The sequence below is a fragment of the Megalops cyprinoides genome, chromosome 11 (assembly GCF_013368585.1).
Source record: "Megalops cyprinoides isolate fMegCyp1 chromosome 11, fMegCyp1.pri, whole genome shotgun sequence".
NCBI lineage: Eukaryota > Metazoa > Chordata > Actinopteri > Elopiformes > Megalopidae > Megalops > Megalops cyprinoides.
Window position 1 is genome coordinate 33,646,790 of NC_050593.1, and position 62,514 is coordinate 33,709,303.

At 40.9% G+C, this 62,514-nt stretch overlaps 1 protein-coding gene across 1 annotated transcript; it reads left to right on the forward strand.

Moving 5' to 3' along the window:
- The first annotated feature begins 2,995 nt into the window (after window positions 1–2,995).
- On the forward strand, window positions 2,996–27,253 carry LOC118785503 (xin actin-binding repeat-containing protein 2-like). The gene is made up of 9 exons (XM_036540196.1): window positions 2,996–3,138; window positions 10,646–10,809; window positions 12,563–12,694; window positions 13,945–14,028; window positions 15,018–15,087; window positions 15,383–15,486; window positions 16,075–25,495; window positions 26,681–26,814; window positions 27,172–27,253. Exons 2-8 carry the CDS (start codon window positions 10,759–10,761, stop codon window positions 26,773–26,775), a joined length of 9,957 nt encoding a protein of 3,318 aa, XP_036396089.1. The 5' UTR covers window positions 2,996–3,138; window positions 10,646–10,758; the 3' UTR covers window positions 26,776–26,814; window positions 27,172–27,253.
- The last annotated feature ends 35,261 nt before the right edge of the window (window positions 27,254–62,514 follow it).

Here is a 62,514-nt window from a genome sequence, read left to right on the forward strand (position 1 = left end):
AGCACAGAGTAAGCAGTGTTGTAACATATTGATTCAAAATGGATGCCCCCAAGAAGAATTCTGGAATGAGGAAACACCTGTGATAACAGGTAACTCGGGTCCTTAATGACGCGACTCTTAGACCGGGAGGTGTTACTGTTTACCACGCTGATTGTATTGTACTTAATTTCCGCGTGTGTTTGCTGTGGGGGCCTCGGTCTGGCCTGTTAGCTGCACGTCGGTGTGTGAAAGGCTCCCCTGGCACCGTCAGAATGCGATGCTGTCTGGGAGAGAAGCCAAGGCTGCACACTACAGTCTTACAGACAGGGAAAATTCATTAGAAGCAGGACTGGTGGCGATAAACATTGTGAGGTCTGGCGGAGGAGTTGGTTGCATGCCACCAGATGGTGTTTCAAAGCTAGGGTGCGGAGAAGTGTGTTTCACTGCAAGTCCAAGAATTATATATTCGGCTCCCAGAGAATAATCAGCAGTTTGCAGGTTTCCAATAAGTAGATCTTTATTTTAATTTATTTTAATCAAGATTTTTATTTTGAGGAGGTAATGGACAGACGGCCAGGGTACCGGTGTTTCTGAATAGCATTGAGATATTAGTGCTGAAACACATACACTACATTTTATGTCAGGGATATTAATTAATAAATGCTGAAATATGCATGAATCCAAGAATAACTAATTATGTACTAAATTCACTGTTGTGAAAAAATATACTCTAATTGGAATTCTAAGATTTCAGGAAACCATTAACATCCAAAATAAAACAACAAATATGTGTACACACACATAATACAAATAAATTTTGTTTTATTGGTTAAAATCTAATTACGTTTCGCAGTAAGAAGAAAACCATTCAGAGAGGAAGTGCATTCTTCTCAGTTTTTCCTCTTATTAATGATTAGTTGAGTAACTCAACATCTTACAATAGTGACAAACAAATTAAAATGATTTGGGTGGGTTAACAGATTGTCCTCCTCAAGCTGTTATTTACAGGGCAAAATAAACAAGAGAATCACGACTTTCCTATTGCTCCTTTTATTACTATATGATAAGCAAATATTGAACTGTAATGTGCTATGATGTAATATCTCACACTAGTTTAAGTGCAGTAGCTTAAACTCAGTTTGTATGGTCATACACGTTTTGCATACACATCACGACTGCCAGCATTTAAATGTATTTCCACCTCAGCAAAACCCCGCTTTATTGTAGCTCTGGTTTTAGCAAGGGCCTGTTTAGTTTGGCTTTTGGAATTTTAAATCCCTGCCATGTAGAAGAGGGAAGATAACCAGAGGAGGAGGTATGGTAGTTTTGTGTATTTGAAGAGGGGTTAGAGGGGCTATGTCTTTGGTATCCACTATACCCTAATTCATATCTTTATGGAGCCTGAACCCCAAGTTTGTTCAGACAAGTTTATGCTGACTTGAGTGAGTCATATATAGGAGAGTGCATGATTCTGGAGGAAAGCCAATGAAAGCTGCCATCTCTGACATTGCTGGTTTGTTTCTTCTTATTATTCTTACTATTATTTTCACTTCTCTGAAAGCTGTCGACCTCTTCCACAGCTATGTGATCTTGGAGTCTGTGGCATGTGTTCAATAAAATGTCAAGGCTTTTTAAGTATCTACTAGAAGTCATCTCTGATCTCCTGCGCAGAGAGACATCTGACAGACTCAAACTCAGAGGGCTGTCCCTGAAGCTTCATCTTCGACTGCATGTGTTTGCCCTTGTGCAATGGATAAGAAAGTGTAGATTCACAACAGCATTACAGCTAACCCTGAGTATGAGGGTTCCGACTGCATTTAATAGCAGTATATTGGAGATCAGAAGTATATGATCATCAGTATAGTGTTGAGCCTGAAACTTTGAGTCATTTTTTATATCCCTTATAAAAAATGAAGACTGAATTAGCAGCAAAATTCCCACATTTCTCATGTTTAATTAGGATGATGAAGCATTGTTTTTTTTGGCAGACTATTTAGAGCAGTTTAGATTTGCATTTTCAACATTATGCAGATGGATATTTCATGAAGTGATCAAAGGTAGAGTGTCATTACCCCTCATAGAAATCAGTCCCTCAAATCTGCTTATATATCCAGATCCTGAACCACTACAGTACACAAACCTCACAGTATGAGTTACCGTTTGTCTTCCGTAAACCTAATAATCGTTAATGCTGTCATGTAAGTCGGTGACACTTTTACAGGTGTCATTAAGTGATTTATAGAGCCACGCTTTTCCTGTTGCTGTATTTTATATTCTCTCTGCTGGAATGTTATCCATTGCCACTGTAGTTAATGGATCACCTTGTTTTCGTGGCTTCCGAAGAGGGAAGAATGTTGGCATGCTTGATCTTCAAGCTGTCAGGCATGGGGCATGTCAGCGTGCTGTTCATGAGAGCGTTTGTGTGAGACATGGTCACTGTGGTGGGACTCCCATTTCAGCGGATGGCTGGAGTCTGACTGCTGGTGTAATGCTGCAGCCGGTTTGGAAAAGAACCCTGGGAGGTCCTTCTGCCCGTTGCCTCACATCACTGACCTGATTAATGTTCACAGCTACAGAGCATTTCTGAGGATGCCATTCACACGTGTGATAAAGGTTTTTACTTCAATGAATCATGTAATTTCATTAGAGACCATGCTGTGTTCCATGCAATTAGTCCCATTTGAATACGTGATAGGTACTCCTTAAAGCATGACATTGAAATTGTACCTTGCTATTTTGTGAGAACAGTTAGGTAGATTTAGAATTATGCTGTCTTCATTACAGTTTGACAACTTATATTAACTTATAGTGCTGATGATCCGGAAAATATTGGGTTTATTATTGGAGGAGGGAGGCATATAGAGACTGTTCTCACAAGTGGATTTCTTAGACTTGAGGTTAAGGGCACGTAGGCTTCAGCTTCTAAAAAAAGCCCTCAGGGGTCCATCCTTTTACAGGGGGGGTCTAAAATAAAATCAGCTGTCACTGTCTGCTTGGGGCACAGAGGTGAGTACACTGCTGCTGGAGCTGGCCTCCAACACAAAGGGGCACGACGCCTCGTATTCTGCTGGGAAAGGGACCCAGCGGGCCTGGGATTTCGAGGCTTTTTTGTGGGATTCTATCACCGGAACATCGCCGCGATAAAGCTGCAAAGACTTGGTAAGCGCCGTTGTCTGTCAGCATTGTCTCCTTCCTCTCGGGCTGGCCTCCCCTCCCCTGCAACTGAGCACCATCACAGCGGTTTCACGGACAAGCAAACTAAGTGCTGGTTTAAATCGACAAACGCAAAAAAATATATATATACACTGAGGGAAGATGATTGCTCATTTGTCATATATGCTCATATCACGTTGTACAATGTCACTGTGACTTTGTACTAATGAATCTTAACTGTCTGCACCTTTTTGTGGGTGCTTCATTTTCACTTTAATATCATTTATGTTGTCTACCATGCAAACAAAATACAAAATAACTTTGTATAATTATGATTTACTTTTCTTGCCATGTAGAGACTGGTGAAAGTATCAATGGGGATATTTTTAATAATGCAGAATACTTAAAAAATTCTCACATTAATGAATATACAGAATAGTGTGCGCGGTCAGCGTCTGATTATCTGGCTTCTGATTTGTCTTCTCTGCACATTATCAGTTCTGGTGTCATAACAGCAGTAAAAATGCCCTCTTTGACCCTCTCTGAATGTTAATAGTAGGGATAGAGGTAGAGATCAGGATAATACTCATCAGTGAGTGGAACAGACACATTATGGAAGTGGAAGGAAGCAAATTATATGTAGATCTAACTTATCTATCTTAAAACTGCACCCTTTATCTGTCTTTGTATCATGCATCTTGGTATATCTCAGAAGCAAGCTCTGCAGTATTGTTAGTTTGGCTAGCAGGCTTTCTTTTTTATGTTGCTTGATGTTAAACTTTGTCAATTTAAAGGTATATAGAAAATGTAAATTATGATTATCTATCTCTAATTGGGAGTTAAATACGTAGTGTTCACATTAAACGGTCCAGGTTTAACTGCAATGCTTTTCATTAATCAATTCATAAGTATTGACGGATTTGTTCATTTTTCCACACTCATTGTTTCTTTACTCATGAAATAAGAGACATTTTTTTAGTTGGCTTTGGGTTTGTTTAGAGTTAAAATAAACCAGCTTCTTAATTATACTGTTAAATGCGTGGAAAAAGAATTCTTTGAATGTCCTCCTGAACTTTGACACTTTGGTACCCAGTTACCTCATTACTGTTCTTTATGATGTAACAATAACCATTTCCTTGTAAGGATTACCAACTGGCATGCAGCGGTATGCAGTAGCTACCTAAAATATAAGAGGTTAATGACCAAGTCTGGAACAGTGGGATGTAGACATGCAATGCATATAACTACTAATCTTCACACTTGAGGTGTGAAAATATTTGCTTCAATCTGTACAAGCCAGCAGGTCTGACATAAAGTCCTTTATCTCACCTTTCAGATTGTCCTGTACAGGATTACTTTGTACTTTTGGTACTCTGTGTCCATAATGAGCTAAAGCACAAAGAGAATGGGAGTGCTTTGAACTGTTTTATCTGGCTTTGTGAGTAGAGGAAAACACGAGGACATGTCCACTTAATTTGCTGTTGATATCATTATACTTTTTGCTCTCTTTCACCTTTTGTCTACAAATCCTTACAAATGGACAGGATTCACTGCAACAGCTGCAGTTTTGAGAGTTACTATGTTTTATTGGCCATACTTGCAACCTCTAGAGCCAAAGTCTACATATTGCTCATTGAGCAGCTGAACTGACTATTGTGTGCTGCTGTGGGGTCACAGAAAGAGCTGGTTCAACTAAAAATGATGCATAAATCAACAAAGCGTAGAAACTAAGTTTTTCAAATGCCATCATTTCAATATGCTATGTCCTGTTGTCATGTTTCATTTCTTATTTCCTAACCCCAGACAGCAATTGCTTTGGGGTCAGTGACCACAGCTTAGCTCAATATAACTGAGCTCTGCATACCGAAGGTAAGGGCTTCCTCTTACCCTGTAATAAATACCACCAAAGCCACCGGCATCATGTACTTCGGAAAGTGCTGTTGGAATTGTAGTCATAGATGAACAGAAAATCCTTGTCCTAATGGCAAGAAAGCACTGAATTCCTGTTCAGTAGTGGCTGCAGCCCAGTGTTCAAAAACTTCAAACTTGCCTGTAAGTGCACCTAAATAGGCTGTCAGTTTGTGCCAACAGTAAACCAGTGTATTATCACACAGTGAACAAAGGCTACAATTCCACAGATGGATTCTGCACCCTTAAAAAAAGTATTTAGAGTACAATAGAGGAAGACATAGGATCCTATTCTTGATAGCCCTGTACCTCACAGAGTAATGGAAAGTGCCAGAGAACCTCCTGGTGATATTCTTTACACAGGGGAAGTTATCCTTCCCAACACTCTTCTCTCCATCTCTCAGTAGGAAATATGAGTCTATGGGCAGCGTAGTTTAAAATAAAACTGATTTATTTTTTCAAGCGGGCTTTGCGCCTCAGTTACTTCACTTTCCTGTTATGCAACCTCTTGAGGCTCCTGGAATCATGACATGATAATCCGAGTTTTTCAGCAGTCTTTGGAACCGAAACGAATTTCATCAGTGAAGCTTTCTTTCCATGCAGAGATGCATACTGTTTCCGCCGTAAACGAAGCAGGCAATCTACCATTTATGCACTCAGTGATTACGCATGTTTACGTTAATTCGGGTGTCATGTGTGTGACTGGAGTTTAAAGGGTGGTGATGATAAAACCGCAGTTATTTTGGGGGTTTGCTGTGCTGGCCAGTCATCACTTCTCCACCGGCTGATAGGTTTACACCTACATACCCCTCATAGCTGGGCATCTAAAATTGGGGGTTAAGGAGAACATCATTTCATCACATGATGTTGGAAGTGCTACCCTTGACAGGCATGTTATTTTATGATGCAATGACATGTACCAATAGACTGTATCTAGAATTTTTATGAATTGCAGTAGGAAAACTGCAGTAGAATCTAAATTCTGTGGTATTCTGAACAGCAGAAATGTGAGGGAAGAAAAATATTATCCTTCTTTTTTACTATTAGTATCATTAAGCAATGAACACAAATCTAGCAGCGCTATCAGCTTCAGCTGTGCTGGTAATTGAACTCATTTTACTGCAGACTGTATATACAGCACAATAAATAAAACTACAAAGCACCCCATTCATTCAGACGGAGGGAAAGCTAGATTCAGGAAATATCTGCTATTGTGTGTGGATCTATTGGATTTTCCCTTTCAACCCTGGATTGCAAAAAACTCCCAGACTATTCATTGTGGTGTTATATGGAATGCTCAGACATGAACATTGCTGCTCTAAATCTTATAGCCTACTGTATTATGGGAAATTCCTTCAGAAGCATTCATCCGGCTTGCCGTCTTATTTTTCAATGAATACATTAACTATATTTCATTCTATTTGTTGTCATTGTGGGTTTACAAAGCCATTAATTTTTTCAGTTTATGTGGGATTTGTATTAAATGTGATTGATTCTAGTGTGTGACCACATACAGCATGTTGATCATATATAAAAGCACAAATATACGTTATCTGTCACATTAGTGATGTAGTAGCTGCGTGCAGATATATATACAGGCCATTCAGCCCAGCTGCTCATAGTCTACAGTGTATCTCGGACTGTGTCAGCTCTGGTCTTGAACATTCAGATGGTTTGGTTTCCACCTGTGTTCTCTGGCTTTGCTGACAAAATTAATCTTAAAACACCTTTCATTGTCCCTTTTATTCATACCTTTTTAATTTAAAATCCTCAATCAAATCTCACCTGAACCTTCCTTTGTTGAGATTAAAGTGATACAATGTCTTATTTTATTATTTTATTATTTTATTTTATTTATAACCTAAATGTTTGAAACTTGGAACCAGTCATTACATTAAATTACATAACATGCATTTAGCAGATGCTCTTATCCAGAGTGATTTCCATCACAATGGAACATAAGTATCTATTTAATTTTAAACAAGCAACAATGTCAGACCAGGCTAATAACAATAATAGAAATTGCAGACTTTGAAAGGAGCCAAGTTGATTAAGCTGTCTGAAACCTTCTTTCAACAACTTTTACAGAGGATTGTTCAAATACCAATTTAGTGATAAAATCACATGTCAATAGGTCACAAATAAGGAGTTGTCTCTTCATATTGTTAATAATGAAGATATTGGTGATGGCCCATGGCAGGCACATTGCTTACATATGAAAACATGTGTAAACATAAAATTTAGAGACTTGTTGGGATAGGTTAGAAAGTGTTAGCGTGCAGATCACCATATACCTCTTTTGCGTATTAAACATACACTCCATAAATTGATGGGCTGGCGAGAGCCATTTTTTGTTTTTATGCAACCTTATTTTGGAATCTGCAGTTGTTTTCTTGGCTGACAACCACCTACTTGTGCAGGAGCACTGTGGAGAGGAGAATGCCCCTGTTGAACTGCAGGGTGCCTGAGAGTGGCGAGATGAGCAACCGCTGCAGACATAACCACCCCTCCCCTCAGCAGAACAAATCCAGTTTGTTCCACTTCTGTGGGCTCCTGGTCATCATTGGCTGATGACATGGTTATGATCAAACACTGCTGAACTTAGCTTGCACCCAAGGAAAGCACCTTAAACACTGAGCTATTTGGGAGCTCTGGGCGTGTTGTTTTTATTGAACTTTCTTTTGATAACATTTAATGGTGGATTTGTGAAATTCGCATGACAAGAGACAAGAGGATTTATGAGGAGTTGTTACATGAGTGTTAAAAGAATAATGTTAAAAGAACATTATTTCCATATGACATATAATTTAGTGATTCTTTATGCCTTAAATCATGGAGCATCCATCAAGGCATTTCCCTTACAAATGAATTCCCTCTTGGTACCATTATACATTGTTTCTGATTTGAATGAAATTAGGAGAGTGTTGAATTAATCAATCCCAGCCTCAAGAGAGGGAAAGTAGCAAGTTTTATGAATATTTATCTGTCTAAATGAATGTATCTGTATACATTTATCTGACAAAATGGTCAATTCAGCACAAAAATAATTCAGAGATTATCTGAGAAATTAAGACTGAGCCGTAGTGGCGGGAGACTTGCAGGAAGAATATCAGTTCAGCGCGTTCATTATACTTTACAAAAATACATTTGATACATTTCCCTGACAAGTATAATAGTAATAGTATTTTTGTGATTGCTGTTGATATTATATTATTTCACAACTTCTCTTTTGGTAACAAATTCTAAATTCTCATCAGGTGATTTTGATTTTACTTCAGCGGCTATTTGGATTGTTATACAAAGGAAAATATAAAGATAATTGGAGTGAAGATAATGTATGGTTTGTCACTGTGGCTGTATCCATGCTCACAGTGCATCAGTAAGGAATGATGCTTTACATGAATATATTCTGCCACATGCTGTGACCATGAGATTGCTTGGAGCCGCATCCTCTGTGCATGCATAATAACCATACGCTCCTGGGTATCTCTGGCATGTGCATCACGGCAACAGACCCACAGGTGTAGTAATTTGTGCTTCATTGTTTTGCATATGCCGCGCCGGGCCGGATGCACTGCAGTAATCAGGGCTGTGATGATGCATCAGCATCTCCAATGATGTGTTCATGGATTCATGGTCTGCGGTGTCATTGGCCTGATAGCTTTTTACAGCAATGATTGAGGGCAAAGTACAAATCCATATTCTTTCTCTTATGTCATTGCAAGCATTAGTACAGCAGTGCGGTGCAGTGTAGCGGTAAGGAGCTGGGCAGCAGTGTGGTGTAGCGGTAAGGAGCAGGGCAGCAGTGTGGTGAAGCGGTAAGGAGCAGGGCAGCAGTGTAGTGGTAAAGAGTAGGGCAGCAGTGTGGTGTAGTGGTAAGGAGCAGGGCAGCAGTGTGGTGTAGAGGTAAGGAGTAGGGCTTGTACCCTAAAGGTTGTAGGCTTGATTCCCAGGTAGGCCACTGCTGTTGTACCCTTGGGCAAAGCAGTTAACCTAAACCACCTCAGTAAATATCTGGCATATAAAAATTGTAAGCTATGTAGGTTGCTCTGGATAAGAGTGTCCACCAAGCAAAACTATAATGATACAATGGATGTCTGCTGTAAAGTCCATAATGGATGTGAATGATTGTCCCCTCTGTTATAGCTAGCCCTATCTGATTCATAAATGAGCAGAAATGTCCTTTATAATTTCCTTTTTTCTACTCCATATGTTTGGACAGGAATTCAATTACTCTCCAATGATGTGGGGGTGTCACACAATACTTTGGATGACAGATGAGATTAATATAGTCCTTTGAATGATCTGATTAAAAGCATGTGAACTTTTTAAGAATTAGAGGTGAACCATCCAGATGCTGGTATGAATATACATGCTTAACCTCTAAGCTACTCTTTCGGTACATGCAATATCAAGCTAATGACTGTCCTCAGTTTCTAAGAATACAAATTCCTTGTAAGGTCTTTGGCTATATTTAAAAAGCCACCCCCTCCATTTCAGCCTTACTGCTGAGGATTTTAATAATAGTTTTTCTGTTTATAATTTCATTTTATTGTAAGGGAGTTTCCAGCCATCACCTCTATTTTAATTATTTTTTCCATTACAAATGCGGGTTATTAATAATAATGTGTTATCAGTGACTGCAGCTCTCACTGAAAATGCACTTGTTGCTTAAACGCACAGCTCCTTGTAATGACACAAAGACAAGGGGGCAGGTACATCTGCCATATACCCCTTTTGGAAGGGTTCCCCTGGGGGAAAATAGTATGGGTGCACAATGTACTGAGGAAAATCTCACCCAAATATCATCAGTCCTTGGAGGAACGTCGGCATAAATCTAGCATAAACAGGGGTATTGCAGTTAAGAGTTAGTGATTAAAAACTTACCTGCCAATGGTTCATAAACCACCCGACAAACACATTTGTGTCCGGCTCCATGTTTCTGTTTGAGCATCTGGTTGCACCAGAGAGGCCTCGGCTCAGATCTGGTAGGATCTGGGGAGATCAGAGCGCCTTTCTGTTTTACACATCACAAATTCTGGAAATGGCCGCAGTGAAAACTCCACTGAGCGGTACCAGTAAGGTGGTGGAGCACAGTGCCATCCGTTTTTCTGTTCCACATCCAAAATCTGCAATGTGTTTGTTCCTCTTTCTGTCTGTGTGTGAGGACTGTCAGGGAAAAGGGGTGATGCTGGTTGTGTGTGTGTGTGTGTGGATGTATGTGTGCACATGTCTATGTGTGTGCTTTTATGAGTGTGTGTGTGTGTGTGTGTGTGTGTGGGTGGGTGGGTGTGTGTCCACATGTGTATGTCTGTGCGCACGTGTATCTGTGTGTGTTCATTGAGGCAGGAGGGGTGCACTCAGGCAGTTCCTCTCATAACACTTACAATTCAACATCAAAAACACAGTCACCAAGATAGCGTGGTCTCATAAATTCTTATATAAAGTCGAATGCAGATTTATTGCAAGTCTTATATTCACGCTCCTTCATCCCCCAGCAGTAGTGTGAAGTAAGGATGCAGAGTATTGCTCTGTGATTGAGCTCTCCCTCTCCTTCTCTCCTCTAATGGAGACTGTGAGTAACTGATGGACGTTGTCCTCATAGCTGCAGGCAGCGTGGACGGACCCAGGACAGGACTTCCTGAGGAAGCAGAGAGCCAGAGGAACAGACCTCAGACGGAGGAGCTTGAGCCGGTTCCTCTGAAGGAGCGTGTAGCGATGTATCAGGCCGCTGTGTCCAAGACGGAGGGAGCCAGCTGCTCCAGCGCGGTAAGAGAACACCATGAAGACACACAACACACACACTCACTCACACATATGAACGCACATACATACACACACGCGCACACACATGCACACACACTCGCACACATGCACACATCCATACACACACACATGCAGACATACACACACACACACGCACACGCACACACACACACACATATAAACATGCACGCACACAGACGCACGCAGATACACACGCGCAGACACACACACACACACACATATACATGCATGCACACAGACACACACATGCATGCATGCATTCACAGACACACACTCACACACATGCACACACATGCAGACACGCAGACATACATAAACACACACACATACATTCATGGACAGACAGACAGACAGACACACACACACACACACACACACACACACGCATGCATGCACGCACAGACACTGTCATCTGCTCCACATCAAGGCGTCAAGGACAGCACAATGTAAAATGTCTCCTTCTGTAGATGCTCACACTGAAAAAATACTGCTGTTTCTGCTGCACACAAAAGAGTAAAAACCCATCTGAAAGAACCTTTCTCTACATCTGAGAGCTCATCGCCTCAATACTGATTCTAGACGTGTGACAGTGTGGTCAGGGACTCAAGGAAGCAGTTCCAATTAAGGATAGAATTTTACCAATTTATAACTTTTTGGTGTGAAATGCCATCCAATTATTACTTCATAAACATTGACATATTACTACTGTGGATAGAGTCACTCTTTTGTTCAGGTTTGCTAATTGCACTGCAGCTTTGGAGACCTGAAAACCAATGGATTCAAAATGAGTTGAATTTATATTAGGAAACTGTTGACAAAGACAATCATATGATGCACATCTTAAAGGTGTAATGTAGATTCATTCTCATTTGTGATTCAGGAAGCAACTTTACATCATAAATACATCATTTATGTGTATAAGAATATTAATTGTGCAATGAATCAAGTAAGCTTTCCAATTTTCAACTATTTTTAAGATTAAATGGTTTGATTCACAGTTGTTGTGGAAAAAGCCATGGTATTATTGAGTGCATCCGGCAGTGTTGTTCCTGTGATTGTTGTTGGTAGGGAATCAATATACAATGTGCTGGCAGCCCAGTGAGGTCAGAGGTCAGTGAGTGAGAGCATAAGCGGAAACATAATTCCAACTCATCACAACATCATGGTTTATTTGTGCCCCCTACAGGATGACCCTGGAAACCATCATTCATACATAATCCCCCTCTCCTGTGGCATGGACACATGTCAGAATACACAATTTGTATCGCTTTACAAGCTTACCTCATGTGTCTCACAGAAAAGCAGACTAAAAGTGTCTATGTATGCGTGTAGTGTCTATGTATTTCACTCTAGGTTTTTACTTGTCGATGATGGTGTAAATGCAAGTACATTTCCTTTGTAATTTTTACTCAAACATTACATTGTTGTCATTTAGCAGATGCTTTTGTCTAGAGTGACTTACTCTGGTTACAGTTTTTACATGTTGTCCATCTATACAGCTGGATACTTACTGAGGCAATTCTGGGTTAAGTACCTTGCCCAAGGGTATCACGGCAGTGCCCCAGTGGGGAATCGAACCAGCAACCTCTCAGTTACGAGCCCAGCTCCTTAGCATTATGCTACACTGCTGCCCATTTTGAAGCCTTGATTACTATGTGTCCTGCTAAAGGCATAGGTTTGATGTTGCAGGCGTCAGAGGTGGATGGGGCTAATGACATTTCTGCTCCCTCATCAGGTCATGGAAGAGAGTGAAGCCTGCTCATTGCCGGGTGGACTGGCCAGTGTGAAGAGACAATTCGAGAGCAAAGACATGTCGTCTTCACAAAGCACCGTCACCCAGTTCTACTTCAAAAACAGATCCGTGCAGGTAATTAATTGGCCGTTACATTACATTACACTACATTACTGTGCATTAATTTAGCAGACGCTCTTATCCAGAGAAACTTCCAGCACAAAAGAAACAGAAGTGTATCCATTCAAGTTGAATGGGCAACAGTGTTGGACCAGGCTAACAACACTCCCAGACCAGTGAGTATGAGTATAACACCATTTAAGCCCTACCCAAAGGTAGGTTGTGTTAACTGACTAGACAAGATAAGCCAAGTATACCACCATACATCAGTCACAATATTGCCCATTATTCCCATGCAGATGATTCAAGCGGGAAAGTCCGGCCCATGGCTGGGTAGACAATGTGACATTAGTAGGAAATAGACAGAGACAGAGCCAGACCTGGATCAGTTTACTTCCACCATGTCATCATTCAGCCATCAACTCCACTGTTATTTAACCATTCACTCCAATGTGCTTCTGCATTCTTATGATTCACTGCCCAGCTGAAAACAAGGCTGTGGTCAATGAGTAAAAAAATGTGTGCTTACTGAATTATGGAGTGGGCTGGGGAGGTCAGGTGTTGGTGCAGAACTGTCATTGTAGTAGCTTCAGTAAAGTACGCAGAGGGGTTAAGTACGCATGTACGCTTTCTGGTAACAGGTGGGCATTTTTTTGTTTATTTCTTATGATGTATGATACAGCAATATTGAGTTATGGCAACAGAACTATATATGAAAAACCATAGCAGTAGTTACTCAGCAGTAAAAGACCATGATTTAATTTCTCAGTGAGTTGCAAGGGATACTGACAGAAATCAGCCATGGAAGCTGACACAAATTCCAAAATAACAACAAGGCGGTAGAGGAGGCAAATTAAAAGTTTTCTCTCCAATGATAAACATGCGGTTACAGGAAAAATGTCGTGCCATCATCTCTTTGCTGTCAGCTTGTCGTTTTACAGGGGAAAGCCTCCTAATTAGCAGGGTATCGCTTTTCATAGCTCTCTCTGATATGCCTTCACTGATCTATTTCTGTCTAAATATTAATTAGTTCAGCAACTTCAGCTGCTAATGATGATGGTGCATTATCAGTGAAAAGGGCAATGGCTCGCTGTATCTGCTGTGTGTGTGTGTGTGTGTGTGTGTGCGCGTGTGCACGCCTGTATGTGTGTGTGTGTGTGTGCTTGTGTGTATGCATCTGTGTGTGTGTGTGTGTGTGTGTGTGTGTGTGTGTGTGTAAGTATGTGCACACAAGTGTGTGACAGCATGTATCTTCCACCCCACAGGACACATCCGATGTGACAGCAAGGAGCAGTGCCAGGGAACTCTTCCCTTCCTCTCAGCAGGTGACATTCTTTCAGGATGAAAAGGTGACAGCACACAGGACAAGAACTGATGGACTCAACATTTTTTCTATTAAATTGTTTCACATGAAATTGTTACAGACAGTCTACCTACAGCTGCCTGAAACAAACACTTTGGGCTTTGTCATGCAGCTGGACTATTCCTGATCCAGTATGAATCACACTTTTTGATAATTGCTTTTTTTTCCCAAATACCTAATTTGTAAAATATCAGTTATATTGTGACATACCTACCATGTGTGAAGGTCACAATAAATTAATGCTGCTGCTCACATTACTCCTTATGCTATTTTCATAACGCTACTTTGTTCATTTTGTGAGAGCCAGTTCAATTTGACAGGAAGTATTTAGGCCCTGTGATACAAATTAATGAATAAATAATACTATCCTAAGGCAGCACGTCTTTTCATAATTACTTTCATTTACAATACTTGTTTTTAAACAGAGAGATAAAATAAAACAAATGCATTCTTATGCATGAATGTTTTATAGTACATTGAAAACCTTAGTTATATATAGATATAGATTATATAGATATAATATAAATAGTTTATATAGATAATGTAATAAAACTCCTCTTTAGGGTGAGAAGGCATAGAGTTAAAAATGTATTAACCCTACAGTCTTTGGGGGTCAAATTTTATGTTTTAAAATGGATCTGAATGAATGTTCTGGATGAACAGTGTGAAATGATCAGGGTGCTTTTTGTAACTAGAGATGCAAACCTGGTCCTTACTACAGCTATATGTCACAGTATTTTCCAATTAACTTAATGAAAACACTGTTTCTCATTATTTTATTCACATAATGAGACAATGCTCTGAAAAACTGACAAAACCAGCTAAATTAATTAAAAGTCCCCAAAACAAGTGTGGTATTAGTGGCTTTCTGCATGCCTTTGAACAGTGTCATGGTTCACTGAATAAAGACCATTCTTTTTGGTTACTGGTAATCATGATGCTGAAACACGATGCTTTCACTTAATCTTGTTTTAGGTCTCACACGATCAGAGTGTTCACCAGAGCAGTGTTGCCTCCAGCTATGAAAACCATTATGATGAAATGGGTAGAGTATCATTGCTGTTTGTCGTTTATCTATTTTCACATGAGATGTGCTGTTATGCAGTGCCTTGCAAGTAATCAAATGAATGTGCGCTTGCACACAAACACACATGTACATGCACACACACACACACACACACACACACACACATACACACAATAAACAATGAAAATGGATGGGAAGTGAAATCATGCTGATTACTATCTGCCACAGTAACATTCTATTCCATCTATTATGGGTGTATTAATTTTTAGTTGTATCTAAATACATTTTCTGTTTTTTTTTTTTTCATATTAAGTGAGACTCAGTGGAGATGAAGACTCACCAAAGATTTCCACTCAGGCTCTGAAGGAGCAGTTCGAAAGATCCATTGAGGAGGCAACTCCGACCAAGCAAATAAAGGTACATGAGGATACTTAAAAATGTTTAGCATTTACCAAAAAAAAAAGTTGCTTTAACTGTTTCATCAGTTGTTTTAATTGTTTCATCTTAAGACACAGAAAATCAATAAATTATATTGGCTTGATGGGCATTTCATTTCATGATTAATTAATTAGCCCACAAAACATGTAAACTGCACAAAAACAACTACAATTATAATTCATAGCAACAATCAATAGACTGTACATACATGCCAAAGTATGGTGTGTAAACTTCAGTTTTTAATATGCATCTTATTTTAATTGCCTCCCAACTTTAATGCTAGCAGTTCTCCCCAGACTGTCTTATCAGACTGTTATCTCAATTTACCCAGTAAAACCGCACTCATCACTCACATGTTTCTGATATTTGAACAGATAACTGGTACATAATTTCTTTTTGTAAACATTAACAAACACTCTAGCAGAAACAAAATTATTCATGGCTAATTTTATGATTCATGACTGAGGTGTATAATCAGCTTTTTCCTCGTAAGTGTGACAAAGTTGTTAAGGGTTGTTAGAAAAACGTGTACTGATCAAAAACACCCGCTGTTCTTGTCCCCAAAAGATTGAGCTTGATTACAACCAGATTCAGTGGGATCCGGTTGTAAGTGTTTCCTCTAGAGCCTCAGCTGGAAAGATGTACGAAACTTCAACCTTGACTAGGAGAGTAGGGGGGAACGCCGCCACCTCCGCCTACGGAAGCATGGAACACTTCCCTCCCCCACCCCCAGACCTATTGCAGGTGTCCTCCGATGTTCCAGACAGGTGCTGCTCACCAGAACTACCTGAACCAACCTGCACACCCAAATACGTGGTAAACAAGGAGCAGTACTCCAAGCAGAGGAACCTGTATGAGCTCAAACGCCTCTATAAGCACATCAACCCAGAGGTACGGAAGAACCTGGAGAGGGATTTCTTCAGCGACGTCACAGAGATCGAAGGGAACCAGCTTGAGAGCCAGGAGGAGATAGGTGATGTGCAGCAGGCCAGGTACGTGTTTGAGAACACGGGTAACAGTCCGAACAAGAGCATGAGCCCAGAACGGGAGTACCTGGAGTGGGACGAGATCCTCAAGGGGGAGGTGCAGTCCATGCGCTGGATGTTCGAAAACAAACCGCTGGATCTGATTAAAGACGAATCTCCGGATGAGGATAACGTGAAGAACATCGCCCAGCAGGAAATCATCGCGGGCAGTGACGTCAAGTACACGGCATGGATGTTTGAGACCCAGCCTATGGATGCTTTGGGTTCAGACACCCCGGACTCCATTAAAAAGACCAGAAGGTTTCCTGAGCTGGCGAGAGGAGACGTACGCACTGCCACCTGGCTGTTTGAAACGCAGCCGATGGACGCTCTCAATAAGATCCACCAGGAGGAGGAGCAAACCGCAGAGCTCATCTACACACATGAAGTAACTGGAGGTGACGTCAAAACCACCAGGTACCTGTTGGAAACGCAACACCTGGACTCCCTAGGCCACACCGAAACAATTGATGAAAACCACTTCCTGAATCTCAAATCAGAGCTGGAGGAAATGAAGGGAGACGTGAAGATGACGACTAAGATGTTTGAAACGCAGCCTATGTGTGTTATCAGGGGAGACTCGGGTCAGATGTTGGAGATTACAACTGTGCGCAGAGAGGAAACCGAGAAAGGGGATGTGAAGACCTCTCGCTGGCTCTTTGAAACCCAGCCTCTGGACATGATCAATAAAGATCCCTCTCAAGTGAAGGTGATTTGCAGTGTGTCCATGGAGGATAACGTCAAGGGCGGTGTTAACTTGGGAAGATGGCTGTTTGAGACAAAGACTTTAGACTCCATAAAAGATGAAGACTGGCAAAGCTCTAAGCAGGAAAAGGAAGAGATCATTGGTGCTGATGTCCGCAAACACTGCTGGGCGTTTGAGACTCAGCCTATGGACACTTTGAAAGACAATTCAAACGCCAGACCGGTCCCTACTGAGGAAATCATAGGGGGTGATGTGCGGTCAGCTAGACATTTGTTTGAAACTGTTCCAATGGCGGCCCTGAAGGATAGTCCTGAGGTTGGTAAACTTCAAAAGGTTGTTGCATCTGAGGAGGAAAAAGGTGATGTTAGACATCAGAGGTGGGTCTTTGAGAGTCAACCACTCGAGCACATCAGAGACGAGAAGAAGGAATTCATACGGACAGTGAACCTAGAAGAACTCGACAAAGGTGATGTCACAAACTACAAGGAAAGATTTGAAACCATGGATTTAAGCAGATGTGATGCAACTCAAAAGATTCAAGTTGAAGGTGTCACTAGTGGGTCTGTGAAATCAAACAAAGTTCTTTTTGAATCTACACCCATGTATGCGATGCAAGACAGCTCTGGCCATTACCATGAGGTAAAAACAGTGAGAAGGGAAGAGATAGTCGAGGGAGATGTCAGACGCTGTAAGTGGATGTTTGAAACGCAGCCAATTGATCAGTTCGATGAAAGCATCAAACATTTCCAGATCATTAAGGGGATATCCAAACAAGAGATCGAATCAGGCGATGTGAAAACTGCCAAGTGGCTATTTGAGACACAGCCATTAGATTCCATTAAATATTTCAGCAATGTTGAGGATGAAGAGGGTGTGACTAAGGAGAATGACATCGTGAGTGGGGATGTCAAAACGTGCAGGTGGCTGTTTGAGACTCAGCAAATGGATGCACTGTACGAGAAGGAGGAGGTGAACAAAGCGGAAACTGAGGAAATCTATAAAGGCGATGTGAAGACCTGCACTTGGCTCTTTGAGACACAGAACCTGGATACTCTGAAGGATGAGTCTGAGACCGTCCTGAAGACACGCACAGTTGAGCAGGAGGACGTCCAGGGCAAAGACGTGCGCATGGCCCGTTTCCTTTTCGAGACGGAAAACCTCGAGAACATCACAGGCGAAGAGAGCAGCACAGTTAAAAGGGTCACTGAGATAGATATTCAATCTGGGGATGTGTCCAGAATGAAGTATATATTTGAAAACCAGTCCTCTGACATAGTGACTTCAACTTCTGAGGAAATAATGCTAAAGCTGAAGGCTTCTCAGAAGGAGGACATTCAGAAAGGAAATGTGGTTAATTGCAAGTGGATGTTTGAAAACCAGCCAATAGACACTATCCGTGAGATTACCGAAGAGCCCAGGGACACGCGTACGGTGACAGACGTGCAGGGAGGTAATGTCGACAAAGGCCGTTTCATTTTCGAGACCATCTCTTTGGATAAAATTCAGGAAGAGTCCTCTGAAGCGGAAATGACGCAAATTCAGAAAATCATCCGTGAGGACATAGAGAAGGGGGATGTCAAAAACTACACCATGATGTTTGAAACTCAGCCACTGTACGCAATCCGAGACAAAGAAGGTCACTACCACGAGGTCACAACTGTCACTAAGGAGGAAACCATGCGGGGTGATGTAGTGGGTGCCAGGTGGCTGTTTGAAACAAAACCTCTTGATTCAATAAAGGACACAGATGAGGTCTATGTTATTAAAGCTGTCACCGAGGAAGACATCCAGAAAGGAGATGTGACTTCAGCCAGGTGGAGATTTGAAACACAACCTCTTGATGAAATAACAGAGGACATGAAAGTCTCAGTAAAAACTGTTGCAGACATTCAAGGGGGAGATGTGAAAATGAACAAAAAGCGTTTTGAGAGAGACGAGATGTCCCAAAAGTATGTCAGAACAGTTAGTGTAAGCGAGATCCAGAAGGGTGATGTTAGAACTGCTACGTGGATGTTTGAAACACATACAATCGATAACATCCGTGGCGAGGGGTCAGAATACGAGGAGATGGAGAAGGTGACAAAGGAAGAGGTGCTAAAAGGAGATGTTAAGCAATCGGTGTGGCTCTTTGAAAAACAGCCCCTTGACAGTATAAGAGAATCAGACGAAACCGATGTTGTGGTAACCCGTGAGGAGATTCCTCAGGCAGATGTCAAGACGACAACATGGCTTTTTGAAACAACTCCATTCCATGAATTTAATGAAAGCAGTGTAGAGAAGAGAGAAATCATGGGCAAAAGCATAAAAGACACCCTTGAGGAGCTGTACAGTCAGAAAATGGTCAACTCACAAGGAATACTTATTGAAGCTGATGAGATTGGTGATGTTAGAATGGCAAAATACAAGCTCATGAATCAAGAGGCTCCTCAAATTCAGAGAGAGGAAATCCTCAGAGGGGATCTGAGCAATATAATGATGAATCTCCTGAACAAACAGGAAAAAACCGAGAGGGGAATCACCATAGATGAGGAGGAGAGAGGTAACATCAACACAACAGTGAAACAGCTCTTCAGCCAAGAGATGGGTCTGAACGTTCAGAAAGAGGAAATAATCAGGGGCGATATTCAGGAAGCAATACACAAGCTGCTAAAGAAAGAAGGATCCAACAAACGTGGTATTCTCATTGAGGAGGACGAGAAGGGAGACGTGAGGATGACCATATATTCACTTCTCAACAAAAGAGAGGAAAACGGACTCGATAAAGAGGATGTTGTCAGGGGCGATGTAAAACAAGCTCTCCACAGACTTCTGTCAAACTCGGGCAGCACCGAACAGTCAATGAAGATCAAAGTGAGCGAAACGGAGCGAGGGAATGTGAGCTTTTACTCCACCTGTATTGAGTCTGGAGCTCTGGACTACCTCAAACAGCTGCAGACTGAGCCAGACGACACCCTGCTGGGAAAGGAGGATAAAGAGAGGATCGTTGGCGGTGATGTCGAAGGGACGAAACGCATGCTGAGCAGCAGTCAGGCTCAGATTGAGCGCACGGTGACTGCGGACGACATCGTCCCCGGCGACGTGAACAACACCGTCAAAGTCTTCATGATGGAGCCCGTGATGTCCTCTGATAACATGCAAAAGGAAGAAATCGTGAAGGGAGATTTAAGAGCTGCCCTTAATTCGCTGACACAGGCGATAAACCAGGCGGTGGTGGTTGAGAAGGAGGAGGTGGTGAAGGGTGACATACCCATGGCGTTGAGGTCTCTGAAGAAGGCTCAGCACCAATCGAAGGAAGTTGAGAAGCCAGACATTGTCCCAGGCGACATCAAAGGAGCGCTGGAGTCCCTGGAAAAATCTGCAACCAGCAGGGCTGAAATTATCATAGAAGATTTAGTGCCTGGTGACATCAAAGGCACCCTGAAATCACTGGAGCAGGCGAAGAAGGCTGTGAGAGAAGTGGAAAAAGAGGAGATTGTTAGAGGTGACATCCATACTGCGATGCAGAGTTTGCGGCAGGCCTCCAATGAGAAGAAGGTCTTTCAGCAAGAGGAGATGGTGCAGGGGGATGTGAGAGGAACCATACAGCTCCTGCTGGAGCCACCTGCTCCATCCAGAATGCAACGCAGGCCAAGTACGGAGGGAGATGTGAAAAATTCCATAAAATCCCTGTACGACATGCCAGAGCAAGCTCAAATGGAGAAAGAAGAGGTAATAAAAGGAGATGTTAAAGGCACAATAAAAAGCCTGCTGCAGGAGACGCAGCAGAGTCGAGCTAAAATCAGAATTGATAATTCCAGGAAAGTCAGAGTGCCTGTGAAAACTCCATTACTTTCTCAGCAAGAGACCCACGCAAGCTCAGTTATGACTAGAGACGAGTGTGAGACAGTAAATTCAGTTCCCGCTGTTAAGAATCTGTCTCAGAGCGCTGAATCACAGAGCAGCGCACAAAAGCACACAAACATTAAATCAGTCAAGAGTAAGCCTTTAACCCAGGAGGATCATTCTTTTACAACACAAACTGCAGTGATCAATAAGTCTCATACTTCACTGCAGACAAATGTTAACGAACAATCAGTGAAACAAAAAGCGGCAGCCTCCACGATCATAAAGAAGAAAAATGTGACCAGTCAGATGACTGAATCGCAAACTAGCGTCACTGCAGAGCACACGCAGAGTGTAAAAACAGTCAGGCAGGTTCAGACGGTGGCGGAACACAAAACAGTCACTGAAAAGCAAAACATCAAGTTCCGTAATCTTGAAACGGGCCGAAAGGGTCTCATCACTTCGGATAAAAAGAAGCAGAAATCGGAAATCACTAACCTCCCACCACCACCGCCATCCCCACCCCCAATGTCCGAGCCTGAATTGCCTCTCCCTCCCCCGCCTCCGCCCATTGCAGAATCTGACAATGCAACATCCCGCCCACCTGTGATGAGGCAGGACAGTGACCTCCCTCCCCCTCCTCCTCCACCAATCGAATCCATAACATCTGAGCCTGAACATTTCCCTCCTCCCCCACCTCCTCCTCCACCCCCAGCACCAGGACAGGACTATCTCCCACCCCCACCCTCAGAGCAAGAACTACAGCCTGTACCCTCTCAACCATCAAAGAAAATTCCATCTGGAGTCCCCTTGCCAAAGCCAAAACAAGAAGAATGTCCTCGCCCACCAAGAAAGGTCTTCATCCCTCCAATAAAAGTACCACCTCCACCTGAGGAGCATACACCTGTTAAAAAACCCTATGTGAGGAAATTTAAAACCCCACTGATGATTGCAGAGGAAAGGTACCGAAAGCAGAAAGAAGAAAGTGAGAAAAACAAGGGGGGCATAACACCCATCCATCCTCCCGACAAAGAGGAGGCACAAGTCTCACTCAGTGTTGTCTCTGAAAAGTCTGCCACTGAGAACATAGCAAAGGAGCAGTCAGAGACAAGCATTGCATCTGAGATAACTCAGAGCATAACAGAAGAGCTTGTGACTAAATTCAAGCCCGCAGTATCACATAGTTCACCAGCGCACACGGAATCCAAAGATATTCCCACAAGCAAGCCACTTACCTCCACAGTAAATCAGAAAACCGCTGTCCTTTCTTCAGCTAAACAGCAAACCACCTCCAGTCATACTTCTGTCTCCTCCTCAGTTAAACAGCAGACCACATCCATTTCATCCGTGAGGCACCAAACAGTCTCTTCCAGTGAGCAAAAGGTGACTTCTGTTTCCTCTTCACAGTCTCACTCTACTTCTGACGTCCAGTCATCTGCCAGTGTGGCTTTAGCAGCAGCTTCTGACCACCTTGAAAGCATTTTGCAGATCAGCTCAGAAGACGATATTCCTAAGAAGGACATTATTCAAGAGTTTGTAAATCTTAAAAGTGAAGCTTCTCCAAACACAGACAAGTCTAAGGAAAATGACAGTTCTGTAGCTCAGGCCCTAGAGAAAGTTCCCCCGCCCCCATCCTCTTCTAACAAAATTCCGAAAGTGACACCCAGTTTCAAGGTTAAACCACAGACGGCACCGAAAGTTGAAAAAACAGGAAAGCAAGAAGAAAATAAAGATGTCAAGACAGAAATCAAGGGTGCAGACACAAGCGCAGAGCAGTTAAGTCAAAAAAGGGAAGAGAGTACATTACAGGTGCATAGTGTCAAAGCAGTTCAGGAAATTACCCAAACAGTAACTACTGTGCAGGAACAGACAACAACTGAAGTGAAAGGGGAAACGCTTGAGGAGCACAAGCAAAAAGAAAAGACTGCAACCACAAAGGACAGCAAGACGGAAAATCAAACAAAAAAGTCAAAGCGCAAATCAAAGAAGGAGAAAGAGGCAAAGCAGCAGACACTGGTTAAAGCCGCCAAAGAGACAAAGCCACCTGGTTCAGTCAAGGCAGCCCCCGAGCAGGAAGAAATAAGCACTGTTCAGACACACAAAGCCATTAAGGAAGAGCGCGTTCAGGTCACGGAGGAAGTGGTCATTACCGAAAGTAAAGTTCAGCAAAGTTTCCAGCAGGAGAGCACAGGTCAGCTTCAGAAGCAGACGAAGTCGTCTAAAAAACAGAAGGAGCAAACAACCAGCAAACAGAGGGTTCAAGATAAATCAAGCGAAGACAGTGAGGATGCTCCAGCCACACTGACAGGCAATCAAGCTGAAAAAGAAGCTGCTGCGCCTTTGAAAGCGGGCGCAGAGGCTACACAAAAACGTGATGAAGTCAAGAAGTTACTGTCTCAGATAAAAAAACTGCAGGGAGCCTCGGGAAAAATCAGCTCAGAATCTGTGAAGAGACTGCTGGGTAATGTACCAGAGTGGCTGATTGGGCCAGAGGAAAAGAATGATTTGGAGGCGGTTGCAGTTGAGCATAATATTCAGAGGCTAAAAGAGATCATAGTGTATGTGAGAAATCTAGCACAAGCTAAACTTTTATATTTAGATGAAAATATGGCGTCCTTGGAAAAGCATGAAAGTGAACCCGTATCTGAGAAGAAAGTTACAAGTGGAGCAACACCAAAAACATCTAAATTAAGCGCTGGCTCTGCTAAGCCTGAAACTGAAAAGGGTACAGGAGAAGCAAAAAAGGCTTCACGTAAAAAGAAAAAACAAGATTCAAGTGGAGGGAAAACAGATGATCTCAGAGACTCTTCTCCCCTAATAGGACTGAGCTCTCCATCTCCCGCTGTCATCACCAATGAGTCCATGAGAACAGATTCTCCTCTTCAGTCTGATACACCTACACCTGAGATCAAAGAGGACACAACCTCTTCAACATCTAATCAACCCGATGATCCAGCCAAGCTGAGTACCACCTTGGCTGAGAGCTCACACAGAGATTCCCCCCCTCTGACCCCACAACCACTGGAGGTTACGAAAATATGTGAGCCTGTGGAAAGTCCACAGCTGTTCCGTGAAGACAAAGATGAGTCAGAAGTGGCGGTAGTGAGTGGGTCAGTGAGACACAAGAAAGAGTTCTTTGAAGAGGCTCAGAAGGCAGAGGTGAACAAGACTTATGTACGGAAGGATCCTATTGACATCCCAGAGCGCTTGGGTCCAGACACAGAGGAGCCTGAGATTGAAAACCCGGAGAAGGAGTTCGTAGAGCCTCCGTGGGTTGACCTCTTGGGACTCGTCCATAAATTTGAATCACCATCTCATATGTCGGTGGTGAACGCGACCCATGTGCGGAAAGATCCTATTGAAATACCAGAGCGCTTGAGCGCAGATATAGAGGAGACTGAGAATAAAAATACAGAGAAGGAGCATGAAGAACTTCCAAAGGTGGACCTGTTGGGACTTGTCCACAAATTTGAATCACCGGCTCAAATGTCTGATGAGAACAGGCAGAAGGATCCCCTTGACATCACAGGTCACTTTGGGATGGAAAGGGAAGAGACTGAAAAACACCCAGAGAAAGAGCAGGAGGAGCTTCCGAGAGTTGATCTGTTGGAACTCGTCCACAAATTTGAAACACCGTCGGAGATGACTGATGTGAGCAGACGAAAGGATCCAATTGATATCCCAGAGCGCTTGGGTCCAGACATGGAGGAGACTGAGAACGTACTCCCAGAAAAAGAACACGAGGAACTTCCAAAGGTTGACCTGCTAGGACTCCTCAACAAATTTGAGTCACCTGAACAGAAGGTCTACGTAAGAAAAGAGCCAATCAGCATACCTGAGAGACTTGGGAGTGACACAGAGGACACAGAAGCTGAAGAGGACAAAAAAACTACCCAAATGGAAGAAATTCTATCTCTTGATATTAAGGCAATTAAAACTGTCTTTGAGGCTGATCAAAATGTGCATGTCAAGCAGCAAAAAATTAGACAGGAGAAGCTTGATTCAGAGGTGAGTGAAATTATGACTGGTGATTCAAGGGAGACAAATACCTCAAGGCAAGAGAGGGACTCCTGGCAGAGTTCTCCTCTACCTGATCAAAAGGATCCATTTGGACCAGTAGGGTTTTCCGAAACAAAGTCTACCATGGAGCAGTTCTCAAGCGTTGATGAGTTTGGCAACAAGCTAAGCGGAACGAGGAGTACGGCAAACGTCTCCCACCATTCGGAAAGTCCCACCCCTCAGCGTTCTCCCCTGTCATATGCAGATGTGGTGAGACGGAAGACATCTGGGCTGGATGAGTCTGCCAGTGTCTCTCACAGTGAATTTCAGAAAGTGTGTACAGAGAGTGAGAGCACTTTCACAAGCCTTACATACAGCGTCTGTCAAGAAAGTACGTCGCAGACGGTGTCTCACAAGGAAGAAACTGTCATGACTGGTAAACAGAGTTGTGCAGCATGAGGAAACTAACCGAATATAACGGTGTGTTTTCTGTGTTTGCTTTTATTCACATCCTTGAATAACATTTCATTTATTCATTTATTTATTTTTCTGCATTTTCCATTTACAGATTTTTGTTATGTGCTTTCTTTATCCTCTGCATCTGAGAGCCTAATAATCTCATACCAAAGCATCACAGTTGATTGAGTTTTGATAGTTCAGCCATTGTGGATGTTTGTACTTTGTACACTGAAATAGTCGCACGATGTCTTGTGCTTCAGATGTTGCATTTCTAATCATTGCATTGTGTGGCCAATGTCACTTCTGCTTTTTGGCACCATGTGAGAGAGTGCTTGTTTATGTGTGTGATACATATCTAAGTACTGTTGTGACTTTGGACCACACTCCCTCTAACCACCACATGCTTTGTACTTAACTCAGAGTGACACATTTAAACAGGTGGCATTTGGTTTGACTTTATCCCAGTAATTTCAGTAATTGTAGCTTTCATTATGTTCTGTAAAACATGTAAAAGTGAAATACTTCTTGAACTAAAATTTAGTAAGAAGCACATTATGGTCAATTGAATCTGTGCCTTTGTGTTGTATTCTCAAATGTAGAGAAAAAAAATGCATACCATGCCTGAGTTCGTTAACTACATCAGCCCAATGAAACTGTATTAAAATCCTTACAAATCCAACAGCAGTATGATAATATGCAAAGTCACATAATTACAATAGTTCCCCCACTGAATTGAACAGAATGAATAAAACACAATTTGTGTTATAGGAACCAAAACTTCCCTGAAGGTCAAGAGCACTGTATTGTTTAATGTTGCGTTTAATTGATCCTGTCTGATTTTGTGAGGTGTGCTGTGTGTTCATCACTCTATAAAGATTTCAGCAAGTTCCCTGAAAGCCTTTGGCACCATTATATGAGGAAAACATAAATTACATACAAAATAATTTCCATTATTTATGTTTAGCGTATCTGTCACTTTTAGCTCTAACAATGGTATTGCCTTTAGGTGCTAGAGTGTAAATCTGTATTTCTCATACACTTTTGAATTAAACTGACATTACTGTATAGAATATTGTGATGTTAAAAAGCGGAGCATGTGAATTCTGAATGGGTATCACATTTTAATCATCTGAATGCTTATGCACTTTTCATCTCTTTTCAGAAAATTCGAGTTCCAGAATCAGAGCTGTGCAGGGTATGTCGGAAGAGGGTCTATCCGATGGAGTCTTTGATTGCGGACAAACAAAACTTCCATAAATCCTGTTTCTGCTGTGAGCATTGCAGAAGTAAATTAAGGTAATGTCAACTACAGCTGAAAGTAGAATTTTATAAATTACCCTGTGGGCAGCAGTGTAGCATAGTGGTAAGAAGCAGGGCCTGTATCTGAAAGGTTCCTGGCTCGATTCCTCACTGAAGCCCTGCTGTTGTAGCCTTGTACAAGCTACTTAACCCACAGTTGCCTCACTAAGTATGCAGTTGTATAAACTGATAACATGTAGAATTTGTAACCTGTGTAAGTTGCTCTGGAAAGAGTGTCTGCTAAATGACAATAATGCAATGCAACAAAGCTGTGCAGTGGACTCTGGACAGACATTTCATATGCATGTCCATCCCATTTGAAGCATAATTGATTTCTGTTGTCGTCTTCTACAGCCTTGGCAACTACGCCTCCCTCCATGGACGTATGTACTGCAAACCACATTACAAACAGCTATTCAAGTCCAAAGGCAATTATGATGAAGGTTTTGGACAGAAACCTCACAAGGAGCTATGGAGTTCTAAAAATCAAAAGAGTTCCAACGAGGAGGCCATTCTAAATACCTCTTGTGAAAACATGGATTTGAGAAAGCCCATTTCGAGGAGCAGCGCAAATTATTTTGGAAAAGATTCAAAAGAAAAACAAATCAGCACATCATTTGATGAGACCAAAAAGCCCAAAAGTAAACTCTCTGTGGTTTGGCCCCCTAAAACCAATTCCCAAAAGAAATTGTTTAGCATAGAAGAGGAAGTCAGGTTGGTCAAGCCAAGCTGGCCTCCTCAGGACGGTTCTCCAAAGACTACCCATGAAACACCAACACATAAATGTCTGTCCAAAGAGTCCTCTTTGAGAAAAATGAACAAAATAACTGTGGAAGCTAAAAGTGGACCTAATGAATATGGCACAGGAAAAGAAGATGCATCAGGAACAGAGGTATGTAAACCTCCCAAAGCTGTAGCACCTCCTGCAGTAGCTGTAGAAGCAGCTGTAGGTGTTGGTCCAACTCCTAATGTTCAAAAGCCTCAAAGGGGCAGGCAAAATCAGGAGAAGGAGAAATCTGAAACTGAAAAGAAAGAACAGAGAGATGTGAATAGAGAGGGAGGTGTGAACTGTGGAAACGTGCTGGAAGAGGTAAGTCGGGAAGAGAAGGACGTGCAGGTGAAGGAGCTGGATGGGAAGGAAGGAAGTGAAAAAGTGGGTGAGCAGGAACCAGAAGAGCAGGAAGCAGTGCAGGTAACAGTGATTGATGCTGAGGGACCAGGGGAACGGGCAGAAAATCCAAACTCCAACAATAACAACAACAACAACAACAAGCTGTCATTTGGCATTGAGACATCCTACACAGAAGGCAACAATAAGAAGAGGCCAGAGGTCAGGGCCTTGTGCTCCTTGCAGCATCTTATAGCAGAGGATTCTTTTAAAGAGAGCATATGTGCTAGTGCTTCAGAGCGATCCAGAACAGAATTTCAAAACGCCAGTGTTTCAACTTCAGCTCAAGAAAGCATTTTTGTACCACCGGGTGCCAAACCTGGAGAGCTCACAGAGGACAGTATTAGCAATTCCTCACTCACAGATGCAGCTCCTAAAAACACACTTTCATTTGGAAAAGACACAGAGCTGAATGCTGTGAGCTTTCTAAAGGACATATTTGCAGGGCTTGAAAACAGTTCCAGTTTGCTGTCTGATTTCAAGGATGATATGTTTGGCAAGTCTTCCAGTGAAAATCCCCGCAAATCAGTTTCTTTGCTGGATGACCTTGTGGATTTTGGAACTGAAACAAGTGGAACTCCAAAGAAAGCAATGGACAAGATGAATCAAGGTGAATGTATTGACATCTCTGCCACAAATGTTTACGGTGCAATGGGACAAAAGAGCAATATTAGTGAGGCTGAACAAGAGACGTTGACTGTGGAGGAACAAATCAAAAGAAACAGATGTTATGATGATGATGATGATGATGATGATGGTGTTGAATGAATGAATGAACCAGCATTTTTTCTGTTTGACTGACATATCATACTGCAATATAGTCATATCAGTTTTGTACTTGTATAAACGTCAGTTCATTTTACAATTATGTCCATGGAGAGGATAACCGAATTAACTTCAAATGTATGCTCACAATATTGTTAATTTTTTGTACTACTTTCATATTCTGTCCTGGCTCTTCATAGCAGAATATCTATATTTCTAAATGTGTAAGACAGCACCTGGTGTGCACTCAAGAGAAGGAAAAACATATCAAGGTAATTCTTTTTGTTGTCTATAATGCACGTCAAACTCAATCTGTAAGGTTTGTTTTGGCCACTGTTATCTTATTTGATCAGCTAATATTTTCCGAAGTGTATTTCCCTGTTGAGATTAGCCTGCGTTGTTTTATTTGAAAGATTTCCTGTAGGATTTCATCCTCACAGGCTGGTTTACTACCAATTCTTTCTGTTTTATCTTTGCTGATCAATAAAGGTTAAGGAAAGTAAAAAGTCCTGAAGTCATCACAGCGTTCACTTACATGTGTGTTTGCAATTATTTTCACTGTAAAATCATTCTATTTAGTGCGTCTGCAGGATGGTTGGTACTTTCTGGGTAAAGGTATATTTTAATATATGGCATTAACTGGATTAAGAGAGGTGGCTAATGGTAGTAAAGATGAATATATACGGTAATCTTTTATAAAATAATCTATTATTAATTATAGTAATGTTAATTAGTAAAAGTAGATACATACTGTATCATGAATGTATTAAATATTTCATTTTTGATTGTTGTTGTTTACAGTGGGGAATCACTATAATATAAATCCCTATAATAAATCCCTGTAATAAAGACCAGAGGTTACATCTTTATGATTATTTTTATCAACTGCCTTCAGATGAATGTGGTTGGTATATGTTTTATGTATTTGAAATTTAAAAACCAGTACTGAGATCTTCAAAATCTAAATAGGGACCTAATGAATTTTGCATAGTGACACAAAATTATTTTAAGGAGGTCCAGGCAAAGTGACCTGATCTGAAATTCTGATTATTTTGTGTTTATTATGTGATTATTTCTATAATAAAAATTCTGCATTAATATAGCATCTTTACAGGATCTCAAAGTGCTTTAGAGTACTGTAGCGGTGACTCACCTCTATCACCACCAAAGGGTAGTACCTACCTATGTGACTGCTTGCCACTCATCATTTTAGGTAGAGAGGTAGGGAATCACTTAGCTAGTTAAACTGGAAGATTATTAGATGGCCATATTGGGATTTTAGCCAGAACATTGAACAACAGAACTGCCAACTATCTGTAATAAGTGCCACTGGAACTTTAACAAACACAGTGAGTCAGAACCTCAGTTTAATAACCCATCCAAAAAACATCCACTACAGCACAATGTCCCCATCAGTGCACTGAGGCTCTGGTCTCCTGCTTGGACCAGAGGGAAGACTGCCCCCTACTGGCCCATATACACTACTTTCAGCAGTGACCTGGTTTTACCATGAGGTTATCCAACCAAGTAATGATCAGTTCAGCCATTAGGTAGTAGCAAGTTACCGGGTGATGACTGCTGGCTGTAAAAAATGCATGCCTGCATAAAATGTACAGAGTGTGCAGTGAATGGGCTTTCAGTCTGATCTGAATTATGATTTAATTTATGTTCTTCACACTCCAAAAGCATAGTGCCCCATATAATGACATGTTTCATTATAGTTTAACATGAAAGTAAAAGCGAAACAGCTAAGAATTCAAACAGCTGGATTGCTCATAGAATTGTATAGTTTTCAAAGTGGCAACAGCTCCCACTGATGTCTAATTAATAGGTAAGTATGAATAGTATTCATATTCCAAGGATTGAAACATTGATGTTAGAAAATCCAACTGTGTCTTTTAGCTGTTAATCATATTTACTCATTTGATACTTGTGTAATGTCAGCAGTAGAGCTGTGCTTCATACACCTCAGAGCTCATACACTGCTGATTCTGTAGTGGTATTTTCTCATATACTGTACATTGTACAGTTACCAAATGGGAAAAATACTTAGTTAATACTGATGTTCTTGTTCTTCACGTCAATTGTCATTCTCTAACTGTCTAGATGTATTTGATTGACATGAGCTCAAATATTGGATAGGTAGGAATTGCTAAGACAAGGATCCAATGAACAAATATTTAACAAATTGGCAAACAATTAACACTTTTGGGGGGAAAGGTAAAGGCTTTCCTTCACACGTTTGATTTTTTTTTTTTATCTCATAGTCAAAACTCTTTATTTTGACTTAAATTAAATTAAAAAGCAGATCATCATTCTGCAAAACTTCATGGAGGTATGATAAATCTGGATTTCACAATGATGGCTACAAGCTTGTATATAAATTTCTGGCAGCTTCATGGTTTGGGAAATGCAGTTCATGTTAACTTTCATCACACTGTGTTAAAGAGTAAAGCTGTCTAGTAAGGAGGAATCCTGAAGTTTATTTACAGGACTGAGAGCTTGTTGTTTCTCTTTAAGCTGTGTTCTTACCCCTTTGTTTCAGAACACTTCAATAACAAGGACATGAAGAATCATTTTTGACAAAAGGCAAGGAGAAATCACATGTTACCAGCTCATAAATAAAGGAAGACTTTGCCACAGCAGTGAGGGAGTTTTAGACATGATGAGTTCGGTGTTGTTGTGTACGACTTCAAGGTGAAATTTTTACTGCTGTGCTATACAAGTCAGCGTGGGCTCTCTGATTGTTTTTCTTTGCTTTCAGGACAGTTTAATATATTGAATGCTGCATCTCTGCATTAGCTAGTGCTGAAGTAGCCAGGTAGCTCCACCATACATATGTGTATCATAACTTTTTTCACTTGACGTTCCTCTCCTCCTTTTTCTTCTCCTTGAGATTATTTAAATTATGAATGGACTACAGCCAGCCAAATGTAACCCGGTTTATTATGTTTTCAACATTAAATGTACTTTAGAAAGATGTTTTACTGTTTTAATAAAGCCACCCAGCAGTGAGATGCCATCAGAAACAGCAGAGGCCACGAGAGGAATAAGTCCTGACTGGCATTCCTGGTGTATAATGTGAAATCTGTTATAATTCAGCAGTATCATCAATTCCAGTGAACGACAGCTAGAAAAAATGCAAAGACATGACTGGCTGGTTCACTTGAGTTAAGGGCTTCTGGAGAACGAACAGAGACAGTAAATAAAGCAATAAAATTGAGAGATTTAGATTTAGATTTAGATTTCCCTTCTGTGTGGGCGATACCAAGCTGCGTAAGATTCAGCACAAATGCTCCTCAAATTGGATGACAAACAAAAGCGTTCACCCAAGTGACTGGTGTTGAAATTACAGGTCTTGCTTTTATGCTTAATTGGCATTTTTACATCTATCTTGTTATGTTTTGAGTGTTCTCAAAGTCCTTCTTTCAATCACCTGATTAGCATAATTACACCTGGAAGTACAAGGATGGAACTTCATTTTTGACATTGATTAAAAGTCCCAAGTCCGCTCTATTAATTCTGGGCTGATTGATTTCAGTGCAATAACACCTGGAATGTAACATTTATAGTAAAAAGCTATTGTTTTCTACAGGCTGTCACATCTTTATGACATATCAAAAAGGACAAAAAACCATGAAGTGTTTCTTAGGCGTCATTAGTCATAGAGGGCTTGTATATTACTTTGTATTGAATTTCTGCATCTTTGCATCATTCACCAGGATGTCTGCTATGATTATGTGTTTTTTTCCTACTGAAATGCACAGCATTATTGCCAGTCAAATCACGATTGTCAAAACAACAATATGATGTAATTCCCTTTGGCCTATTATAGATAGTTCTGTCACAATGATGATAGTTCAAAAGCTAGAGAACTTTGTGTTTCAAGGAAAATACATCATCTAATTAAATAATGAATTAAATAATTCAACTAACTATAAATAGTGAAGTGTATATTCTAGCTGTGAATTTGAATTTCCAGATTCACAGGGAATCAAAACTGGATTTAATTACATCGGTATCAAGGCCAAGTTAAGATCTACCAGAAAAAGTGTCATAAATATATGGACATGTTTTATACAGATGACTAAAATTCTGTACTTTTATATATGATTTTTCATTGTTATTGAGGGTTATGAGAACTGGGGGACTTGTTGAGGAGCATTTAATTATTACAAACTATTCAATATCCTAAGATTTCATAAACAAATGTTATAATCAATGTTTTAAATTACCTACATTGAAGCTGCTATGCTACAGATAATGGTTGTATTTTTACTGGGAGAAACCTTACATGAAATGGAGAAGTTACAATGCATACAATTACATGAATATACAAGCAGTCCCTGTTTTACAACAGTCTGTATTTACAACATTAATAAAATGCTGCCAATGATTATTTTACAAAAATTGTGATTTGCAAAACATCTTTAAATACACCTACAAAAAAAGTGTGATTATTCTGGTTAGCTTGGATGTGACATTGCTATTGTAAGCTCTCTAGCAATGTATTTTTGACAAATTTAATTAAAATGTTATGCTCAGTTGTGTTGCGCGTAACTGTTCACTTAAACTATTATCCGGGGGGGGGGGGGGGGGGTCATCATGAAATGTTTAACAACCATGCAAGCAAGACCAGGGTGACAAGGATGACAAGAGAAAAGGATTGAAAGCAAAATATGTTACATCCCTTACCCTCTGCAACCTGAGAATTTGATGAGTGTCAAATCTGAGCACAACAGTATAAAGCTCCTCATGTCCTGCTCTGGATATGAAGTAACTGTCTGTTTCATACTCCTGTTCAATAGCTCTCTCCTGATTTGAATGCTGTGTTCTCTATGCAAACTCCATGCTCCCAGTGAAAACAAATAACTGCATGGCATGGAAACCAATCAGGCAAATAATGCATCCACATAAGTACACACTGACAAAGCATCGCTACCATCCTAAATGTCAAAAAAAAAAAACTGACGAAACATGCTTGAGTGAATCCCTTAATTACATGTACATAACGTTGGATAATGGAGAGGTGGGCATGACAGGCAAAATCAGTAGTTACATCTATTTGCCAGCCGAAAAAAGAGCTTCAACAACTGTTTCAAAATTATGAAGATCATAACATCTTGTTTTTGACCATGTCAGCAGATTGAGCCAGCAGCAGCTACAGGCTCTTAATGACCATGTTGCCAGTATGCCGTCTACCTTCTTGTGCCAGACGGACTTAAAAGACAGATTACTACTTACTGACTTTGGAACCAAATAAATACCAGGTTTTGGTCTACATTCTGATTTATTGTGATTGTTTGTTCGTAATTCAAACAAGTCAGAACAAAATTCACTCCACGATGCCGTCATTTTACAGCCATATCACCATTTTGTTAGCTATTGTTAGTCTGCTGAACCAAAATGTGAAGCTAATTAGTTAGCTATAAAAGTCAGCAGTTAGGTTAGCTAGCTAAATACAACTGTAATTGTGAAAATGAAACTCGAACCCTAGACAACCCGCATCAGTCTGCGAATTTAAAAAGTCTCAAAAATGATTTAAACTCCACTCTCCAGATAAATTATTTTCACTTACCATCTTCCACCGGTCACCTTCCTGTGCAGGTACAACACAAGGGGGGGGTGGGGTGGGGGAGGGGCGTGATAGTATTTATCAAGTGGCATGATTGTTTGTCTGTAAGGCAGCTGGACTATTAGTCATCATAGGGCTCCAGTTACTAAAGCTTTGTTAATGCCCCAGCAGGACAAGGTCCTCAAGCTCTGCAAAAGCCAGGCTTGCGGGCGGGGCTAAAATGCATTATAACATTGTTATCGTCCAATCAGAGCTAAACAAAAAATCTCATTGGCTTCAAATGACATGCATTTTTCACATAGATTTCAATGGGAAGCCGGGCTTCCAGGCACGGCTAAATCCTTGTGATGTTTTTATTTCCCATTCACAGCTAAACAAAGCAGCTCATTGGTCTGATCTTTTTGCAAGTTATCCAGAGCCTGACTTGAAGTGGAAAGAAGATTTTAAGATGTCTAATGATTAGCGCCATTTAGCCAAATATTTTGAATCAAAACACCTGCCGCGAGCAAATTCAGCACTGCTTCATATTTATGAATTTTAAATTATGTAACAAGAAAAAGATGGAATACTGAAAAAAAAAATGTTGATTAATTTTTAGAGCAGGCTTGGCTTCACTTGCATTCTCTGAGCAGCTGCCCCTGGATGTATAAGGATACTTAAATTTACTTAAATATGTATGGTCTTAATACCATATAAATAGGTAGCTTAATCCCATTTTACGCATCCTTTTTTGCAAAAATGTACATTTCTATGCCATGTTCACTGTAGCGAAGGGTGAGAGCAGTCAGGCTCTTTGGCGTCGCGGTCAAAGTTGCATGTTTGGCACCCCGTAGACCCGGGTTCAAGGCCGGGTGGGGCGACTGCTCTCGCCCTTCGCTACAAATGGTGTCAGTGGGATGGCTGGCTGTGAGGCCATCAGAAGCGTGCCTGGTGTGTGAGCCGTATGAGGGACCCCCAGGTTAGGTTGACCCCGGTGTGAAGGACCCTAGCGATGGGTGAAGCATGGTGTGAGGGACCCCAGAGACGGGTGAAGCACTGGTGAGTGGGGCACCCTGGGATGGGAGAAGTATGGCATGAGAATGCGTGAGGGACGCCATGGTGCGTGAAGCACATGGGCGCGCTTCCTGAAGGGGAGGGCAGTGTGACGGAGTGCTGTCACTACAGTTGAGTATGCGCTCTGACTGCCATACCAACGAGCCTGGCTCTTTGGCGTCGCGGTCAAAGTTGCATGTTTGGTACCCCGTAGACCCGGGTTCAAGGCCGGGCGGGGCGACTGCTCTCGCCCTTCGTTACATTCACGAACACAACTCTTACATGCAACAGTGCCTCTATGGGAAAAACGGATTCAGTTCAAGACCGTTTGGTTTCTGACAGGCTTTCCAGAAAAGCATTGTGTGGTAAAAAAGAGTATCATATGCATCTATACATATTTGCTGTTGTGACATGTCAAGCAATGTAAATCCATCAAATTTTCCGTTTAGAATACCCTCGTTGTTTTTAATAGTTTTTATTAATAATTAGGATATGTGGTAATTCACTTCAGCTATGACACTTGTGACAGATTACTGTAACCTTTTCACATATAATGAAGTGTAATTCACAGGTGATAGACACACAGTTTCTGCATGATCAACCATCATTTTACTCAACGGCTCTGTGGGAAAGACAGTGTATCAGCGAAGGTATCTGTTACAGCTGAAACGCTGTAGGAATTCCCCCTGCTGCCAAAATTACAGTAGACATTGTTGAGTACATTCTCTGCATATAATGATCAAGCATAGATTTGAAGGCAGAAATGGCAATGCCTGAATGCACTTGTTGAGGAGGTACATTGCTTTTATGTTCTCTTCAGCTTCTGTTTTCAGATTTTGTCTCCAATATCCATCTGCAATTTTCTGTGAAATAAACTGGTGTTGCAAGTTGTGGTGAATACACCTGGAATGTTAAAAATGGGACAAATGATTATAGTGCAAATTTTTACTGAGCCAGAACAGAATGCGGAATGATTTATTTCTTCTGTAGAAAAAATAATGCACATAATTACAGAGCCATCACGACACATGGATTTCTGAAACAATATTCAAATCAACTTTAAAATGCATTTTTTTTCCCGCTGGAGAATGAGTTTAGCATCTTATGTGTCTTACTTTTGCTGCTAAGAATGCTTGCAGCCAACAAGTTATTTGCATTACAAGAGCATTTATTTTCTCATGTAAGTCATATTCCACTGGCAAGTGCTACACGCTGTTCAGCAAACATACTGTGTTGTGTTCGGAACCTGGCCATGATGATTAACTCAACCAGTCCAGGGAATCCAAGAGGTGCTCTGTTGAGTATATTCTCACAAGGGTTGCCAGTACACTATACTATTCCAGGGAAGCCTGCCAAATGTGTGTGACACGTCGCTGTGTGTTCTGTGAAATTGGAGTACTTTGTTTTGAGCAACATGAGGTTGTCTAGGTGGGCCCATTACTGTGTCTACGATGCCGCATGCTCAAGGAACTGGCAATAAACACCGTTTGGAATTTAGACCATCACACCTGTTGCATCCAGAACTCATCCAGTTGCAAGCTGCGTGTGGACGAATTCTCTCCAGCGCACTCCGACTGTACCAGTCTACTTTAATTCTGGTATAGACAGAAAGAAAACATGTTGCCAGTTTCTGTCTGGCCAGTGTTTGGGGATCATCTGTGTGCATGGCCATAATAGGCTGCCATTTGATGGTTATTTGGCACAAAACTGACATGTATTGTAGACTCTGATACCTTCCTCTCGGATACGCTGCCTTACTGGGCTGACCTAGCCACAGTGAAATCCATTTGTCTGTGTGGTAATCTGGGATACAGATATTCTTGATGCAGAAGGTGATAAAATTGATTACGCTGAGTTTGTGCAGAGGTGGCTTCCCTGTCTGTTGAACCTGTATGTCCACTGCAGAAATTAAATTGTCAACTATTATTGTCAGACCCGCCTCCAGCCAACTCCCTGTTCAGCCACGCCCACGCTCTGAGTTGCCTGAGTTTTGAAAACACCTGCAGCAAATTCAGTTAATCACCACTGGTGGATTTCAGGACTGCAGTTCAGGCACCTCTGTGTAAGGTATTGCACTTGCATACTGAACCGGTTTCTTGGTGTTTGTGCTTTGCTCTGTTCCTGTTTTGACCTGTTTGCCTGTGTTTTGACCCTGCTTATTGTCTGGCGGTTTGGATTGGTTGTTTGTTATCACTGTTTGCCCTCCAAGTTCTCTGACCCTGGCTTGTGTTTGGACCATTCTAGAAGATTCTGTTTTGGATTTGTGGACTGTATTAAAAGTAGTGGAGCTCTGCACATGGGTCTTCTGACTCTTTCGTTACAAGTATACACCAATGTTTCTGAAGAAACTGTGCATTGACATCTGTATTACAGCCCATTTCGCCAGACTGCCTGTACCAATGTCACCGGTACAGAAAAGCATGAAAATTGCCACAATCACAACTACATTTGCACGTCAGCAAACCATTGCTCATTATATGGCAGAGGACAAGCATAAAAATTACTAAAATGAGTATTCCTGTTTAGATTATTGATTTATAAGAAATTAGGAGGATTAAATGTTTGAAATGCTTTAGTTTTAGCTTTAGTTTAGATTTAGTCTCTTGATATGAATTCACCCCCTGTAGCTTTCCCACAGACATATGCTTTTTAGTGTCTTCAAAATGTATTACTACAAATTATCTAAGGGCTTGTGTTTTTTATGCATCCTAATCATCAAAGCCATCCATTTGCTTGGACTGCCCTTAATGTTTTCTCAATTGGTTTTTATTTCAATTTCACACCAATTACTCACCCGTTCTAATTAGATTACCTGGCTAATCAATTCCACCATGGAGATTACAGAGACGCCTGCTGGTATGAGGACAAAATGCATGGTTGCAAATTAGTGAGGTATTCACTGACGTACTCACGATGCAGCTCAATCGAAAAGTGGTTATACATTAAATCTAATCTCAATACTGAAATAAATGGACGAGTAAAGCTGTTTAATACATCATTAAAATGTTTTGTCAGCTGAATGTCCTTGTCCACAGTATAGTAGGCTTCCTATATGTCTTTTCTGAACACACTTTCCTCCTCCCCTCTCATTCTAAAAACTACTCTCCTCAAACACGCATGTAAAAAAAGTATTTATTCTCATGCCTGTAAGGCGTACTGTATTTTTACTCAACCGCAGAGTAATTACTGTTAGGTGAGTGACTTTTAGTGAGTGACAGAATGCAAATAATAGTCTGATATGTGCGCTGTTGATCCTGCGGTTAATTATCAGTATTGGGGCAGTATGGGTGACCGCGGACTTATTTCACCTAGAAGTTTTCCCCATCTTTGTTGAATTCTCACTCACATATTCATTTGCATAGGGTGGCGTAATGGCCCCTGAAATTAATACGTTTTTAACCTATATGACAATATTTTAAGTAAATTGTAGTATTGTATTAACACTTTTTAAAATAATACATGGACTATGTAGTAATTATTTTTTCTATAAGGATTACACTACTCCACGCCTTGCAAAAATCAGTGTGTCTTGATATAGCGTACCTTGTACGGACAACAGCTTTTTACAAACGGCAAACACACAACCAAGATTATTTTAAAACAAATAATGTAACTTCTACGATTAAACTTATTGTAGGAGGAAATTTCTAGTTTTCAACCACGACAGTCTATCATGCTACACAGAATAGTCATCATTCTTTCCGACGGATTGGCTGTAATGTTTTTGTGGGATGACTCTGATTGGGCGGCGCTCCTGTCAGCCTCGACGCCTTTCCTATGCACCGCATTCGCAGCTCCTCAGCACCGACAGCTGCTCGCTCAGAGATGCTGATCAGGACGCAGCCGTAGCATCAGCACCACTGGCCTCGGACGGATGAAGACAATGAAATCGGTGGGTTAAAAATACATTTATTTTTAATGTTGTTACCGGATCGTTTCGCAGTGCACCAGAGACGCAGTAAAAAAACAGGAAAGCGTTCAAACATCCCGAAGAGGCTTTCGGTGTTACCCTCACGTAGTCTCTTATCTCAAAATATGTTTTAAATTCAACTGTTTCGTGTCAAGGTGAGCCGCGATACTCTTTGTTGGCGGTCCTTTCTTCGGGGGAGTTTTGTTTCTTGACCCTGTTCGTAAAGCTTGGTAATTGCATTATTTGCTTGTGCCCTCCGTAGGACGCGTGCTCTGGAGGAATGCTGTGTAGGACTTTGCACCTGTGCTGCCCGTGCTGTGGTACGGTTTTCTCACAGCGACTCAGTCAGTGTTTGGCGTTCACCGGCGGTTAGGATAAGCACTGAGTCTGTCGGTGTTTTAGTTCACTTTGCAGTGACATCCGTAATACCATTACGAGACTGTACTTTGTTAACGGGTCATTATCCTTCACCACGGAGTATTAGCGGGAACTCGGACGTTAGTGTTGTTTCCCGCGTTAGTTATGAACAAAATAAGTGAAAAGAAGATTCAGGAGAAACAGATATGCTGAACGGGATTCAGTAAGTCAAAACCCATAGCCGAATTCTAATTAGCGCAAAATAATCACGCTAGCTATTTAAAAATATCCCATTATACATTCAAAACATCAATTTCAAGACAACTATTTTACGTTCATGGATGATGCATTCCCAGGGAAAAAATATATATTTATGGATATATTTATATATTTTACTAATGAACGTTCTACATTCATGTGGTAACATTTTAGATTGTGTACAGTTAATATTCACATGTTTGGCATATGATGAAACCCCGGAAATGGGATCTTGGGGAGATTACGTTCACGTTTTGTAAATAGCCTTACCTCCGAAAGTTAGCCTTATCTGTCTGTCAGGGGGTTTCATTTTGAGTTATGTCTTTGGGCAACCCTCTATATCACATGCGTATATCAAAGCGAGAGTGGGATTCAGGACTGTGAAACCCACATTTGCTGTTTATGGGCATATTGTCGTAAATATTTTAGGCTGTCCGGCCAGGTAATTGTTTCACAAGGAAAATATGAACGTTTTCTGGGAGCGTGCGGTTACCTTCTCAAGTCAAACTGCTGTGTGTAATGCGAAACAAGGCGACGTTTGGCCAAGCGTGCGGATTCCTTCTGAGGCGCTGAGATTTGCGGGTTCCGAAGGTTGTTTCAGCGGTTAGGAACTGGCATCCAGTATAAACGAAGGCAGTGTTTCACTGCATGTCAGTTGGTACTTAGTAATCGCGTTTGATGCATCAACGTCATTTTTAATTTTCATATAGGTTACAATTTCTTGAATTGATTTTTTTTTAAATGCCGACGTTTTGCAAATAACGATTTAGTGTGCTTCTGTTTCGTTGAAGTATTCATTTGAACTTCCAATGCATTGATTTTTCTCTAGACCACAAAACTATATGAATATTGATAAGAAAGACCTGCCGGAAGATCCATACATCCATCAATACATTACATACAGTAATGGGGATGACTTGCATTTGACCGCTCATTTGATTGCAGTTGCAGTCTGTTGTATGTTTGGAGCAGAAATCTTCATTTGTATAGCAATTATTTGTAGTGATATTTCTGTGTGACAAATATAAAACAATCATGTGGTTCACTTTATTATAAGGTTTTTCTTCCCCCACGTAGCTTCAGATTGGTTGCTACAGGCAGGTCACTTACGATGAAAATGATCTTGCAGGAGATTTTCTTGCGAAATATTTTGTACATTTTCTTACTGACAGTCTCTGCCTCAACATCCCGTCTGCTGACAGTTTCTGCTGGCATTACATAAATTGTAAATTGACAAAACATTATTGCAAAGTAACGCAGTCGGGTTTTTGCCAGAGGAAGGATGTGCATTCCTGTTTGTAAACCTCGTTTATGAATCTTTAGCCGCTTATTTGCATTGCATTGTCAACAACATCCAAGGTCAGTTCCTTCTCTAAAAAAGGCTACAGCTGTCTTCAGAAGCGTCGTGCATCTTGCATATATAGCATAGAATAGCAATTTCCGTGTGTGGCAGTACATAATAACCTGTTTTAGATTCCGCCAAAGTCATGTCTGTCAAATATAAATCACCCTTTTGTGTGACAGATTTCTGTTAAGATGGAACTGATTAATTCAAAGGCTGGCATGTCAGGTATGATGAGGAAGTATTCACAGGACATTGACAGGGTCATTTTTTCCCATGTTTGATGTGAGAGGGGGAAAAAGGACATAATGGATCAAGGCTCATAATGTAAAGTTTTGGATAAACATTGTATTCCCATGAGCTGAACACTGCTTCAAAGAAATTATTACAATTTTTGACAGTGTCCCATAAATTTGAAGGCATTTTCGTGGTATAAATGGCTTGTTTTCTCGTTATACCAGCCAGCTGAATTTGGAATATTGATACATTTTATGTCATCTCTTGAAATGATACATTATGGGAGCAATGAATCATATGTGAGATGACATCAATGTTCATAGAGGAACATACATTAAAACTCCAACCAGACAGATTCTTTTTCATTTAAAAACCTGGGTGCTGGTGTCCTACTAGCAACATGTAAGAAAAATGTTTATATCATCTATGTAAACAGATGCAAAAAATGATTGTTTAATTAAAGATAGATTATGGAGTTTAATGTTGGAGGCTCTAATAGGTTGCTTGTGGGATTTGAGATTTAAAGAGAATAGAGAATCATGCTGAGGAGAATGGCACCATTATGCCATGGCTGCTGGTGTGTGCAGCGCTATGTGTGAAAATATTACTAAATTTCAAACTGTATGGCATTAAAAATTCCCACTCAGCACATCTCAGCACTGCTTAGAGAGAAGAGCAAGGGACCTGTACAAATTAATTGTTTTAAAATAATTGCATACAGTATGTGGCCAACAGTTTCCCATTTCATGAACATACACTGCAGAATGCTTGTGTCTTGCTAGGAGTTCCTTGCCTCTCTGCTGTTTATTATGAATGCTGAGCGCCTAAGGACAGGGACTTGTAAGCAGAAAAGTTGTGAATTGAAATCTAGATTTTTATGCCCCCGAGACAGACACTCAGCCTGAATTGCTTCAGTAAGTATCCATCTGCACACTTAGGAATATTGTGTAAAGTTGTCCCGTCTGCTAGAGAATGAATGGTGATGATGAAAACATTGATTGTGTAAGTTTGTGACACACCGCTGTACGTGACAAGGCCAAAACAGGGACTGAGTTTTCTAACCTCTTAGGGCTCGGAAATTACGCCGTGGAGACAAGTGCAGCTCTCTGCTTAGAAAATGGCACCGTACTCCTCTGTGGGCCACTGGAGGTTCCATAGCAGCTGCTCACATCTTGAGTGCTCTGTCAGCACAGTTACCAGACGTGGTAGAGTCCGAGGTTCAACTCCCAGCAGACCCCCCGTCTAGAATTACAATGTGATTACTCTCATTCCGCCTAGTCATCATACTCCTTGGCTAGCAGAAACGAGGAAATGTTTGCTCAAAATCATTACTCAGTGCTGCGTGGATGTTACCCCCTTTGTATCAAGGCCAGTGGGTTTTCAGCGTGTCATCTACGATGTGATTCATTAAACATGGTTCTGTATTGGCTTGGGAAATTGAGATTTTATCCCCGTAAAACTGAGGCCTGTATTGACCAGCAGTGATAATTTATTCAATCATTTGTTCAATTATTCAATTACTACTGACTTCTGTTTTGTAATGTCAGTGATTACGGGTTACATTGTTTGACCAACACAATGCTGACATGCGTGAAGAGTGTGGTAGAATCCCTTAGGGATAAGTTAAAAGGGTATGCATTTAAGAACACGTCAATACTCTGTGTGCTACTGGTTTTATATGTATTGAGCCTGTATTGTCCCCATTTTGCTTGAGTAATGTTGAAAGCCAGGCGAAAATTCAATAGGAAAGCCTCTTCTGTCAAGGTCAGTAGTTTGTCGTCCCCGGTAAATAATAACCCAATGCATGGCTTTACTAGGGTACTTCACTGCTTTGTTTCCGCCTCCCCTGCTTACATTATCTCATTGGCCGTGTATAACAGGAGATTGGCATTGGCTACCCCAGTCCTTGGATGCCATTGGACATGTAGCTTAGAAGCGCTGTGAATGGATGGAGTAGCTTGTAGAGTGGGGTCAGCGCCGTGCTACCTTTCAACATTCCGTAATGTAAAATATTGAGCAGGTAGATTCCATTAACTTCACAGTTACTTTCTGTAGCGTTTGAAAGTGTAGATATTAGAGTTAGTTTGGTAAAAGCTTATTTTGCCTAGATTGAATTTGGATCTACATAGTTGATGTAGGCACATGTCTGTTCTTAAAAGTATTAAGTATGAAGCTGTGTAGATCTTAGTTTGATTAGAACTAAGGGTAAAGAATGAGACACGCGAAAGGCATCTGCCAATAAGCAGCAGTGTTAAATAAACAGTGTTAATCATTGCAACGACAGCAGTTGTTAAAAAATGCAGTGTTGAAAAAAGTTTACCTGAGCATTTCACAGGTGTAACACAGGTGCTGCTGTCTTCTTGCACGTGAAACAGCTCATAGTGGCTATTACAGGTAAAATCCTGTCATGTTATGAACATGAGGGAGAGCAGACTCCTAAAGGCAATGTTGCCTTCTGTACCTACCCTCTGTATGTAGCGCATAGTTACTCCTTCCTCAGTGCACTAAACCCGTTGAAATATTTTCCCCAGTCATAAAACTTGCACTGACCCCCACCTTCCACCTGCTTTCACTCCCACCTCTGTCCTTGGTGTAGAACACTGCATTATGTATCAGCCTTACTCAGCATTAAATGATTTATTTTGGGTAGAGTTTCCCAAATCTAGATGATCAGTCTGGGTTTTAAAATATAAAGAAAAGCCATATAAATTTTATAGAAGCAAGGTATATAATATGAGTATTTCATTAGGTCCCAGAAACTGAAATCATTCACTGTTGAAAGTTCGGCTTATAAGGTGTAACCTCACACATTTCTACAGGGAGATAGTCCAAGAACATCCATTTTGAGTCTCTAGGGATATTCATGTAAGAGGCTCCATTTAGTTTGCCTACTTACCTGGGTTATATATTATAAGAGCAGGCAGATTACAGTATGAAGCTGACATGGGTTCATTCACTCATAAATACTCATAAAATATTCCAGTTATAAAGACAGCAATTTATTCCATCTTTATGAAAAAGTAAATAGCATTGTGGTCCTCTTCTGGAGAAGGCAGAGAATGCAAGAATGCTAATTATTCAAGGCAAAACATTGGACCTCATATCATCAGCAATCTGAAATATTGCTCTTGAACAGTGGATATTAAGAATGTCTTCAACTAAACTGTAATTTGTCCATTTTTTTGTAACTTAAAGACATAGCAATGGTCATGTTTCATGTAAATCAAATACATTTTAGCAGTATGAGTTGTATGGGGTTATATTCGAAGAGAGACTGACACGACAGTGCATAGACTGTTTTTATCTTTTTAAAATGATCTTCATTAACTCCAGTAGTTCAACAGCAAAGGGAATATTGTAGAATGGTATGCCTAATGTTGGATACAATGAACAGTATGTTTGAAAATCTTTAAAATTAGCAGAACCAATTAGCATTTCTTGATTTGTATGCTTGCTGTGTGACCTCATGTCATCACTATAGGATTAGCCTTATGTTTTTCCATCTTTTAATCTTTCATTCAGGTCTTTTTCAGTGTACCTTATAGGTACTGTGCTGGTACCATAACTGCTCCTTGGGATGATTCTGCAAACTTCCATCAACACACTTATATAGTGTGCCTTAAAAGATGTTGAAGAGGGTGAGACATAGGAGACAGTTTCAGACTAAAAAGTCACCTCTGCCTGCTGCATGCAAACATATCACACTAGATTTTAGATCATTATCTAGTTGAAAGAAAATGGTAAATCCTCTATTCTCCTCTGGGCTCCAGAGTTTACTTCTAGCCATGTCTATCTTGTACATACTACCCTCTCTGCTTGTCCCTAAAGAGATATACATTTATGAGGGTGAAGAGCTAAGTCCTGGGCTGAGGCAGGTTGCTTTTGTATTTCGCTGCTGTTAAAGAGTTCTGTTCCCCAAGAAAGCAGGAGATTCTAGGGATCGCTTCGGAGCAGGAAATAGGGGTGCTTGCTTTCAAGTGGTTCCTTACGGACTGTTTTATTCATTCATTTATGCTGATGCTTTATTTCTGCTTTTGTTAGATCCACATAAAGTGATTGTTTAAAGAAGGTTTTCTATTCTGTTTTGTAAGGTTGTTCTTGAAGTCTAAGCCAAGGACAACTACAAATTACAAAAGGACCGTTTTTTTTTCATACCCTGTGAGTCAGAAATGCTTTTCACTTTATCCTTGATGTTTAGGAGCCTGTGTTGTCTGCTTCTATAGAGGATGGATTGGTTTGCAATTTATCAAACGTTATTGTGAGCTTCATTCATCTTCCTCGTGGCGAGACTGTAATCGTCTCTGTCACTGCCATCTGAACTGTTATGGGACCATTACATAATCCTGTTAACCATGACACTAACACATGGTGGCACAGGTCCTGCTTGAGCTTCTGGAGAGATTTACAATGTATCAAGACAGCACTGTCAACAAAATTAAACGGTTGGCTTGTTTTTTTTTGTGTGTTTTCTGTTGTGGATTTTTTTTTCTTTTAATAAAACCGACCCACCCTTTTCAATTACTTGCCTCAAATCCAGTTAAATGACATTGACATATAAATTGCTGCTTTGAAATTAGCAATAACAGCTGGGTTTCATTGATTTCTTCGTGTACATAGACAGATGGTGACATCGAGCCGTGCCAAGAAGTCGAAACTGGAGACCCTCAATGTGAAACCGAAATGTGAATTCATTTTGAGGGCCTCGCGGATAGTGATTTGCAATATTTGCAACGGCAGAATTTCTCTCCTCCTGTAGAGTCACCAGTGGAGCACCAAGACAGAAAACACTGTAGTTTTCAATGTCAGAGACTGATTGTGAAAGGGAGAACATTGAGGTCTTACCACACGGAACACCACTGCTGAGTTTTACATGTTAGTATCACAACACTTGAACATGTGAACCTTGTGCATGAAATCAGATGTCACATGACCGCACGTATGATTCAAATGCAGAGTATAAACTTGATATGTATTATACGTTAAAAGGGGGTTCACATGACATTACTTTCTATTGCATGGAAAGGATCCTTTGCCCTTTAATATCTGGAGAGTCATTATCCGTAATAAATTTTTCCTGTAAAAGGGCCCCTTTATTCGTTTTTTAGGGGAAATGAAATGGCTCATAACTTGCAAAATAAATTGCTGAATTACACTTTTTGGTAAGTGATATTGCCCGAATCCACTGCAAAAAAAGAGAAAGAGAGAGAGAGAGGGGGCCCTGATTATGTTCTCTTCGACAAAGCCTCCTTGCAAATGGCCATATCGTGTCTCGCAGCGTGTGGCGTTGCGGGCCGGACGGTAATGAGAGTAAAAGGCTCCACATGCTGAGGCAATGATCGCCCTTATTGTGCTGGTAACAAGGCAAGAACACTAGTTGAGGCCTCTCTCTGATACGTCCTCCCCCCCCCCCCCCCCCCCCCCGTTCACTCGGGGTGGTGCTGAGTGCGTTTAAGCCACCCCCCCCCCCCCCCCCCCGCCACCCCGGGGTGATGATAATCAGGCTTCACTGGAGGGGCTTTGCTTGCGCTCCCGGTCCCACCGGCCCCCGTCGCCGTGGAGCTGGATGTTTTAATGTTTCACAGCTTTCTGGTCTGGTGGATCTCGAGATCGGCGGCGTGGTTATTATGCAGAGGCAACACTAAACCTCCCAGCTGGTGACTGCTTTCCGCTCCTTCGTCGATTCATTTAGGGCTCAGCTTTTTGTAATTTTTTTCATGTGAAGACTATTGAGATGTGCGTAGGACAATTGTGGATTGTTGTGTGTAGGACATTCTCACCCCTCACTGGACACCTGTGGCTTTTTAAAGCATTTCATTTTGTTGGCTGCATGCGCTGCTCACAGTTTTCCAGGAGCTGGCTGGAAATTACCTTACCCTCTTTGGATTAGGAGTTACGGTGCACAATAGTATTACTGTAACAATTACAAGGTAATTAAAATACCGTATTGTTATATTACATTACGTGCTTTTAGCAGACACTCTTTACCAGAGTGACTTAAAGGACAACAAAACATAAGACTATCCGTTCAAATTAAGTGAGCAATAGCATCAGACCAGGCTAACAATTCTCCCAGACCAGTGAGTGTGAGGATAACACTATTCAAGCCCTACCATACGTTAACTTGTGCAGTCTGACTACTGTGTTTCTTTCAGTATTTTGGCCCATTTAGACATATTTTTACATTGGCTATTATGGTGGTTTTCCTGGAAATCAGTGAGACTCATTACTACATATGTTGCTCCGAGCTCCCTTTAAGATTGTATGCAAAATGAGTATTTGCTTCCTAAATTTTTTTTTACGAAGACAGTGTGGGGTAGTCATATTATGGTGATCTGGAGAAGGCTCTCCTTCACAGACAACAAGATCCAGTGCAGAGAGAACTGAGCTTCCTGTCAACCCAGCTGATTTTTGCTCTGTCTGCCTGCTTAGCAGATGCCAGACTGTCCCTCCCTGGTATGGGAGCTCTCATAGAGCAGAAGCAATACACTGAGAAATCATTGCATTTTAAAGCAGGACGTCAGGGATGAATCTGCTGTGAGAGACCTGCTGTTAGTCGCTTATTTCAGCGCTCATGGAGAAAGAAAATACATTTTCAAATTATACCAACAATAAAAATAGAATTACATACAGTAAATTCTAGTGAGTAGTTATCTTTGAACAAACATATAACATATTCATATACAGAGTTATCGTACACTGTGGGAAGTGGGAACAGGGCATGCTTGTGTCCTTTTATTGCTTTTTTCGATCATGGATTTAATTTTTCATATGAGAAGCAAATAAAGAGAATACCAATGGGCTTGAGTAGGAGAAATACAATTCATACCAGGCAATAAGTAATATAGATATGAGTCAGCTTATGTCAGCTGACTTATTGAAGATGACAGGAAAAGCCATAGCATTATAGTACCTACAGCATCTTCGCTCTTACTGATATATTTTAAGTATGTTTTTTTGTTTTTCTTGGTATAGTTGTACAAGTAAGGATGAATGCAGTACTTATTTATAGTGCTATCCCGTGGAGACATCTCCTATATCTGTAGGGCTGCAAAAATCTCAGTTCGGCAACCAGTCTACCTGGTGGATTAATATTTTGACCTTGAATTCAATGCAGAGATATACTTTATCCTACTACCCCCACAATGTGGCTATAACACAAGCCTGCACATTCGCTACGTGTACATCATCCCCCTTATATTTAATAATTAAAGCTCAATGAGCTCATAGAGATCTGGTTAATAGTCAAGTAGATATTTTTTGTGTTAAGTAACTTGTAAGCTGCTGTACTTGGTTACTATATTGCTCTGTAAATATCTTAGACATTTTACATTTTGATACTCTAACACATAAGGAAACTAAAACTTTATGCATATTTTAGCCTAACCTTTCATACTTGCTTCTCCTGCTGCATCCCCCGGTAAGTCTTGATGTTAACAGTGACCTTCGTACTGATGAATGGAAGATGACAGTGAAGTCTTCTGCCAGGTTTTTTCTCCAGTTCAGTGCGTGTCTTTCTATGATTGTGTAAGAATATTTAGGGATGATTCATAAAAGCTACTGTCAGTTTTTATGCAGTGAAAAGTTTTTGTGCGCTGTGCAGGTTACACCTTCAAGTTAGAGAATTTTTCCCGTTGACATCGTAGGGGTATAGTGCTACCAGATTACGCCCAGTGTGTCTCCTTCCTTTATTTGTCTTCAGTAGTGTGTATTGTTGTTTTTGGCTTTGTTTGCAGATGTGAAGTGAAATTCCATAATCACAGAGTTCTTAGCTAGTTAGTGAGGTCTTTTAAGAAAGTAAGGTCTTCTTTGCTGCTGTGCACTGTTTTTCTCATGTTCTGCTTAATCTATTCATTTTTAACCTCCAGTCTTTCAGTGATTCTGTGAGCATCATCTGATGGCAAACTGCTGTTTTTCCCTGTGGTAGCATGTGGTAGCATGCTTCTTATCCTTTATGCCTTTAACATCTATTTTCATGAAGTGTATTCAAATGAAGCATGGGCATTGCTGTATGAAATCAGACCTTGGCTTGTTCTCTCCCCAGCATAAGCCACTCCACATTCCCCTTGCATATTCAGCGTTACTTGATTGCTGTAGCCACTCAAGACATCAGAAAATGTCCATCAGCCTATTTCTTGGATTGTCATTCAGTGTTTGGTTATGTGCGTGTATGAGAGAGAACCAGAAAGAAAAAGCTGTTGGGAAGATATCCTAATACAGAGTACGATTTGAGTGGGTAGATTGTATTTTCACTGTATGTGTTTGTCTTGATGAGGACATCTTGTAATTTTGCTTTGAGTCCAAGGATTTTCTGAAGGAGGCGTAATATACATTCCTACCTTGCAACTAGAATTTGCACCAGGGGATATGGTTTCACTATGGCAGTGCGCATTGTGTTCAATCACGTCTCAGTATTTTGACCTTCATCCTGAATTCTCTCTCTACACATGCATATTTCATGGTGCAGCTGATTAGTGTTTCCTTGAAGATTTTCATATTTAATAAGCCTGATGGATGATCATTTGAACGAAAAACACAAGGGAAGGGTAATTTTCACGATGTACATTAGACTTTTTCAAAAAAAGGACACCATCAAATCATTTAATCTGTTTGATTAAATAATAGGCGTCTGATGGCCAAACAGGAACAAAGAACGGTATTCTCAGTTACCACAACATCTTGTAATGATACAAATCAAACTTCGTATCAAGTCAGAGAAAAGATGTTCACCTACAGACAATACGGCATTCAAAATAAACTGGAGCTCGAGTCTCGGGTCTCTTTTGTAATCCGAATATCCAGCTCTAATGGTGAGATAGATTATTGTGCTAAGCGCTTTCACGCAGAATTGTGAAAAATCACGCTGTGCATGTTAATTGAAAAGAATGATTTAATAACTCAGCCTCTTGTAGCTGAAGTTGCTGCAATTTCTTCTCTGCTGACGGAACGGGAGAATTTTCATCTGGAGCGTCTCTTAGAAACAAGAACAAAGGGCTTGGTTACAGGGAGCAGGATATGCTGTGGTCACCACACTGCAGAGATATGTGAGTAATGTGGGAGCCGATAAGGGGAGATATCCCGCTCAGTCTGACTGCAGGTGTCCTGGACTCACAGCGCAGTAGTGTGCCAAAAGGTCATCTTGTTCTTTTGTTCAATACATATACCTGGAGGACAGTGAAGCCTAAGGAAATGTTTCACTGTGCTCTTAAATCCTGTTTGTCTACAGATGTGGATAAAGCCTTTGTGTTATTTTCTTGGCTGATTTTGACTACGGCAGTATCTGGCTTTGCTACGAGAGGTCAGACGCAGCAGAGTAGTATTAAGGCCTTACGGTAAATTGTCTTCACCCACCCTTAATTAGAGAACTTTGCTTCTTTGTTGAATGGAATATTATGTTGGCTTTATACTGGTTTAACTACTAATGCTGCTCATTAGCAAGCGAGCTGCCTATAAGCTATTCTGTTGGGGTATTAACATGCAAATGATAGAATGCATGGCATTAATTTGTTAATTAATTAGTATTCAGTTATGGTATAGTGTGACATTTCAGGATTGAGGAAATTAGCCGCCGAGAAGGCCTGTCTAGTTGTCACTGTCAAAACAGCAACTGCATAATTTGTCCCTTTCTTAAATGCTGTAGAGGGTGTTCATTTACATTTAGTTACATTTTCGTGTTATAAAAATTACTCTCCTCTTTTTAATTTATAACTTTAGAACTGTGTCGCTCTGTGAGCAACAGGTTGAGACTGGTTCTATGCTTGTTCTCATCTTGTACTATCTGTGCTTGTACACACAATGGGTGGTTCTCTGAAAAGATCTTAAAGTTGGTACATCTATAGTACCCTGCAGTACCCCATACTCACATCTTAGTGAAGGATTCCCTATTCCACCTCAAAAGAAAATGTCTGTCCCTGGTGGGCCTGTATCTGATCAGCCCCAAGTCCAGGGTTTGATTAAATCACAACAGCACACTCTTTTATCTTAATATAATGGGGATTTAATCAAATTGTGCAAAAAGACATCTGCTTGTGACCCAGAAAATTGTGATGAGAGGCTGCAATTATGATAAGTGATAACTGCATCTGATCTGAGGGAAGCAGAGCAGTCACTCTTATCTTATTTCTGAGTTCTTAAGATAAGCGGATAGAGGATGTAAGATAAGATTTTATATTTTTGTAGTGAGTAAAATATCTTTTTTCTGTTTGTCTTTAATCCTGTCCAATTTCTTGCTTAAGGATTGCTTTGTTTACATTCATCTGTGAATGTATGATCGTATTATTCTGGTCTGTCTGGATTATACATTTTCTGTGACTTCAGGTGAGATTTAAGCTCCAATTCTAATCAATATGGCAATAGATAAAAATCATCACTAACATGACACTGATTCTCACTCCTTATTTCCACATTAATTTCAAATGAATGATTAACTTTCTTCAAATATGTATTCACAGTATCATTGAGATAATTAAAGTCATACACATGTACTTCCATCGATGATCACATGTTTACAAAATGGAGCCTCAAAAAACATGCATCTGGATTTATTTGGTGATCATGATTAATAAGAAACTTTATTAATGAAATTCATATCCATAACTGCAACACTTGTTTGCTTGGAAGATCACAAGAGGTATGTAATCCATTATTATGTGCCAAACCACAGAAACAGTCCTTACGTAACATTACATATGAAACATTACAGAAAACTTTCTGTATGTCAAAGATTTTTGTCTGCCTTGCAGTGAGGTTTTCCTTTTACCATATGAAGTCCTGAACTACAAAGAATATGTCTTTGCATAGAGGCATCTTTTTTTGGCAGTGATGGTTTTTTTTATAATACAGTACTAACTGAAAGCTTTCCATTCTGTGTTCAATGGTGCTGTAATAGCTGGACTTCCTGGGCTTTGTAATGTAATGTAAAGTAATGGGCCCAGAAATCAGTTTATGCACCATCCCAATTATCAGATAAATGGCACATGCAAAGCTGAGGTCCCAAGAAAAGATAAAAAGCAGGAAAAAGTTGTAAGAGCCAAACATTAAGAAGTTCATACTGCTGACAATGAATAATAACTTTGCCAATGACAGTAGATATGCAGCGGCATAGGCATACTGTGTTTTATCACTTAATCTTTAGTTCCAGAACCCAGAAAGTATGGAGGTGGTACCTCTGTCCTGTAAACACAATGAATTATATAAATGATCCTGTTTCCACAAGATGATTTGGTCCATTTTGAATGTGTCATCTGGAGCAAATTGAGACATATGCCCAGACAGGATTTGTGTTACATATCTATTCTTTTTAAAGGCGGTGGAAGCTTTGTGTTGCTGTATGCATCCTGTTTAATTGCTATGCTTCTGGTAATGCTCAGTTTTAAGCCTTTGCATCTGTTTTATTTGGTTTAATCCTGCCCTTTGTTACAGCTGTAATTGGCAATGGGAATTGTCCGAATTCCTTTTTTGATGTTTGTGATTTCCTGTTCACTAGAGAGCGTCAGTGTAGTTTGGAAGAAGAGGGCTTTTACAGCAACATTTTGATGAGTGCCTTACTCTGACTTCTCCAGGCACTGGTCTTTCTCACAATCAGACTTTTTTTCTCAAATGAGCTTTGTCTGTGAGACACAGTGTAACGTGCTTTATGTCTAATGCTGTGCTGTGAAAATCAGATATGAACATCATGTCGAGAAGTATAGCTATTCATATGAGACAGTACTAGTCTACGTTTGTGGCATTAGTATGCTTAAAAATACTAAAGAATGGTACAGCATGGCAACTAATACAGACATTAAACAAAATGAATAAGTTAAAGGTACTTAATTTCTTCCACTTTTTCTACAATACATTTTGAATTCCACAAAAAAACTCAAATTATATAATTATGGTCACTCAAGTATAGGCCCATTTCCCTCATTTAATTTTAGGGGTATTTTAACACTTGAAATTGATCTTTTTCCTGTGGCAGAAACAGGGGAGCAATTATTATAATAACATGCGATAATAATTTTAATAACCACAGCACACAATTTATGGACTGCAAATAATGCTGCTACACTTTTGACACATCGTTTTCAAAGCCGTTATCAAATTAAAGGCGTTAGAAGAGTATTAATTTATGTGATATCATATTCCGCTCTACAAGATGTGCGGCACGCAGCTTAGCAAGTATAAGTGTTTGTGGATCCTGATGACATGCAGGCTGATAAAGAGGCCTAGAGGTGCTCTGCTGGGGTCACGTCAGGTGAACCTGGCAGCCAGCCCCATCGCCCACACATTGTTCTGTGCCAGGAAAGTCTCACAAGTGCATGCCACATTTAGCCAAATGCGAGGCCATTATGCTGTAAGTAAGGAGCATAAATGTTTGAGGAGAGAACATTGTCTGCGCAGTGGTGCACAGTGAAAGAGTGGCAGCGTGGCGGGGGTGGCAGTGTGGCTTAGTGGTTTAAGGAGCACGATTCGTGAAAGGTTGCTGGTTCGATTTCGTACGAGGGCACTGCTGCTGTACCCTTGGGCAAGTTACTTAACCCGTAATAGCCTCAGTAAATATTCAGCCGTATAAACGGACAACATTGTAAAAACCTGTAATTGATGTAAGTCACTCTGGATAAGAGCGTCTGCTAAATGGCAGTAATGTAATAATGTAATGAAGGACCCATCAGTAAACAATACCTGTGATGTCCATCCCCTTGTATCACAGCCCACACCAGCTTACACCTGCCTCTGATGTGGTCCAACAGCACGGTGTGGTAAGGATGGCGATGGCAACGGGCGCAGAAACACGTTCACATCTGCACATCCGCAAGCGATTCTAACGTACAGTATCTGAGGTATTTCAGATCCTCCAGTGACCAATATGAGCTCATCAGGCTTCGTTTATTGACATTGAGAAAATGAAACAATATTTACTCATAGTTTGAGGAGTATTAATTTATGGGCAATTATTCATAATGTATGTGTCTGTATGCATGTCTGTACACATGTAGGTCTAATATGTATATATATATATATATATATATATATATATATGTATACTGTATATGTATATATATATATATGTAGGCCTAATATCTCATCTTATTTAGAGTGCAATCAATGTTCCCAGGCAACAGCATAGTGCTTAAGGAATGGAAAACAAATTCTCTGCCAGGTTCACTCTTCATCTCTGACACCTCCTTGCTACAATATTGAGCACTGCAATTTATTGTGGGTGAACGCCGGTGCAGTCCCGAAAATAAAAGCAATAACTCTCCAAGCTTGAAGCGCCGCCTGGGCTCCTTCCCCCAGTCCTGAGATCCCCTCACCAGATGCCTGGTTGGAAGCAGCGCTCTGGTTTTACCCCGGCTTCTCTCTCTCTTTCTCTCTCTCTCTCTCTCTCTCTCTCTCTCTCTCTCTTTCTGTCTCTCTCTCTCTCTCTTTCTGTCCCCCCCCCCCCCTTTGCTCCCCATGCATGTCTCATTACTTTCCCTCACTCTTTAGCAGAGGGTCTCAGAGGGAACATTAGCAATCAGACGAAACTCTGGAGTGTACACCATAACAGCAGGTGTTCCTCACGGTGCATACTGATGAGCCTGTCTGAAATAATACGCGTTTATGACACCGTGAAAAAAAAAAAACAAAAAACGGCAGGGCATGAACTAGGACGAGGCTGTTGTGAATGTTGCATTGTGGGTCGCTGTTGTGTTGCGGAGACATATATTACGCCAGGTTACCAGAGGAAGGATTTGCCTTGGCGATGACTTACGTCACTCTGCAACCTCCGTTAGCCTAACCATAAATCTGAGCGTTCACATCCTCGGTATCATTGGGCAAATATAACCCAGTTCTAAATGTATATCTGCCCGGTGTGTCCTCAGTCTGTTTCCTGTTTAAACCATGTCATTAATAATCCTCTCTCCTTCATTGCTTATTTTATTACGTTCTCTCCTCCTTTGTGAGATAGGAGCAGGCTTTTTCTTTTTTTTTCTCGCGTTGTTGTCGGATGTAGCTTGTCAGGAGGAGAGGATTAGTGTTTAGAGTTTCTTCACTATCTGTGTCTTAAGTTCAAGGCCAAGAAATGAATCATTCAAATTGACGTGGATATTCAATTTTAAGCATTTCTAACAGTGATATGGTGCTGCGGGAGAAAAGCTGAACAACTGAAACCAAACATGAAAGGGCTCAGTAGATTTGAATGAGCCAGCAAGACATTTGTACTTCAGTTCACAGGACTGACTGCATCACAGCCTGTCACTTTCCGACAAGCACAGAGCAGCAGGTTGTAACGGCTCAGGTAAGGACTCAGTCGCAGACCAAGAGAACTTCAGGTTCCAGGCGGGTTTATTGATAACGTCAGGCAAGATGCAAATCAAAAGCAGGCAGGGTCAAAAACCGGAAGGCAGTCCGTGGACAAAAACAGGGTCTGGAACAGGAGCAGGCAGGGTCAGGAACCGGGCAGGCAGGCGATCGGGCAACCGGACAAGACGGCAGGCAGAAAAACGAAGACGAAGAGCAGGCAGAGTCAAACATGGTGAAATCTGAAATTGAGAAAAACCGGCGGGGACGAAACAGGTACAGAAACGCTGAGACGAACTGGCAAAGAAGACAGGAACAAGCAGGGTAGAAATAGGGCTGGGCTGATGAGGAGATGGGATGCAGGTGGGCAGGCAGGCAGGTGAAGGTGATGGGGCTATCAGGCGGACGGAGACCAGAGCTGGAACACAAGGAAAACAAAAAGCATATGGACAGGGAAAAACAAACCACCACAGCTAAGGGGGCAGAGCCCTGACACACCACTATGATTCCTTCATCATTACAAAAATGGATTTCTCAGCAATACCACTGTGGTCTATATGAACAGTGGTGTTCAGGCTAACTCCATTTTCATTCATTCACACAGCCAGCGAACTAATGTACAAAGAGGAGCATGATGTGAGCGTAAAAGGTAGAGAATAACCATCAACCAACATTAACCATTAGTTACCTCGGAAACTAATTTCACAAAGGTTGGTGTAGACTATGAGTTGATTTCGCTGTCATTTCTTACAAGAATGACTACTTTAATTGTTCTGACAGTTGGCCATCTCTGACTAGATCACTGCTTAGCTCAGTACAGTGTTGGCCAGTAATGTACTGTGGAGTGCAAGTAATAGTCCTTGAATCATAAGGTTGATTGTGCAAATTATTGATGGTTTACTGCTGTTGTACCCTTGAGAAGCATGCTTAACCTGAATTTAATCAGTAAATATGAATTCTGTGCTATTCCCAGCAATGGGATGAAATTTCTCCAAAACGCTTTCTAAGACCATGGAGGTGAATGGCTTGACCTGATATGGTGGACTGAGCACTATTTCTTCAAAACTCGCTGAAGCTGAAGCAAAGTCTCAATTTAGGGTGATATTTCAGTGATGTTGGGGATGACTCTGCTCTCACCATCAGATTGACTTAGTAGAACTTTTACTTGCAACCACAGTGACTGCAAGTAATACAAATATATGAACTATTTAAACCTGGAAATATGAGTTACTGAAATTAGGTGTACTTAATAACCACTTTAGGTGGAAAAAGATCGATTAAATCAACGTTAATTTGTCTTACACTGTGTATAATGATTAATATGGGATGCTTCTAGTAACATTTATTTTTTCAATTATGCTTCAAAGGTCTCTCCCTCCCTCAGCTAATATTACAGACAAACTAGTGTCATTTCTTTAGGAACTTTTCTGAACAAACTTCCTCCGCTCACAAAACAGCACCAAGGATATAGAACAGCATGCACATGTATCAGGAGCATTTAATAAAGAAACACTAATTGCAAAATGAACACCTGGAGAATGGTCCTCTGTCAGCCTTTCCCAGCGTCAGAGGGATGAATGGGCCTCTCACCTCCAGGGACTTACCCCTGCTCTGATTTCCCAGGTGAACAGGGGTAGAATGTTTTATGGATGGCTCCTAGCAGCCGGCCTTGGCGGTGCTCGCTCTCTCGGTCTCGGCACCGACACGGTGGCGTCTGTGTGAGTATACAGCGCAGCAGAACAAACGGCCGCGCGGGTTCGGGGATTTCTCTTTGTGTGAGAATAACAGTGTGACAAAGCGCCGTTTTGTTGCCGGGAGGACACAGTGGATGGGGAGGCATTACGGCCCTATTGTGTGGGGGGATGAGGAAAATGACAGACATTTTTATTTCCGCTATTTTCCTGCTGGGGGGGGGGGGGGGGGGGGGGAGTGTGTTAATTCCTGTGTGAGGAATAATAGCTGGTGAAAGGCAGGATTTGCCTGAGCTGTGCAGCGTGCAGATATTCATGTAAATGTCTGCCGCTCTCCGCCTGGCTGTTTGGGATTTGCGCAGTTTCCAGCTGAGGAAGTTTGTGACTTTTTAAACCGGTTTGGAGGACGGTCACCTCGGCTAGCGGTTTTCCGCACTTTCGCCCCGTTTTGCCTTGTTTTGGAAACGCCCCTGTCTGTGTTGCCGGTCTGTACTCCTGTGCTATGTGTGTAGCAGATGTGAGGTTCTCAGGTGGAGACACCCTTCCTTCACTTCATGTGGAAATATTATATTATTCATATCAGGCAGATGGAGACATGATTAAGTGAGAGAAATGTTCCCCTGGGCTCTGGCATGGCACACCGCTCCATGTGCAAAGCGCTCACCATTGCATTCCTTCACTGTGTCACTGAGTTAACCCTTAGTTATTATCGGCCACATTACAGTGGGTGCAGCACCCTTGTATTTCACACTGTACAGGACACACAACCCAAAATAAAAAAATAACACAGAGGTCACACAGCACATTTCATATGCTCAGGTAAAAGGGAAATACAGAAGGGGAGCATGGGTGGGGGGGGGTCTTTTATCAGGGGCAATTCTAAAAGGGGGGGGGGTCTATAATGGTAGCAGGCTACTCATAAAAATGAAAAAAGAAACACTTTGCAGACTTTAATTTGCAGACTTAACGTGGTTGCTAAACGGTAATATGGTGTTTAAAATTGTAACATCAAGTCTTATCAGCCCATTGATGTTTTTACCTAAAAATGGCAGATGTCTTGTATGGGGTTCATAAGTGGTGGAATAATAATTAAAAAAAAAAAAACAGGAAATTGAAGTACTCTTGTGTGGGGCATGTTGCATCACATTAACTTTTACAGTTGACCCTTCATCATCAAATTGCCGTGACGTGGAGCTAAATGAAATCGGTCTTTGATTATGCCTTCGTTACAGGTTAACTGTGATTAATTGCCATTTACCTGAGATTACATCTAAGACTCATAATGTGGCCATTAACACATTTTCACCTCCCCAAGAAAGCAGAATGCTGTTTAATTGGGTTCATAGCACTGTAATACATTAGCATATTTTCCCTGTCTTTTGGTGTAGCAGGAAAGGACCTACACTGTAAGATGGTTACAGGCTTATGGCCCTGGTTCTTAAGCACTTCTTCTGGAAAGGGAGTTAACCTGGTGATTCAGTAAAAATCCAGCTTTATGGACAGCAGTGTCACATGATGGTTCAGGAACAGCCCTTGTAACCAGAAGGGTTTAAGTTTTAGTTTTTGGGGTTCAATGTTGTTTTTACCTTTTAGCAAGGTAAATCTGAGTGGAATTGCTTCAGCAGATACTATATAAATGGATGTTGTATAATGGAGCTACGTAGTCTTCCCTGGGAGAGGGCGCCTGCAAGGCAAATGCATGCTGTAATGTAAAGGAAATGGTTTGCATCCACAATACAAAGAAATAAAGTCATTACTTGCCTGTATTACTTATATGAACAATAGACATAATATCTGATCATTTGTTTCAAGTGGTTTTAGTTATCAGACGAATGAAATGGCTTTTTATTTCTGGATAAAGTTATTTAAAATGGAGCCTAGAATGACTGGAAAGGGTTTATGGACGATCATAGTGGAACTTAAGAGACTGAAAGCTGAGAACCAGGCAGAACGATTATACTTAATGGAAACCATCAGCCATTGCTTGCTACAGTAATTCACCATTCATTCCATTGCTTTGGTAGGATCACTGGGTCAGATACACTATTCATATGTGTGAATGATTTTATGTATATTGTGTGTGTAGCGTGCACACTGTCTATCTAAGTGACATTTTGGAATTCATACATTTGGTCTCAGTTGGAATCTGTTCTTACTTACAGACTAATTTTTCGACCGCTGAAGACCACTTGTACCACATATGCAAGTACATAATTAGACGTCATGTTTTTTGCCTTTCCAACAAAATTTTACAACTGTCAAATCAATATGTGATTTACACTGTCTGGGACTGAAAAATCCCAACAAAAGAAATATATGTAAGGTCAATGTAAGGGAAGTACCCAGGTGCAAGTGGGCATGTTAGCAAACATTTCAGTGAATTGACCTTCATCAGTGCTGTTCTCCTTTATACATAGTTATGAGCTTAATCCCTGTCTGCTGACACTGCTGGTCAACCCACACACAGCACAGAAGGTTACATACGGCCACATATGCACGCTCATTGGGTAATGGGGCACAATATCCCTTCTCTGAAAGGCCGGTGGATGTGTTGGGACACATCAGACGGCACAGTTTCGTCCCCAGCAGAGAGGGTGTGCACGATAACGTTTTCTTGCCGTGTCCTCCGCAGTATTGCCGTGGAACATGACTCATTTGTTCTCTCATTTGTCCCGATGAATGGCAAGGACAGGACCCTATTTGGGAATCACACCAAAGAACAGGGCTATGATTCAGGCTGCTACAGAATTAAAAGAGCGTCTTTCTGTAAAGGTATGAATTAACCGTGCGCCTTTTTACCTCCGGGTTATGTACAAAAAGTCTAACCCTACATACTCTCGATGTATCAGATACAATTTTCATTGTACACAACAGAGGGAGAACAGAAGGACAAACCTTTTGATCTAAAAATTGATTTAGATATTGGAGTCCTTTGAAACTCCTGCTTATTTTTACGAGTGATGACCTGAACACTCCACTGCTCACTCTATGAAATGTACAGTTTTTCTTGCATCCACCTCTGTCAGAAATGTAAAAATCTCTGCATCAGAGATTTTTTTTTATTATCATTTAGCAGAGAAACTTACATAGGTTACAGTTTTTACATGTTTCCCATTTATACAGCTGGATAGTGATTGAGGTAATGCTGGGTTAAGTACCTTGCCTGAAGGTACAGCAGCAGTGCCCCAAAAGGGAATTAAACCAGCAACCTTTCACTTATAAGTCCTGCTCCTGACCACTGTGCTACACTGCCACCCCATTCCTCTACTCTGTTCTCTTTTGGCAGAAGTCAGAATGCCATAACAGGAACATTAGGGTGTGTGCTTATGCTGATTACAGACAACATGCACGAGCACCTAATCTCAGAACCGCTGGGAATTGCTATCATAGCCTACTAACAAGGGTAAGAATGAAATTGGGTGTTTTAGCATTTTTCATGAATCTGACGTGACTGTTTTGTACAGTCTTTTCCCTCATTTCTAATCATGTTTTAATGAACAAGGCCCACTAATTTGACAGTGATTGAAAGCATTTAATGTGGCTGTTATACAACAATCAATTCCCATGTCACTGTGGTAGGAACAGATATGTTGTTATTTTTGGTTCTTTTTAGATAAAATATAACAAAATACTGGCATTGGATGTAAAAGAGGGTTATTTCATTTGACGGAATATAAATACATTTAAGTCATCACTTTGCAATTCAAGTAGAGTAGATTTAACCTGGTCACAGTTTAACACTGGCTGAGCTCCTAGGAGATTGTCTGTTTATACTTATTTTTCAACTGTTTAAGAACAATAGATGTACAGTATTATTGAAGGAATTCACTTCTACAGCAGTGCAATCTGTAGCTATTATGCAACTGACCTTAATTTTTTTTCTGGTTCACTTCCCTCACCATATGGTAGTGCTTTTTGCAGGAAGCTGAATATGACATGCATTGATAAGGCTATTCCATGTCCCAGTAGCCAGCAAGAACAGAGCATTGTGATAATCCGCTGAATGCTGCCCCTCCTTCAGCCAGCAGTGTACTTCACTCAGATGGGTGACCTGTTGCCAGTGCTGTTGTGAAACAGGAATTTATCTGTGTGAGCAGATTTATTTAGGGAAAAAAAAAGAAAATGTCTCCAACAATTACAATTTCAGGTTCCTCTGAAGCTCATCGGTTAACACCACCAGTGAAAAACTCTTTGGGATGCCTTTAGCATTATTATGTAAATTACTGTTGTATTATGAATATGTTAAATAAACTATATAAATAACAGATGTAAACATGCAGATCCACTTGTAATATTATTTAGAATTAGCAGTAAACAATTAAAGATCAATTAATGCTGGTAGCAGAGTCCATGTTGTGTTGTTTATTTTATCAGCAGAAACTGTGTAGCATTATAACTGTAAATGGCAAAGAAGTAAAACAGAGCACCATCTGTTGCTATGCACAGCATTGCATTAATTTACATTCATTTCCAAAAAGTTTGAGTGCAAAACTTTCAGATGAAGGCATTGTGCTTTGTATCGGGAGCAGGTTTCAGAAAATGATGAGCAGGACGCCTCTGGGGTTGCAGGTACCAGTCAGACCCTCGGTCCGTTCTGGCCCCCACATGGTGGAATTAGGTTCCCACGGTGGTTGCTGACCATTATTCTGGCACAGACTGAAGACCCACCTCTACAGACTGCATCTTAGCTTCCCAACTGAGTAGTTCTTATGATAATTGTGCCTTACTTCTTTTACTGCAATTAAAGGGTATTATAACAAAGCATAGATTTATACATTGATACATTGTTTGAATGTGGTGTTTTATTTCCTCTGTTGTTGTTCAAATGGCCTTATTAAATGCCTTGTACAAGTCAAGGTAGAGTGCCAGGGACCGCCAGCTAAATGAACAATAATAATAATAATAACAGTACAGAAGATAACCCTCCTAGGAACAGTGCACACTATGTGGAAGCTGCTCTCCATTACATGAAAGACAATCTAGCCTAGAGCACCCAAGGACCATTGTTTGGACCCAGTTTTATAGATGTATTACAAGATGCAAGAAAGAAAATAATAATAATAATAATAATCATCATCATCATCATCATCTGTACAAGCA

What these genes read in the sequence shown, in the direction of transcription:
- LOC118785503 (XM_036540196.1), top strand. Translation starts at nt 10,759, where the DNA reads ATGTATCAGGCCGCTGTGTCCAAGACGGAGGGAGCCAGCTGCTCCAGC. An exon ending in GAGCCAGCTGCTCCAGCGCG is followed by an intron (nt 10,810 to 12,562) that starts GTAAGAGAACAC and finishes CTCCCTCATCAG; the next exon opens with GTCATGGAAGAGAGTGAAGC. An exon ending in CATTCTTTCAGGATGAAAAG is followed by an intron (nt 14,029 to 15,017) that starts GTGACAGCACAC and finishes ATCTTGTTTTAG; the next exon opens with GTCTCACACGATCAGAGTGT.